This window comes from Pelophylax lessonae, assembly GCF_965119305.1.
Source record: "Pelophylax lessonae genome assembly, chromosome: 13".
NCBI classification, from domain to species: domain Eukaryota; kingdom Metazoa; phylum Chordata; class Amphibia; order Anura; family Ranidae; genus Pelophylax; species Pelophylax lessonae.
Window position 1 is genome coordinate 20677305 of NC_138780.1, and position 72089 is coordinate 20749393.

The 72089-nt window shown below is 42.9% G+C and overlaps 1 protein-coding gene across 1 annotated transcript; it reads left to right on the forward strand.

The window, feature by feature from the left end:
* The first annotated feature begins 5030 nt into the window (after positions 1-5030).
* On the forward strand, positions 5031-57390 carry ANKRD34A (ankyrin repeat domain 34A). Its single transcript, XM_082275730.1, has 2 exons — positions 5031-5215; positions 55529-57390. Exon 2 carries the CDS (start codon positions 55631-55633, stop codon positions 57254-57256), a length of 1626 nt encoding a protein of 541 aa, XP_082131856.1. The 5' UTR covers positions 5031-5215; positions 55529-55630; the 3' UTR covers positions 57257-57390.
* Positions 57391-72089: the final 14699 nt, after the last annotated feature.

Sequence of the window (72089 nt, forward strand, 5' to 3'; positions counted from 1 at the left end):
TTCAATTGATCGGGTTATGAGATTGCATGGTGAGAATAGAGATATGATCAATAACATATGATCAAACCTCAACTATTGATAGAAATCCAATTCCCTGTGTGTCTTATTGATATAATGGGTTTGCCACTATAGCCTGATCATTCCTATTGGAAAATAAATTGATAATTTATTGAAACATGGATTACCTATCCCATACTGTACCTATAGACACATCCTATACCTTTAGACTTATCCTACATCTATATCCTATAGACCTATACCTATCAGAAAATAAATTAATCATTTATTGAAACATGAAAATAAATTGATCATTTACTGAAAAACGAATGACCTATCCAATACTTATATCCTATAGACCTATACCTATCGGAAAATAAATTGATCATTTATTAAAACTTGAATTACCTATCCCATACCTATAGCCTTATCCTATACCTATATCCTATAGACTTATACCTATTGAAAAATAAATGGATCGTTTATTAAAACTTGAATTACCTATCCCATACCTATAGACCAATGCTTTACCTATATTCCATAGACCTATATCTATTGGAAAATAAATTGATAATTTATTGAAACTTGAATGACCTATCCCATACCTATAGACCCATCCTTATACCTATAGACATATCCTACATCTATATCCTATAGACCTATACCTAGCGGAAAATAAATTGATCCTTTATTGAAACATGAAAATAAATTGATAATTTACTGAAACATGAATGACCTATCCAATACTTATATCCTATAGAAATATAGCTATCGGAAAATAAATTGATCATTTATTGAAACTTGAATTACCTATCCCATACCTATAGCCTTATCCTATACCTATATCTTATAGACTTGTACCTATTGAAAAATAAATTGATCATTTATTAAAACTTGAATTACCTATCCCATACCTATAGACCAATCCTTTACCTATATCCCATAGACCTATAGCTATTGGAAAATAAATTGATAATTTATTGAAACTTGAATGACCTATCCCATACCTATAGACCCATCCTTATACCTATAGATATATCCTACATCTATATCCTATAGACCTATACCTAGCGGAAAAAATAAATTGATCATTTATTGAAACATGAAAATAAATTGATAATTTACTGAAACATGAATGACCTATCCAATACTTATATCCTATAGACCTATAGCTATCAGAAAATAAATTGATCATTTATTGAAACTTGAATGACCTATCCCATACCTAAAGATCTATCCTATACCTATATCCTATAGACCTATACCTATTGGAAAAAAATTGATCATTTATTGAAACATGAATTACCTATCCAAAACTTATATCCTATAGACCTTTACCTATTGGAAAATAAATTGATCATTTATTGAAACTTGAATTACCTTTCCTATACCTATAGACTCATCCTATACCTATAGACTTATCCTACATCTATATCCTATAAAGACCTATACCTATCGGAAAATAAATTGATCTTTTACTGAAACATAAATGACCTATCCAATACTTATATCCTATAGACCTATACCTATCAAAAAAAAAAAAATTGATCATTTATTGAAACATGAATGACCCATCCCTTACCTATAGACCTATCCTATAGCTATATCCTATAGACCTATACCTATCGGAAAATAAATTGATCATTTATTGAAACATGAAGGACATATCCCATACCTATAGACCAATCCTATACCTATATCCTATAAACTTATAACTATTAGAAAAGAAATTGATCAGTTATTAAAACATGAATGACCTATCCAATACTTATATCCTATAGACTGATACCTATTGGAAAATAAATTGATAATTTATTGAAACATGAATGACCTATCCAATACTTATATCCTACAGACCTATACCTATCGGAAAATAAATTGATCATTTATTGAAACCTGAATCATATCTTTCTATAACTGCACAGCACTAAGATACTTTGTTCGTGAATATGATTTCGTATTTCAATCAATCTGATTATGAGATTGCATGGTGGAAACAGATGCAACTGATAATTAAATTAAATTTGTATCCTAACTTTTGATCAAACCCAACTTCCCCGTGTGTGGCATATTCATCGAATGGGTTATCCACTTTGGCTCGAGTATTCTTTTTGGTAAAGATCAATCAGAAAATAAATCAATCATTTATCGAAGTGTGTATGGGCACCATAAATTTTGCCATGCCACAACCATGGCAATGTGTACGAACATGACCACTGGCCATGTTAGCCTGGTGCAGGGCAGTAGAGAAGGGGGGTGAAAAAGGTTATAAATTACAGTCATAGCTTGAGTAGTGATCAAACTCTACTTCCCAATGTGTGGGATATCGATGGATTGGATTGTCGCCTATAGATCGAGTACACCTATCGGAGAAGATCAGCCAGAAAAGGAATCGATCATTGATTGAAGTGTGTATGGCCACCATATATTTTGCTGTACTAAGACTAGGGGGGGGGGGGCAAGGATTTGTGCTGAGAGAGGGGATTTCAGCAGGGGGTGGCTATATACTGGAGGGGGGGGGGGGATTTGGAGTGGGGAGGAGAAGATGTGTACTAAGAGAGGACATTTTTGGGGTGGAGGATTGGTGCTAGGAGGGAAGATTTTTCTGGGGAGGGGGATGATTTGAGCTGGGGGGGAGGCAAAGATTTGTGCTGAGAGGGAGGATTTCAGCAGGGGGTGGATTTGTACTCGGAGGGGGGATTTGGAGTGGGAGGGGAGAACATGTGCACTAAGAGGGGGATTTTTGGGGTAGAGGATTTTTGCTAGGAGAGAAGATTTTTCTGGGGGGTGCATTTGAGTGATGGGGGGGGGGGATGTGCTTGGAGGGATGCTTTTTTTTGGGTGGGGGGCAAAAACTTGTGCTGAGAGGATGGATTTTTAGCAGGGGATGGATTTGTACGAAGAGGGGGGGATTTGAAGTGGGGGGAGATGTGTACTAAGAGAGGACATTTTTGGGGTAGAGGATTTGTGCTAGGAGGGAAGATTTTTTGGGGGGTGCATTTGAGTGGGGGGAGAAGATTTGCTAGGAGGGATGCTTTTTTTTTTGGGGGGGGGGCAAAAACTTTGGCTGAGAGGATGGATTTAAACAGGGGGTGAATTTGTACTGGGATGGGGGGATTTGAAGTGGGGGGGGGGGAGATGTGCACTAAGAGGGGACATTTTTCATTTTTGGGGTAGAGGATTTGTGCTAGGAGGGAAGATTTTTTTTTGGGTAGTGCATTTGAGCTGGGGGGGGGTGGTGGTCAAAGATTTGTGCTGAGAGGGGGGAATTCTTTCAGCAGGGGGTGGATTTGTACTTGGAGGGGGGGGGAGAAGCTATGTACTAAGAGGGGACATTTTTGGGGTAGAGAACTTGTGCTAGGAGGGAAGATTTTTTTCTGGGGGGTTATTTGAGCTGGGGGGGAGGCAATGATTTGTGCTGAGAGGGAGGGTTTTCTGCAGGGGGTGGATTTGTACTGGAAGGGGGGTTTGGAGTGGGAGGAGAAGATGTGTACTGAGAGAGGAAATTTAAAGGGTAGAGGATTTGTGCTAGAAGGGATAATTTATGTGGGGGGGCAAAGGTTTTTGCTGAGGGGGGGTTTCAGCAGGGGGTGGGTTTGTACTGGGAGGGGGATATTTGAAGGGGGGATTTGGAGGAGGGGGAGGATATGTACTAAGAGGGGGCATTTTTGGGGTAGAGGATTTGTGCTAGGAGGGAAGATTTTTTTCCGGGGGGTGATTTGAGCTGGGGGGAGGCAAAGATTTGTGCTGAGATGGAGGGTTTTCAGCAAGGGGTGGATTTGTACTGGGAGGAGGGATTATTTGGAGTGGGGGGAGAAGATGTGTACCGAGAGAGGAAATTTTAGGGGTAGAGGATTTATGCTAGGAGGGATAATTTTTTTTTTTGGAGGGGGGGGGGGGGTAGGTTTGTGCTGAGAGGGGGGGGGTTTCAGCAGAGGGTGGATTTGTACTGGGAGGTGGGATTTGGAGTGGGGGGAGAAGATGTGTACCGAGAGAGGAAATGTAAAGGGTAGAGGATTTGTGCTAGCAGGGATGATTTTTTTGGGGGGGCAAAGGTTTATGCTGTGAGGGGGGTTTCAGCAGGGGGTGGATTTGCACTGGGAGGAGGGATTTGGAGTGGGGGTAGAAGATGTGTACAGAGAGAGGAAATTTTAGGGGTAGAGGATTAGTACTAGGGTGGATGATTTTTTTTTTCTTTGGGGGGGGGGGGGCATTTAAGCTGGGGGGGCAAAGGTTTGTGCTGAGAGGGGGATTTCAGCAGGGGGGGGCAGATTTGTACTGGGAGGAGAAGGAATTTATGCTTAGGAGTTAAGCATATAGGTTTTTGTGGGGGGGGGGGGTATTTTTGCTGACACATAATGCTCATACATGCTGCTTGGCCGTTTTGGGACGGGGGGGCATGGCAAAGCCATATCTCAACCACCTTTTTTTTTTTTACTCTACCCCCCCACCGTGTGAGCAAAGCATTGAAAAACCAACCCCCCCGGTTATGTTTTGCGTTACCCAATACATTTTACTAAAATAGCAAAATTTTGCCAAAATGTTTCAATTTTTCAAGGAATTAAAGTCTTCTATTTTCGCTCGTCCCTTCTGGCGATCCAAAGGATGGAATTAAAAAAAAAAAAATCTCGAGTCTAAAAAAAGAAATAAGACGCTGTTAATTAAAAAAAAGAAAAAAAAAAAAAAAAAGCCTTTTTTTTTCCCCCCATTGTCTTCCAGACAAATGTGCAAGCAAGGAGTTAATGATGAGAATATAGTGGCCCGGGAATATGGACGCAGCATAGCAGGCGCGGCGGGGTTGGAGGAAGCGCGGACCCCGCACTCTGTATACTGCTGCAGTGTATTTTAATGGAATATATCTACTTCTGCTCTATGGGAAAGGAGCTAAAAATAGCCTATGTGGGTCTCTCAGGGCTTTTCATTCTATGACAGTGACTTGCAGGCACCAGATTGTATGCAGGGCTGCAAACACACCGGATTCTGCACACTGACACCTCTCTCTACACTCACATCCCACCCAGACATAGGGGGGCAAAACCCGCAACCTTCCCCCCCTTTATTGTCCTGCTCAGGGGAGAATTTTCTTCTGCCTTCCCCAGACATGAATTTACTCTGGGAATATTATATAAGGAGGAATTGTCAAGCCGAAACAGCTGGTGTAAGGAACAAGCAAGCCTTCCGCCCAAGCTTCCCTGTACAAGGGGCACCAACCTGCCAGGTGAGTCCCACAACCCCAATAATACAAGTGGGAGGGGGAAGGGTGTGCTGGGGTTTAGGGGTCCCGCTGTGTCCGGGTCACATCCTTCTCATTATTAACATACTTATTGCATGCCCTGTATATTACTAATTATTCTTCTATCTATCTATCTATCTATCTATCTATCTATCTATCTATCTATCTATCTATCTATCTATCTATCTATCTATCTATCTATCTATCTATCTATCTATCTTCATCAATTCCATCTACCTAGTTATCTAATTTCTCTCTCTTCTCCTCTTTCTGGCTATCCATCTGTCTAATATATATATATATATATATAGTTATCGATAGCTATACTATTTCTATCACTCTGTCTATCCATTGATATTCTATCTATCTATCTATCTATCTATCTATCTATCTATCTATCTATCTATCTATCTATCTATCTATCTATCTATCTACCTATCTATTGCTAATTGTTCCCTATCTCTCCTTTTCTAATCAATCAATCTATCTATCTATCTACAAATCCATCTTTCTATAATATTTCTATCTATCTATCTATCTATCTATCTATCTATCTATCTATCTATCTATCTATCTATCTATCTATCTATCTATCTCTCCATCTACCTACCTATCTATTGCTAATCGTTCCCTATCTCTCCTTTTCTAATCAATCTATCTATCTATCTACAAATCCAGCTTTCTATAATCTATCTATCTATCTATCTATCTATCTATCTATCTATCTATCTATCTATCTATCTATCTATCTATCTATCTATCTATCTATCTATCTATCTATCTATCTATCTTTCCCTATCTCTCCTTTTCTAATCTATCTATCTACAAATCCCTCTTTCTATAATATTTCTATCTATCAATCTATCTACGAATCCCTTTTTCTATAATCTATCTATCTATCTATCTATCTATCTATCTATCTATCTATCTATCTATCTATCTAGCTATGAATCTATCTATCTATCTATGAATCGGTCTTTTTATAATATTTCTATCTATCTATCTATCTATCTATCTATCTATCTATCTATCTATCTATCTATCTATCTAATTTTCCTCTTTCTAAACCCTCATCTTCTAATCTATCTATCTATCTATCTATCTATCTATCTATCTATCTATCTATCTATCTATCTATCTATCTATCTATCTATCTATCTATCTATCTATCTATCTATCTATCTATCTATCTATCTATCTATCTATCTTTCCCTATCTCTCCTTTTCTAATCTATCTATTTACAAATCCCTCTTTCTATAATATTTCTATCTATCAATCTATCTACGAATCCCTTTTTCTATAATCTATCTATCTATCTATCTATCTATCTATCTATCTATCTATCTATCTATCTATCTATCTATCTATCTATCTATCTATGAATCTATCTATCTATCTATGAATCGGTCTTTTTATAATATTTCTATCTATCTATCTATCTATCTATCTATCTATCTATCTATCTATCTATCTATCTATCTATCTATCTATCTATCTATATATCCATCCATTATCTATCTATCTATCTATCTATCTATCTATCTATCTATCTATCTATCTATCTATCTATCTATCTATCTATCTATCTATCTATCTATCTATCTATCTATCTATCTATCACCTCCACCATCAGTTTATCTCTTCCACCATGTCCATGCACCCCCCCCCCCCCCACTAACCCCCATAGGTGTTATTCCCAATAGCCCACGTTTTAATGATTCTCTTTTGAAATCTTGAATATGTTGCACTGTAGCCATGATAACGCCTTCAAAAACGTAATTATTTAGCGGCGAACCTGCAATCTTTTCTAGAGCGCTCTGGTCGGTGAGTCGGGCGAGACGGAGGTATGGAATGTTTGAACAGGGGGGAGACGGAGGAATGTAGCGCCTCCTCTTTTATTTTTAGCATCATGAAAAGGACGTTTCAGAATCTGCTTGAAATGGGTTAATCGGAGCGAGGACATGCCAGCCGGGTTCCAGGCGATGTGGCACCTGCGCTGTGCTATCCTCTTACACTGGCCGGGTAGGAGGTGGGCTAGGTGTGGAAATCTCATTTTCACCCATTATGGAGCTGACATGATTCTGAAGCAATGTTCGGAAAGAGAAGCTCCCTATAAGGCTGGTCATTAGCAAGCGGTATAACTGCAATATTCTTCATACATGCTGCAGAAATACGCCAATCTGTGACTCGCAGCACTGAATTATCTGAGAATCGCAAAGATTTGGCTTAAAATTTCCCCCTGCCCAATTTTATAGCTCCTCGCATATCCTTTGCAAACAACGCAAAAAAAATTGAGTTATGCTGGCCAGCGGTTTGATTGCTCCATCCACAACGTTTAGCATGGATGGGGTAATCGAGTGATTTCTAAAATTAAATTTGAATGTGTAAGAATAGCCTCACAATTCGGTTTATATTGTTCATGGTGTCTGTAGCTTTGGTTTCTGACCTGGTCCATCTCTGGAAGCCAAGGCATATGGTCCACTGAAGGACTTTAATCAATAAATATACTCATTTGCCTCGTTTCCACTGAGCGGAACGGTTCGGGTCGGTACAGTTTGGAAGGGTTAGAATGGTCCGGTCTATTCAGGTGAGCGTTTCCACTGCAAGTCGGGCCACCATGGGCCATGCGGGGTTTACACCAAATGAGGTGTTTGTTTTGCGCTTTCATTTGACATGAGCATTGAAGTTTTCCTGTCCGCCAATCAGTGGAATCTATCGTGTGACGCCAGTAGCTCCGCCCTTACCGTACCGTTCCATTTCCTATGGCCCTACATCTGAAGCAGGACCAGGAATGGTGCGGTTTGGTTCGGTTGTATGGGCCACTTTCATAATGGAAACACTCAAATTAGCGTAGCGTACCGAACCGACCCGAACCGATCCGCTCAGTGGAAACGAGGCATTAGTGACTTCTTATTGAATAATGAGATTTTACAGACCTGTAACTAGCAGGAATAACAAAAGTGGGTTGCCTATTCAGTTGTCTCTGGAAGCTAAGTGAGATGGTCCACTGAAGGACCCCAATCCATAGATTTACTCCTAGTGACTTCTTCCTGAATCATAAGATTTTACAGACTTGTAGCTAGCAGGAACAAGGAACGTGGATTGCCTATTGAGTTGTCCACAATCTCGGGAAGCTAAGGGGAATGGTCCATTGAAGTACCCTAATCCATAGATTTACTCCTAACGACTACTTACTGAATTGTGAGATTTTACAGACTTGTAGCTAGCAGGAACAATGAACGTGGATTGCCTATTGAGTTGTCCACAATCTCTGGAAGCTAAGTGAGATAGTCCACTGAAGGACCCCAATCCATACATTTACTACTAGTGACTTCTTACTGAATCATAAGATTTTACAGACTTGTAGCTAGCAGGAACAAGGAACGTGGATTGCCTATTGAGTTGTCCACAATCTCGGGAAGCTAAGGGGAATGGTCCATTGAAGTACCCTAATCCATAGATTTACTCCTAACGACTACTTACTGAATTGTGAGATTTTACAGACTTGTAGCTAGCAGAAAAAATGAACGTGACTTGCCTATTCAGGTTTCCACAATCTCTAGAAGCTAAGTGGGATGGTCAATTGAAGTATCCAGTAGTAGATCCATTCGTATTCAGTAGTAGATCCATTCGTATTCAGTATTAGATCCATTCGTTTTACTCCTAGCATCTACTACTGAATTGTGAGATTTTACAGACCAGTAGCTAGCAGGAACAAGGAACGTGGATTGCCTATTGAGTTGTCCACAATCTCGGGAAACTAAGGGGAATGGTCCATCGAAGTACCCTAATCCATAAATTTACTCCTAATGACTATTAACTGAATTGTGAGATTTTACAGACTTGTAGCTAGCAGGAACAAGGAACGTGGATTGCCTATTGAGTGGTCCACAATCTCTAGAACCTAAGGGGAATGGTCCATTGAAGTACCCTAATCCATAAATTTACTCCTAATGACTACTTACTGAATTGTGAGATTTTACAGACTTGTAGCTAGCAGGAACAAAGAACGTGGCTTGCCTATTCAGGTTTCCACAATCTCTAGAAGCTAAGTGGGATGGTCAATTGAAGTATCTTGATCCATTAGTTTTACTCCTTGCATCTACTACTGAATGGTGAGGTTTTACAGACTTGTAGCTAGCAGGAACAAGGATTGTGGATTGCCTATTGAGTTGTCCACAATCTCTGGAAGATAAGAGGAATGAGTGGTCCATTGAAGTACCCTAATCCATAAATTTACTCCCAATGACTATTTACTGAATTGTGAGATTTTACAGACTTGTAGCTAGCAGGAACAAGGAACGTGGATTGCCTATTGAGTTGTCCACAATCTCGGGAAGCTAAGGGGAATGGTCCATTGAAGTACCCTAATTCATAAATTTACTCCCAACGACTACTTACTGAATTGTGAGATTTTACAGACTTGTAGCTAGCAGGAACCAGGAACGTGGATTGCCTATTGAGTGGTCCACAATCTTTGGAAGCTAAGGGGAATGGTCCATTGAAGGACTCTAATCCATAAATTTACTCCCAACGACTATTTACTGAATTGTGAGATTTTACAGACTTGTAGCTAGCAGAAACAAAGAACGTGACTTGCCTATTCAGGTTTCCACAATCTCTAGAAGCTAAGTGGGATGTAGATCCATTAGATCCATTCGTATTCAGTAGTAGATCCATTCGTATTCAGTAGTAGATCCATTCGTTTTACTCCTAGCATCTACTACTGAATTGTGAGATTTTACAGACTTGTAGCTAGCAGGAACAAGGAACGTGGATTGCCTATTGAGTTGTCCACGATCTCTGGAAGCTAAGGGGAATGGTCCATTGAAGTATCCTAATCCATAAATTTACTCCCAACGACTATTTACTGAATTGTGAGATTTTACAGACTTCTAGCTAGCAGGAACAAGGAACGTGGATTGCCTATTGAGTTGTCCACAATCTCGGGAAGCTAAGGGGAATGGTCAATCGAAGTCCCCTAATCCATAAATTTACTCCTAATGACTATTTACTGAATTGTGAGATTTTACAGACTTGTAGCTAGCAGGAACAAGGAATGTGGATTGCCTATTGAGTTGTCCACAATCTCGGGAAGCTAAGGGGAATGGTCCATTGAAGTACCCTAATCCATAAATTTACTCCTAATGACTACTTACTGAATTGTGAGATTTTACAGGCTTGTAGCTAGCAGGAACAAAGAACGTGGATTGCCTATTCAGGTTTCCACAATCTCTAGAAGCTAAGTGGGATGGTCAATTGAAGTACCTTGATCCATTAGTTTTACTCCTTGCATCTACTACTGAATTGTGAGGTTTTACAGACTTGTAGCTAGCAGGAACAAGGATTGTGGATTGCCTATTGAGTTGTCCACAATCTCTGGAAGTTAAGAGGAATGAATGGTCCATTGAAGTACCCTAATCAATAAATTTACTCCCAATGACTATTTACTGAATTGTGAGATTTTACAGACTTGTAGCTAGCAAGAACAAAGAACGTGGCTTGCCTATTCAGGTTTCCACAATCTCTAGAAGCTAAGTGGGATGGTCAATTGAAGTATATTGATCCATTTGTTTTACTCCTAGCATCTACTACTGAATTGTGAGATTTTACAGACTTGTAGCTAGCAGGAACAAAGAACGTGGATTGCCTATTGAGTTGTCCACAATCTCTGGAAGCTAAGTGAGATAGTCCACTGAAGGACCCTAATCCATAGATTTACTCCTAGTCACTTCTTACTGAATCATAAGATTTTACAGACCAGTAGCTAGCAGGAACAAGGAATGTGGATTGCCTATTGAGTTGTCCACAATCTCGGGAAGCTAAGGGGAATGGTCCATTGAAGTACCCTAATCCATACATTTACTCCCAGCGACTACTTACTGAATTGTGAGATTTTACAGACTTGTAGCTAGCAGGAACAAAGAACGTGGCTTGCCTATTCAGGTTTCCACAATCTCTAGAAGCTAAGGGGGATGGTCAATTGAAGTACCTTGATCGAATCGTTTTACTCCTAGCATCTACTATTGAATTGGGAGATTTTACAGACTTGTAGCTAGCAGGAACAATGAACATGAATTGCCTATTGAGTTGTCCACAATCTCGGGAAGCTAAGGGGAATGGTCCATTGAAGTAGACTAATCAATAAATTTACTCACAACAACTACTTACTGAATTGTGAGATTTTACAGACTTGTAGCTAGCAGGAACAAGGAACTTGGATTGCCTATTCAGGTTTCCACAATCTCTGGAAGCTAAGGGGAATGTTCAACTCAAGTACCTTGATCCATTAGTTTTTCTCCTAGCATCTACAACTGAATTGTGAGGTTTTATAGACTTGTAGCTAGCAGGGAACAAGGAACGTGGATTGCCTATTCAGATGTCCACAATCTCTGAAAGTCAAGGTAGATAGTCCACTGAAGGACTTTAATCCATAAACCACCCCTATCAACTAATTATTGGATTGTTAGAGTTTTACAGACCAATAACTAGAAGGGACAATGAATGTGTATTGCTTATTGAGGAGGTGTCCACAATCTCTGGAAGCTAAGGGAGAAGGACCATTGAAGGACCTTAAATTGATTGTAAATGATCACCTTGTAAAACAACCCATTCATTTTAAAATTGAAATGAAAGGCAAACATTTTTGTATAGATGTAAAAAAAACTTGATAAATACCCTTTTTTATAAGTGACTTGTAGCTAGCAGGAACAAGGAACGTGGCTTGCCTATTCAGGTTTCCACAACCTCTAGAAGCTAAGGGGGGTGGTCAATTGAAGTATCTTGATCTATTCGTTTTACTCCTAGCATCTACTACTGAATTGCGAGATTTACAGACTTGTAGCTAGCAGGAACAAGGAACGCGGATTGCCTATTGAGTTGTCCACAATCTCTGAAAGCCAAGGTAGATAGACCACTGAAGGATCTTAATCCATAAACCACCCCTATCAACTAATTATTGGATTGTTAGATTTTTACAGACCAATAACTAGAAGGGACAAGGAATGTGTATTGCTTATTGAGGAGGTGTCCACAATCTCTGGAAGCTAAGGGGGAAGGACCATTGGAGGACCTTAAATTGATTGTAAATGATCACCTTGTAAAACAACCCATTCATTTTAAAATTGAAATGAAAGGCAAACATTTTTGTATAGATGTAAAAAAAACTTGATAAATACCTTTTTTTTTTAGTGATCACAATCCCTCTGTTCCCTGCATAGGAGCTTGGGGAGGAGAAGTAACAGCACACTGATCCTCCCATTGAAAGGCTGTGAAAGGGGGGGGGGGCATGTCAGGACAAGTTTTATCAGTGGAGGAGAGCAGGTTGATTTCCCAACACAGCTAGGGAACTGACCACGGTAGAAATCTCCTGCCGAGTGTGGTCAGTTTTTTAACAGAAAAGCAGAAAGAAAGCAGAGGGACTGGCAGGAACACCAGGGATTTCACACAAAGGAAGCAAAAAAGAAAACAGGATACTTTTTCATACAATTACATACATACAAGTACATGGTACAGCAGGCACATATCAAGAAATGTCAGGGTAACAAATACTTCAGTCCATAAATTTCCTTCTAGTGACTACTTACTGAATTTTTCGACCTGTACCTAGCAGAAACAAGGAACTTGGATTGCCTATTCAGATATTCACAATCTCTGAAAGCCAAGAGAAATGGTCCACTGAAGGACCTTAATGCACTAATTTACCCCTAGTATCTACCTACTGAATTGGGAGATTATATAGACCTGTAACTAGCAAGAACAAGGAATGTGTTTTGACTATTGAGTAGTTGTCCACAGTCACTGAAAGCCAAGGGAGATGGACCATGGAAGGAACCTAATGCATACATTTACTCCTATCATTTACTTACTGATTTGGGAGATTGTATAGACCTATAACTAAGAGGAACAAGAAATGTGTATTGCCTATTTGGGAGGTGTCCACAATCTTTGAAAGCCAAAGGAGATGGTCCACTGAAAGACCTTAATCCGTAAATTTACCCTTGGTGTCTAATTACTGAATTGTGAGATTTTACAGACCAGTAGCTAGCAGGAATAAGAAACGTGGATTGCCTATTCAGGTTTCCACAATCTCTGGAAGCTAGTCCATTGAAATACCTTGATCCATACATTTGCTACTAGTGACTACTCACTGAAATTTTAGATTTTATATAGACCTATAGCTAGCAGAAACAAGGAATGTGGAATGCCTATTTAGGTGCTTGCAATCCCTGAAAGCCAAGGGCGATGGGCCACTGAAGGACTTAAATCCATAAACCACTCCTAGTGACAAAATATGGGATTGTGGGATTTTACAGACCAGTAACTAGAAGGAACAAGGAATGTGTATTGCCTATTGAGGAGGTGTCCACAATCTCTGGAAGCTAAGGGAGAAAGACCATTGAAGGACCTTAATCCATAAATTTACTCCTAGTGGCTTACTAAATTTTTAGATTTTACAGACCTGTAGCTAGCAGAAACAAGGAATATGGAATACCTATTCAGGTGTTTGCAATTGAGGGGGTGTCCACAATCTCTGGAAGCTAAGGGAGAAGGACCATTATAGGACCTAATGCACAAACTTACTCCTAGCATCTATGTGACAGTATTCACCGTCACTGGAATTTAAAGACAGATAAGTAATGGTTTGGATTGCTTCATATTTGCCAGCAATATCCCCATATAGAAATATTAAGATTTATTCCCATTTGCCATGAAATCTGTAATTCCTAAATGCTGTGTATATTACATATCTTTCAATGCCAGACAGGTATTCCTTTTGTTGTGTATTGGGAGGGAATGTGGATTGCCCTTTTGCATTGCTAAGTGCTAATGACCTCCCATCGTTCTGTGTCTGGCTATTGTGTACATTGATTGCCCCCTGGGGGCTTCTGTCTCATTGCACATGGCAGTCCTTTTGGTCAAGCTATTGGACCAATCCCTGCTGACTCATTTTCAAGTCCTCATTTGCATGGCTAAGGAGGACCTGAAGGAGGACCACAGGTACTTTACAATTGACCAATAGGAAAGCGGTTGCTGGGGGCAGGATGTTCCAAATTCTGTATATAAGTCTTGTTCAATAAAGTTGTTCTAGAGTTCCTTCACCCTCATCTAGAGTCTTGTCTCTTATTGAGGGAATCGGCTGCAAGGGATTGCTATGGTCCTCCATACTCCCTTAGAGAATCACGGAGCTCTTGTAAGAGCTTGTGTAAGAGCATGTTCTGCTGCACTCTCTGGGGAAAGAGAGGTTCACCCACCTGGAGCCTTGTCGTAGGTCCAGGGTGGGTAGGAGATGCCAAGACCCTAACCAAGCTGCGGCAGTTCGTGGGGTCTGAAGTGGTTACGGTGTCTGGTGGAGTGCTTGGAGCCCTTGGAAAGCACTAGGAGCATCTGTCAACGGAGGTACCCACTCAGGGGTGCCCTGTTCCGTTACAATCTACTTACTGAATTGAGAGATATTACAGACCTCTAACTAGCAGGAACAAGGAATGAGTATTATCTATTGAGGAGGTATCCAAAATCTTTAAGGCCAAGGGAGATAGTCTACTGAAGGATTTTAATCAACAAACCAATAAGTGACTAATTTTTGGATTGTGAGGGTTTACAGACCAGTAACTAGAAGGAACAAGGAATGCTTATTGCCTATTGAGGAGGTGTCCACAATCTCTATAAGCCAAGGGAGATGGACCATTGAAGGACCTTAATCCATGCATTTACTCCTATATTTTACCCACTGAATTGTAGAATTTTGCGGACCTGTAATTAGAAGGAACAAGGAATTCATATTGCCTATTGAGGAGGTGTCCACAATCTTTGAAAACCAAGGGAGATGGTCTACTGAATGACCTTAATTCATAAATGTATCTTTAGCGACTAAAAACTGAATTGTAAGGTTTAGCTAGTAGGAACAAGGAATGTGGCTTGGCTATTCAGGTTTCCACAATCTCTGGAAGCTAAGCGAGAATTGAAGTACCTTGATCCATAAGTTTTCTCCTAGCATCTACTTACTGAATTGTGAGATTTTACAGATCTGTAACTAGCAGGAGCAAGGATTGTGGATTGCCTATTCATATGTCCACAATCTGTAGAAGCCAAGGGAGATGGGCCACTGAAGGAATTTAAGCCATTAACCACTCCTAGCAACCAATTATTGGATTGTGATATTTTACAGATCAGTAACTAGAAGGAACAAGGAATGTGTGTTGCCTATTGAGGAGGTGTCCACAATATCTGGGAGCTAAGGGAGATAGACCACTGAAGGACCTAAATTTACTACTAGTGACTACTTACTGAATTTTTAGATTTTACAGACCCGTAGCTAGCAGAAACAAGGAACGTGGATTGCCTATTCAGGTATTCACAAGCTCCTAAAGCCAAGGGAAATGGTCCACAGAAGGACCTTAAAGCACAAATTTACTCCTAGCATCTACTTACTGAATTAGGAGATTTTACAGACTCGTAAGTAGCAGGAACAAGAAATGTGTAATGCCAATCACTGGGAGACAGGGAAGGTGGTCCTAATCCTAAAAGGATCTCTTAATCCATAAATGTACTTACAGGAACTATTTACTGAATTGTGAGGGTTTGCAGACCAGTAGCTAGCACAAACTGTGAATATGGATTGCCTATTCAATCTCTGAAAGTCAGGGAAGATGGACCAATAAAGGACCATAATCCATTATCTTACTCCTAGTGCCTAATTACTGAAATGTGAGATATTAGAAGCCAGTAGCAAGCAGGAACAAGAAACATGTATTGCCTATTTTTATGTCCACAATCTCTGGACACTGAAGGACCATAGGACCTTCGATTTAGAAAAAAAATGAAAAGTCATACTTTTAATAAAGATGCACTTACAAGTCCAGGGATCCAGCACTGTCTTCACCTGGGCCAATTCCTTGCTGGTCTTTGGGTCCCTGACACCGCCATCTTGGAAGTGGAAAGCTGGCTGTGACTTACTGCTGCTCCCCACTGTGTATGTTTGAGACATACTTTACTTTGTGGATGGACCCGCAGCCTTCTGGGAACTATGATGTGTCCCAGACGGGTGAGGGGGGGGGGGGGGCGAACTTCAGAAATAGGTATCCACTCCCTAAAAAAAAAAAAAAAAAAGCTCCAAAGGTGTTAGAGGAGGGGGAAAGAGGAAAAGTCGAACTTCCCTTTTTTTAGGTGAAGTTCCGCTTTAACTTACTATACACTAGTAGAATTTTGTTTCATTTTTTTTTGTTTTTTAATACTTAGTGGGGTCAAACATTGTTTTTAATTGCAGTGGTGAGACATTTCGTAGCAGCAGGATGGACATTTTTTCTAAAACGAATGAATTTCTAACAGTGTACTGTAAGTGATTTTCATTTGGTAAAATTCCCTTTGTTGCAAAATCGAATGGTAAGAGCAAACTAAATTTTGAACTACTTTCAAACAACATTCTTGAAGACTTCTAATGTACTGTGAATCTTCATGTGAATTTTAGTAGGAACGTTCATTTGGAAATCGAATAGTGTACAGCAAGCTTTTCTCCTAGTGACCAATTATTGAATTAGGAAATTTTAGAGACCAGTAGCTAGCAGGAGCAAGAAACGTGTATTGCCCATTCAGGTGTCCTCAATCTCTGGAAGCCAGGGTAGATGGCCAACTGAAGGACCATAATCTATTAATTTGCTTCTAGTGACTACTTACTGAAGTGTGAGATTTTGCAGACCAATTGCTGTTAGAAACCAGGAACGTGTGATGCCTATTCAAGTCTATGGAAGCCAAAAGAGATGGTCTACTGAAGGACCTTAAAGTGATTGTAAACCTTTACATGTACCCAGTGTAGGGACCAGTGGCGGCTGGTGCTCCATGGCCTGGGGGGCGGCAGACGGACCAAACCATACCCCCCCGGACCACAGCAGGACCCCTGCCCCCCCGGCTCACTCACCCTGCCTGGACATCTGGACATGTGCAGCAGCAAACGGTGGCGGCGGCTTCGGCTTCTTCCCCCTCAGTCTTCTGTGTCTCCTCCCTCCTCCTCCATGTCCAATGGCATGGCTTCTCCTTTCGGCCAATCAGGAATCTGGTCTCAGGACCCGCTTCCTGATTGGCCAGGAGGAGGATCCGTGTGACAATAGTGAATATTCATTCGCAATTTTCACACAACTGGGTGGGCTTGGGGCGCAGTGCTCTGCGCCCCGAGCCCACTTTTTTTTTGGCCTATTAGAGCCTCTGGCTCTAATCACATGGTTAAAAAAAAAAAAGCCCCATTGAACTCCATGCGTCTGGCGCCCTGCATGTAGATTAGGGGGCCGGATGCATGGATGGGGGGCGGCACCCTTGCGCCCCCAGTGCACCAGCCGCCACTGGTAGGGACTATCCTCAGGTGATATAGAGATGAAACACATCCTCCTACATAAGCTATATCTGTCTATCTGCAGTCTCTTTTCTGAATTTATAAGCTTGTCTGAGAGTTCAGAAAAAAGGGGGCGGAGAGTTGGAGTTACACCCTGCAGAGTTCAGTGAGGAGAGCTCTGAGAGCTGATTGGAGGGAAGGGACACACCCCCTTCACACAGCACACAACAACAGAGCTGAGTCTGTCAATCAGGTTGAAGGTCTCTCCCTTGTCACCTTTTATCTCTTGGTGTTAGGAAAAATTTTAAGAAGTGATTCAGGGTGATAGCAGAGGAAGGAGGCAGCAGACAGAAATGACACCTAGTGCTTTTATTTGAGACAATTACACACTATAAAGGGATATGCTTTGTTCATATTTCATGTCTGGGGTTTACAACCACTTTAATCCATAAAGTGATGGTAATAAATCTCTGAAAATTGATTTGCAGAAAAACCAAAAAAGCAAGAGAAGCTCTCTTGTAGGATGAATGATGGCATGAAAATTGTCAATGTGGCTGATTGATAAAAGTGTGAATATTTGCAGGAAAAGGAGGACCTTGAATAATTCTGCAAATAATTGAAAACTCTTTTAAGGTTCCTATTAGGCCAATAGAAACAACTGTAATGCTTGGCAGTTTGGGAGGCTAGACCTTTACCAACTTTAGCTATATGTGTATTCATAAGATCTGAATATGTGGTACTCAAGTACATTTTTTATGGTTGCGCCTCAACAGCAGTGCTTGTGTAATGACCATGTATCTTGGAAAATGCAGCCATTGTAGTCAATAAAAATATCAAAATGCCTTGATGGGTGGGTGTCAGTCTGGATGAGTGGGTGTTCCTAGGCTTGCTCCATTTGCATGCAGACCGTTTTAGGTAATGCCCACATGTGAATCTGAGACTCTATAAATGAAAGAACAGAAATCCAATGAATGGAAGAGGTTGGCCAGGGACAGTCAGGCTGGGGAGGTAAAGGCTCGATCAGTGGTCTCCAAACTGTGGCTCGGGGACCAGATGCGGCCCTTTGCTTGCTTTTATCTGGCCCCTAGAGTGGTATTTTATTAATTGACACAAATTCCTTGCAGTGCCCCAAAGGGCACAGTTCCTCCCAATGACACCAACAATGGGGCCCAATAACACCAATGATGTGACACAATTCCTCCAAATGTCACCAACAATGGGGCTTAATGACACCAATGATAGGGCACAATTCCTCCCAGTGACACAAACAATGCGACCCAATGACAGCAATGATGGGGGATTGTTTACTCCCACTGATGCTGGGACATTTTGTACTCCTGATGTCCGATTTTTCCTAATATTGGCATCTATAGAGCTTAAAGTACAGGTGTACCTTTGTGTAAGGGTCCACCTTTTCACTGCCCAGCTTTTCCAATTACACTGAATTAGAAAATCCAGCCTGCCCTGCGTGAGATGGAGAGTTCTGATGTCTTGCATCATTGCTCACACAACAAGAGCACAGTGGTCTCCAAATTGTGGCCTGGAGGCTAGAAGCGGCCCTTTGCTTGCCTTTATCCAGCCCTTGGGGCACCATTTCATTCACTGATTCCAACAACAAGCCATTATTCCTCCCACTGACACCAACGATTGGACACTATTCCTCTCACTGATAGGAATGATGGGGCACTATTTCTCCCAAGGATACCATTGATTCCAACAACAAGGCATTATTCCTCCCACTGACACCAATGGTTGGACACTATTCCTCTCACTGATAGGAATGATGGGGCACTATTTCTCCCAACGATGCCATTGATGGGACACTATTTATCCCACTGACACCAACAGTGAGGCACTATTCCTCCCACTGGCATCAACGATGAGGCACTATTCCTCCCCCTGACACCAGTGATGAGGTATTATTCCTCCCACTGGCACAAATAATGAGGTACTATTCCTCCCACTTACACCAAGGACGGGGCCCCAATGATGGGGCACTATTCCACCCACTGACACCAATGATGAGGCACTATTCTTCCCACTGACATCAATGACGAGGCACTATTCTTCCCACTGACACCAATAATGAGGCACTATTCTTCCCACTGACAACAATAACGAGGCACTATTCCTCCAACTGACACCAAGAACGGGGCACTATTTCTCCCACTGACACCAATGATGGGGCACTATTCCTCCCACTGACACCAATGGTGAGGCACTATTCCTCCTACTGACACCAAGAATGGGGCACTATTTCTCCCACTGACACCAATGATGAAGCACTAAAACTCCTACAGACACAAATGATGAGGCACTATTCCACCCACTGAAACAAATGATGAGACACTATTCCTCCCACTGACACCAATGATGTGGGCGGCACTATTCCTCCTACTAATACCAACAATGTGGCACTATTTCTCCAACTGACACCAACAAACGGGGCACTATTCCTCCCATAATACCAAAGATGAGGCATTTTCTATGTCCACTAGCCACAGTCCCTAGGGTCTGAAGGACAATAAACTGGCCCTTTGGTTAGTAAGATTGGAGACCCAATGCCTTAGCATATGGTTGCGCCTCAACAGCAGAAGTGCCAGAGGCAAGAGTGACCCCCATGGATTCATGGATGTGCAGGGGCTAGGCATTAAGGCCCACCTGCCCTGCTGATGCATAGATTCATTACAGCATTACAGGTTCACAATATACCTAAAAAACACAAAAAAAAACTTAATTTGTCTTTCCCCATGGACTCCAAGATGGTGAAATATCACCAATATATCAAAAACCAATGCTAAGATACATTTTATTGCTACAAAATATGATCCCAATATTCAGACAGGATCAGTAATAAGAATATAAATACCAAAATAGACCATGCCCAAGAAAGTGCCAATTAATTGTGAAACAGCTAAAATCACTAGTATTTAAATACTAAAGATACCAATTAACAATAATAAATAAACATGTAGCTCTGTCACTTTAAAGCTCGGTTTACACTGCCACGACTTGGGTTCCGATTTGTGAGATCCCAAGTCGCGTGATATGTAAAACCCCATGTTAGTCAACGAAAAATATCTTAATTAGCACTACTGAAGTCGCTCCGACTTTAAAAAAAGGTTCCTGTGCTACTTCCAGGTGACTTTTATCCAATATCCAACTTGTGCGTATCCAAGTTGTGCGACTATCAGGTCGTGGTAGTGTGAACCGAGCCGTAGGGAAACAAAACATATAAATGTGAAAATTTACATCTGCTTAACCTTTACAATAAGATCCACCAAGCATAAAAATTAAAGAATATAAACATTATATGCAAGTGGGAAAGTCCATAGAACTATATCAAAGTCCACCAATTAGTGTGCAAAAATATTCATATAACACACCACCACTGTGTGCCAACCACCAAGGATCCACACCGCTGCTTACCAGAGAGCTAGACCTCAGGTTCAAGGAGGTCTAACAACATCTCTACAGAGATGACATCTCTGTAAGCCCCTGTGAAGACGTCCTTTTGGACGAAACACATAGGGTGGAGCTAATGCGGTGACATCATTATGCCCGCCAGGGCGCTCGGCAGTTGTTTTTCGATATGCTGTATACACATTCTAAGATGTGAGTACATTTCTGGTTTTAATAAAGTGGTGTTTAATTCTACTACACTATTGCAGTACTCCCTACTCTCTCCTTTGTACAATAAAGGAACACTCTGTAAATACATTGTATGTACTCTGCGCTCTGTGATTTGAGATGCCATTTTACATGCTCTAATACAGGGGTAGGCAACCTTAAAGAGGTGAAGATCTACCTGAACAACATGGGAGAATTCAAAGATCACCGGGCACAGTGTCTCCTTCTCATACCTAAATTAAACTCCTTGTCGTACCTAGGTGATGGGGAGGCAACATATTACCTCCTCACCACCTGTCAAACACACTCGGATGGCTTTTCAGAGAAGCAGCAGTGCCTGTTGCACTTGTGAATGAGCCTTTAGTTGCATTCGGCAGTGGAACCCTTAGGGCTTATTCACACAAAGTTGGGGGGTGGTAAAACCCTGTGGTTGAGTCACGGTTTTACCACCCCCAACCCATACCTTTTTTAGCAGCTGGGGCACACATGGTGTACACATGCCGCAGCAGGAATGAAACCCCCTGTTGCTTTTAATGGGTGCTACTGCCTGCCAATCTCAGCCTATTCAAGTAAATAGGGCCACTCTGCAAAGAGCCCACAACTGCATGCTTCTGGGAGGCCCAAGGATTTAAAGCAGGTGGTGAGACGCTTCCTGCTTTAACCCCTTGTTTGCTGTACTGCACAAGGTTGCAGGGCACTTTCAGAGCGACCTCATTCACTTGAATGGGTCATGCTTGGCAGGTGCTACACCCAATCAACCATAACAGGGTATATAACTCCTGCTGTATGTGCGACATGTGTACACTCCTGGCCACTGCAGCTAAAAGGGGTGCAGTTGAGGCGAGGGTGGCAAAAACATGTCTTAACTATGGGGTTTTTTCATGCCCAAACTGCAAATGTAAATTAACTCTTACTGTTCTGGGCCCCCTATAAAGCTGCTTTCACACTGATCTGCTGCAGTTTACCTGCAGCGCGAGTGCAGCGCAGTGGATCTGCGACTTTACTGGGTTAGCTGTGCTTAGACTTCTATTATATCCTGCAGGTGTGGTGCACTTTCTGAAAGCGCACCAAACCCGCAGAATATAATTGAAGTCTATTGCTAAGAAAACCCGCAGGAAAGCTTCAGGTACAGTACATTGCACTGCACTTGCGGTGTGGGTAAACCGCAGGATATCACTGTGAAAGCAGCCCTATACTATTATGCCCAGTGTATTTCTTCACACTGACCTGAAAAACTCTTCTTTCCTGCTGCTGGCACCACTCTGGAGACCGCTAGCCGGGATAAGAGGTGGAGTGCAGTTGGTATCACTCCGTATGGGACAGGAGCCAGCACTACAGAGGAAGCATTGGCTTATGTGGCTCTTGCTCCCTACTACACCTCCAACTTTACAAGTAGTCCCTCTGCATCGCACTGTTTGATGCCCTGGGATGACAGGCCAGCAAACCCAGCTTGCGATCTATCAGTCACCTGCCCGCGATCTACTTGTAGATCGCGATCTACATGTAGATCACGATCTACAGGTTTCTGACCCCCACTCTAATATGTTGTGGTTTTTACTATAGATACTACTTGCAGAGCTATCCCTGAAGAAGGACCTATTTGACTCAGAAACACATCGGGTACCTATATGTAATCTCTGCATGTATAACCAAAAACAAGCATATGCACATTGTATTTTGTGATTTTGTATCTACCTAATTGTGTGAACGTTAATGTTATGTGTATACCACTTTTTTTGGAAACCAAATCAAAGTTATACATTTGAAGATAAATCATTTTTGAGCCTTTAAAGTCCCACTCATTGGGGGAATTTAACCCTTGGTAGGATTGTAATATAGGGATGTTGGCCAGTACTGCAGAAAAAACCCTCATTTATGCTAAACATCTCTACAGAGATGACATCTCTGTAAGCCTCTGTGAAGACGTCCTTTTGGACGAAACACGTAGGGAGGAGCCAACGTGATAGTATCATTACGCTCGGCAGTTGTTTTTCCATATGCTGTATATTCTTTCTAAGATGTGAGCACATTTCTAGATTTTATAAAGTGGTGTTTTAATCTACTACACTATGCTCCTTACTCTCTTTTTGTACGAGTGGTTAACACTTTGATGACTGATTCTTGAATTGGAGCTGTGTGGATATTTGGAGGGCTGTATCCTGGACTGACCATCCAATATTGATCTATCTATTAGATCTTTCTCCCGCGAAGCCCTGCTAGACCCCCTTGCATCAGAGGTCTAGCTCTCTGTCTCTGGTAAGCTGCGGTGGATCCTTGGTGGCTGGCATGCTATGGTGACATTTTATATGAAGGTTTTTTTCATTCTCTTTCATTAGTGAACTTGATATGGTTCTATAGACTTTCCCACTTGTATATAATGTTAATATTCTTTCATTTTTATGTTTGGTGGATCTTATTGTAATGTGTTAAGGACATGTAAATTTTCACATTTGTCTTATTTGCTACAATTAAAGTGACAGCGCTACATGTTCATTATCACCATTGATAAAGATTCCAACAGATATATCCTGAAACACACACAAGCGTTCTGGTTTCGAAGACGCCGCCTTTCGGAAACAAAATAATGGGATATTAACAGTCACCGGGGAGACGGGCAGGCCTTGTTTAGACGCATAATTACCCACATACACTAATTAAACCCCACCAGCCCACCTCTTGTGTTCGCTCGCAAAGATCTGAAAAAAAAAGCTGCGGCATATTGCAGAGCCCAGAGGAGCCGGTCCGTGAGGATCGGTGGAGCTAAAAATACACACAACCCCAAGAAGATCAGAACACGTGGGGATCCGAGACGCAGATGGTCAGGCCTTTCAATTACGGTTAGGTAACAGAAAAAAAAAAAAAAAAATCCTAATAATTAATAATAATTCAATTGCCACCTCGTTAGCTGTTTTCTATCTATTTGTGCCTCGTTTGGCTTGCCATAGAAAAGAGGGATGAAAAAAAAAGGAACATTTGCATAACACAGTGCTGTAAAGGATCATTTGAATTGGTAATACGATGGAGGATGAGTGGCTCCACTCTTGCTCTTTGTAAGCGATAGCAATATCAAAACCGTCTCTTGCACAGCGAGAAGCGGCGCTCTCTGTAGCCTGACGAGCACATATTAATATCTTTTGGATCCCTGAGCTAAAAATATAATAAGAAAGATATGAGATGATGTGTAATCAAATGGTTATTAAAGGGGAACTGCGGGCCCAAAAATAAAAACGGCTAAATTCTGCAATATGTAAAAAGAAAGTTTATTTTCTTTTCTTTTGTGGAATAAAAATGGTTGGGTCTGACCTACTTCCTATTGATTATCACGGGGCTTTTTTTTCTCAGAGAACAGGTGCAGGAACTCCTGACCTTTTGAGTCACCCCTTGCCTCTGCCCGCTACCCACCTCCAAGCACTGTCCCTTGGTTCCACCCCCTACCCACCTGTCAGTAACGTCCCTTGGTTCCACCCTCTACCAACCTTTCAGTACCATCCCTTGGTTCCACCACCTACCCACCTCGCAGTACCATCCCTTGGTTCTACACCCTACCCACCTCTCAGTACCATTCCTATGTTCCACCCCCTACCCACCTCTCTGGACCATCCTTTGGTTCCACCATCTACCCACCTTTCAGTACCATCCCTTGGTTCCACCCCTACCCACCTTTCAGCACCATCTCTATGTTCCACCCCTACCCACCTCTCTGGACCATCGTTTGGTTCCACCCCCTACCCACCTTTCAGTACTATCCCTTGGTTCCACCCCTTACCCACCTTTCAGTACCATCCCTTGGTTCCACCCTCTACCCACCTTTCAGTATTATCCCTTGGTCCCCCCCCCTACCCACCTCTCAGTACCATGCCTTGGTTTCACCTTCTACCCACCTTTCAGTACAGTCCCTTTGTTCGACCCCCTACCCACCTTTCAATACCGTTCCTTGCTTCCACCCCCTACCCACCTCTCAGTACTGTCCCTTGGTTCCACCCCCTACCTACCTCTCAGTATCATCACCTGGTTCCACCCCCTACCCACCTCTCAATACTGTCCCTTGGTTCTTTTTTTTTCGTTTTTCATTTTTTTTCTCCAAGAAAATTTTTATTGGGTTTTCAAATATAACAAGTGACAAGCATGAATATGAGTTGCGATCGCAGCTACCATAATAAAATAGGTTACATATTAGAACCCTGCTTTGAACACGTGGTAGACCTAACTAGGTCGAACTGAGAGGTTTATAACATAGTTGTTGAGTCAGATAGTCCCTTGGTTCCACCCTCTACCCACCTTGCAGTACCATCCCTTGGTTCCACCTCCTACCCACCTCTCAGTACGATACCTTGGTTCCACCTTCTACCCACCTTTCATTACCGTCCCTTGGTTCCACCCCCTACCCACCTCTCAATACTGTCCCTTGGTTCCACCCCCTACCCACTTCTCAGCACTGTCCCTTGGTTCCACACCCTACCCACCTCTCAGTACTGTCCCTTGGTTCAACTCCCTACCCACCTCTCAGTACCACCCCTTTTACAGAACACAGAACCAAGTATCACTTTGTGGTGCTAAGACATTTTATGGAATGTGTTAATGATAACAAGAAAAGCAGTAAAATAGAAATCCTTGAACAGTAAATCCCTCACAGCAACAACTGAGCCCCCAGCAACATAAGACCCCCTGGAAAAATAGACCCCCATGCAAAAATAGATTCCTATCAGTGACAATAGATCCCCCAGCAGCCATAATCAATAGACCCTCCAGCATACCCCAACACCCCTTGGCATTGCATACTTTCAGTTCTGGAGGTGCCAGAACTGTGTTCCCCTACGTTCCCAATAAAAAAAAGCCCTGGTGTATGAAGCAACCAACTTGGCACACTGAAACTCTATCTAGCGTGTAAGAGAGGCTTCATGGTTGGGTGAATTTGTCCCCCACCCTTGTCCTACTAGAACACTACCCCTCCTCCTATGGCCAAACCATCCACCATCTTGTACCCCACTCCAGGCCAGAGGCCTTCACTTGACACTTCTGGTCATTGACCTTTACATCACCAAAGGAAGGAATGCCCGCACATAAAGTAGTTTGCTGCACTTTACTGCTGGAATCCAGGAAATGGCATAACGGTCACATCACAAGGACAAACAGTATATTCCGCAGTCACCTGACATTAAACAGTCAATGACATTTCTGGACGGTCCGCAGTAGTCACATGTGAAAGCATATGCAATACCTGAGCAGCCATCTCTCTTACATTCTCTCCTCTACCGAGGATCATTAGTACTGACAGGACTGTCCTCTTCTTGGGAGACCCTCCAGGAAAGCAGCCTTACACAGGCACCTCACAGCCTAGCCTGAAAGTCCTTTTGCAATCCACCCTAGCACCCACCTCCATAAGAGACAGAAAGACTACAGTTGGTTCCTCCTAAATACAGGCCCACTCCTCCCAGCCTCCTACATGTGCTGGTTACATCCAGATAAGCATGGGGTGTTTGCCTCCCATGCCCCAAGTGCTGCTGGGGCTCCTCCCAACCTGGCTTATAACAGGGCACTGATTTCACCCATGACATCAATCACTGCAAGAGGGCTCTACCTAAAAGGTGCCTAGCACCTGATGACCTTACTTACTGAAAATAGACAATATCTTGGTACAGAGCCACCTAGTTTCAAAGTAGCTAACTGCACCTGCCTACAGGCTGTATAACCCAGAGTTGCTAACTGTATCCAGTTTCCAGTAACCAAGAACATAAAGGTTTCTTGCATATGGAAATTGACCCGCAATTTATGTTGTATGACCAAATAGAAAATAAGTTTAGGCAGTAGAAGGGTGGGCTAACCAGACACCAACTGGCTAAAGTAGAGGTACTTTATAAGGCTGAGTAGCCTACAGGAGCTCACCTAGGTTCTGAACTTCTCTCTTCTAGCATTTGTGGCGTGAGAGTGAGTGGAAAGCATTTGTTTTTTACCCTTACTGCTTTAAAGAGAACCGTTTACTTTGCCCTGAATGGTTTGCTTAAAAGAAGAGACTACAAAGTGGGGGTAGACATTGAGGAGAGAGGGATGTGGTTCACGTGTACAAGAATCCCAATGCTAGTTGGCAAATTTGAGAGACAGTCCCACATCTTGGTCCTCTGTCCCAATTATGCAGTGTCCCCGGCCGTGTCCTGGGATTACAACATCAGCCTTATTTGAGTTACCGAACATGCACAGTAACTCAGTTCGCTGTCAAGAGTGGGCGGCCCCTGCATAATTAGGGGCGGGACCACACAGAAAGGGGGAATGACCTGGATGGGGCCGCACTAAAAGTAGGAGTGATCTGGACAGACCAGCCTAGAGGGTGACAAGTGTGGGTGAGGGTGCTAGTGTCCCCAGGACTGGGATGAATGTGTTCCTAAGAATACTATTGTACTATAAAAAGGCACATTTTTGCGGCCATTCTTAAGCTAGAAAGGCAGCTAGACAGGGTTGCACCCATGCCACGGCCATTGCAAAAACTTTTCTTCTTGCTTCCAAACTCAACCTATTCAAGCCAATGTTTGCAGGATGTTGGTGCAGCATTTACAGGGTCAAAACAGTTGGTGAGGAGGCCACATTCCCTTTAACCACTTGCCAACCGTAGGATGTCATGTGACGTCCTCAGCTTGCAGTGGTTATACCAGTATGAAGCCTGCAGCTACAGGCATAATCCCGGTATCAGAATTTTCAGCCAGAGATTCCCTCTAAGGCGTAGGTGTGTCTGATGGGCTGCATTAGAGGCCAGAGGAGAGATATGGGGTCTAATAGGCCCCAGATCGCTCCATAAAGAGGACATGTCATGGCTCATGCTTTCACAAGGGATGTTGTTCATCCTTTGTGATAGCAATAAAGTTCATCTAAAAAGAAAAGTAAAGAGACAGTGTAAAAAATAAATAAATAAATGAATATATACAGTATCTCACAAGAATAAATACACCCCTCACATTTTTGTAAATATTTTATTATATCTTTTCGTGTGGCAACACTGAAGAAATGACACTTTGCTACAATGTAAAGTAGTGAGTGTACAGCTTGTATAACAGTGTAAATTTGCTGTCCCCTAAATATAACTCAACACACAGCCTTTAATGTCTAAACCGCTGGCAACAGAAGTGAGTACACCCCTAAGATAAAATGTCCAAATTGGGCCCAAAGTGTCAATATTTTGTGTGGCCGCCATTATTTTCCAGCACTGCCTTAACTCTCTTGGGCATGGAGTTCACCAGAGCTTTACAGGTTGCCACTGGAGTCCTCTTCCACTCCTCCATGACGACATCACGGAGCTGGTGGATGTTAGAGACCTTGCGCTCCTCCACCTTCCATTTGAGGATGCCCCACACATGCTCAATAGTGTTTAGGTCTGGAGACATGCTTGGCCAGTCCATCACCTTTACCCTCAGCTTCTTTAGCAAGGCAGTGGTCGTATTGGAGGTGTGTTTGGGGTCGTTATCATGTTGGAATTCTGCCCTGCGGCCCAGTCTCTGAAGGAAGGGGATCATGCTCTGTTTCAGTGTGTCACAGTACATGTTAGCATTCATGGTTCAATGTTGGCATTCATGGGCCTCAATGAACTGCAGTTTCCCAGTGCAGGCAGCACTCATGCAGCCCCAGACCATGACACTCCCACCACCATGCTTGACTGTAGGCAACACACACTTGTCTTTGTACTCCTCACCTGGTTGCCGCCACACATGCTTGACACCATCTGAACCAAATAAGTTTATCTTGGTCTCATCAGACCACAGGACATGGTTCCAGTAATCCATATCCTTACTTAGTTTGCTTGTCTTCAGCAAAATTTGCGGGCTTTCTTGTGCATCATCTTTAGAAGAGGCTTCCTTCTGGTACAACAGCCATGCAGACCAATTTGATGCAGTGTGCGGCGTATGGTCTGTGCACTGACAGGCTGACCCCCCACCCCTTCAACCTCTGCAGCAATGCTGGCAGCACTTATACATCTATTTCCCAAAGACACATGCTTGACACCACCTGAACCAAATAAGTTTATCTTGGTCTCATCAGACCACAGGACATGGTTCCAGTAATCCATGTCCTTAGTCTGCTTGTCTTCAGCAAACTGTTTGTGGGCTTTCTTGTGCATCATCTTTAGAAGAGGCTTCCTTCTGGGATGACAGCCATGCAGACCAATTTGATGCAGTGTGCGGCGTATGGTATGAGCACTGACAGGCTGACCTCCCACCCCTTCAACCTCTGCAGCAATGCTGGCAGCACTCATACGTCTATTTCCCAAAGACAACCTGAGCACGTGCACTCAACTGCTTTGGTCAATCATGGCAAGGCCTGTTCTAAGTGGAACCTGTCCTGGTAAACCACTGTATGGTCTTGGCCAGCGTTCTGCAGCTCAGTTTGAGGGCCTTGGCAATATTGTTATAGCCTAGGCCATCTTTATGTAGAGCAACAATTCTTTTTTTAGATCTTCAGAGAGTTCTTTGCCATGAGGTGCCATGTTGAATTTCCAGTGACCAGTATGAGAGAGTGAGAGCGATAACTCCAAATTTAATACACCTGCTCCCCATTCACACATGAGATTTTGTACCACTAACGAGTCACATGAGGGTAAATGGCTAATTGGGCCCAAGTAATTTTCTAGCAATTTTCTAGAATTTGCCCAGTTGGCAAGCGGTTAAAGTGAGTATGTAGTTTATGATTCAGGGCAAAGTATCAGCTTCAATGGATAGCCCCACTCCAACCACTGTTGATGCTTACCTTCTTTGTGTTCCCCTGCTGTTCACATGCACCCTAAATTACTTGAAACTGGGGGTATGGGGTAGCATGTGACCCCCTCCCCTTTTCTCCAAGATACAACACTAAGTGGGCAGTCTACAGGGCCAAATGCTGACCAATGCAGAAGATAGAGGATCCTTAAAACATACCTGTGTTTTGAGAAACAGGTTTGCTTTAATGTGAACAAACAAACAAATTCTTCTGCGCTCAACAGAGTTGTGGCGGTGGTCGGTCTCTATGGCTCTGGGTATATGCACAGATTTTGTTGCCCTCCTGGGGTCAGGGGAAATTTTTTTCTATATATATGTATATTATTTATTTATTTATTTATTTTTTCTCGATTGTAGAGGTGCTTACATTTGTTTAATAATTAATTGTTGATAATGTACCTGGGACATCATATGATTTGGTTCTAGGTGGTGTTATTATCATTTTTATTATTTTAATTTATTATAGTAGGTTTTGCCTTGACACCACTCCCATGTCCACCCACTTTCGGGAGCAGCTTTGAGACCATGTGACAAGCCCCTTCCTCTATATCAGGGGTCTTCAAACTATGGCCCTCCAGTTGTTCAGGAACTACAGTTCCCATCATGCCTAGTCATGTCGGTAAATCTCCAAGTTTTACAATGCCTCATGGGACGTGTAGTTGCGCAACAGCTGGAGGGCCGTAGTTTGAGGATCCCTGCTCTATATCATATGTGTCAAGGCATCACTGTAGACTGGCTCTGAAGAAGAGGGGATCTCCCCTCTAAACCCGTCAGCCATTTGGAAGGTCCTCCGGCCTGTTAGACACTGTCCTGGGGACCTGGTTGCTTTTGGTTCATTGTGGAACAAAATACTTTTAACAATTTTTGTGTTTGTGAGTATATCTCTTCTTATTTCATTTTTATAAACTCCATTTGGGTAATGCACAAGGTCGGTGCGCCCCCTTTTTATTCTTTATACAGGTTTGCTTTAATGCCTCCCTCTTTTAGAGCACATGATATTTGCCTTTTCTTCTCTCACCTACTATTCTGTAAAGATACTAGCAGTATCTTTTACAGAAAGACATCCCTGTGTAAGCTCTAATTTGATAAAGTCAGAGCTTACACAGGGCAAAGATCACTCCTCACCCTAGAGGAACAACAATGGCCCAATCATCAAGCGCTAGTGGTGTTACATGAGAGCAAGGCGTTAGCCATATGTTTCTTCATGCGAAGGAATATTTTTGCTCCTGTCTTCTGAATGGAATGGGGGTGGGGGGAGACAAATATGTGCTACTGGGGAAAAGGGCATGGGAGCTAACCTATTGGTTTGCCCTAAATGGTCAAAGCACAGGTTTACTTTAAATTTCTGTAAAATCCAATGCAGAGTTTCCACAGGGAAGTGGGAGAACAGGGTTGCAGAGAGAGCAAATAGAAAGTAAATTTGGCCATACACTAGTAGTTTTTCCAAACCTTCATATGAGCATTCTCATTACATTTGATGACTTGACAAATATCATTCTAGAGTACTTCAAAATTTTGTTTGCTTTGGACTTTCCCAAATGAAAACCACACACGATGTTAGAAATTCGTTAGTTCAAGAATATTTTTCCATCCTGCTCCTTCAAATTTTCTCGCCACTGCAGTCCAAAAAGAACTCATGATTGAAAAATCGAAAGAACGTGAAAATTTTCAAACAAAATTTTACTAGAGTATGCTTATGTTCCAGCAGTGAAAGGGTGAGCTAAACCAACTGGATAAAGTAGAGGTACAATTTAAGGTGGTATAGCCCAGAGTTGCCAACTGTACCCGGTTTCCAGTGACCAAGAACCTTAAGGCCTCTTGCACATGGAAATATGCCTGCAATAAACATTTTATAACCAAATGGAAAGAAAGTTTAAGCATTGGAAGGGTGTGCCAACCAGACACCACCTGGGTAAAGTAAAGGTAAACTTTGAGGTGGTATAACCCAGAGTTTCCAACTATACCCAGTTTCCAGTGACCAAGAACGTAAGGGCCTCTTGCACATGGAAATATGCCTGCAATTTACGTTGTACAAAACCAAATGGAAATAAAATGTATGCATTGGAAGAGTGGGCCTGGGCCAACCAGACACCAACTGGTAAAGAAGAGGTACACTTTAAGGTGGTATAACCCAGATTTGCCAACTGTACCCATTTTTCAAAGACCAAAAACACTAAGGCCTCTTGCACATGGAAATATGCCTGCAATTTACCTTCTATAACCGAATGGAAAGAAAGTTTAAGCATTGGAAGGGTGGGCCAGCCAGACACCAACTGGGTAAAATAACCCAGATTTGCAAACTGTATCCAGTTTCCATTGACCAAAACATTAAGGCCTCTTGTGCATGGAAATAGGCCTGAAATGGAAAGAAAGTTTAAGCATTGGAAAGATGGGCCAACCAGACACCAACTGGGTAAAGTAACCCAGATTTGCCAACTGTATCCAGTTTCCATTGACCAAAACGTTAAGGCCTCTTGTGCATGGAAATAGGCCTGAAATGGAAAGAAAGTTTAAGCATTGGAAAGATGGGCCAACCAGACACCAACTGGGTAAAGTAACCCAGATTTGCCAACTGTATGCAGTTTCCATTAACCAAAAACGTTAAGGCCTCTTGTGCATGGAAATAAGCCTGCAATTTATCTTGTATAAACAAATGGAAAGAAAGTTTAAGCATTGGAAAGATGGGTCAACCAGACACCAACTGGGTAAAGAAGAGGTACACTTTAAGGTGGTATAACCCAGATTTGCCAACTGTACCCAGTTTCCAGTGACCAAGAATGTTAAGGCCTCTTGCACATTGAAATATTCCTGCAATTTTCTTTGTATCAACAAATGGAAAGAAAGTTTAAGCATTGGAAAGATGGGTCAACCAGACACCAACTGGGTAAAGAAGAGGTACACTTTAAGGTGGTATAACCCAGATTTGCCAACTGTACCCAATTTCCAGTGGCCAAGAACACTAAGGCCTCTTGCACATGGAAATATACCTGCAATTTGTGTTCTATAACCGAATGGAAAGAAAGTTTAAGCATTGGAAGGATGGGCCAACCAGACACCAACTGGGTAAAATAACCCAGGTTTGCCAACTGTATCCAGTTTACATTGACATAAACGTTAAGGCCTCTTGTGCATGAAAATAGGCCTGAAATTTACCTTCTATAAACATATGGAAACAAAGTTTAAGCATTGGAAGGATGGGCCAACCAGACACCAACTGGGTAAAGTAACCCAGATTTGCCAACTGTATCCAGTTTCCATGGACCAAAAACGTTAGGGCCTCTTGCACATGGAAATATGCCTGCAATTTACGTTGTACAAAACCAAATACAAAGAGAATTTATGCATTGGAAGGGTGGACCTGGGCCAACCAGACACCAACTGGGTAAAGAAGAGGTACACTTTAAGGTGGTATAACCCAGATTTGCCAACTGTACCCATTTTTCAAAGACCAACAACACTAAGGCCTCTTGCACATGGAAATAGGCCTGCAATTTACTTTGTATAAACAAATGAAAAGAAAGTTTAAGCACTGGAAGGATGGGTCAACCAGGCACCAACTGGGTAAAGAAGAGGTACACTTTAAGGTGGTATAACCCAGATTTGCCAACTGTACCCAGTTTCCAGTGACCAAGAACGCTAAGGCCTCTTGCACATGGAAATACGCCTGCAATTTACTTTTGTATCAACAAATGGAGAGAAAGTTTAAGCATTGGAAAGATGGGTCAACCAGACACCAACTGGGTAAAGAAGAGGTACACTTTAAGGTGGTATGACCCAGATTTGCCAACTGTACCCAGTTTCCAGTGACCAAGAACGCTAAGGCCTCTTGCACATGGAAATACGCCTGCAATTTACTTTTGTATCAACAAATGGAGAGAAAGTTTAAGCATTGGAAATATGGGTCAACCAGACACCAACTGGGTAAAGAAGAAGTACACTTTAAGGTGGTATAACCCAGATTTGCCAACTGTACCCATTTTCCAGTAGCCAAGAACATTAGCGCGTCTTGCACATGGAAATAAGCCTGCAATTTACATTATATGACCAAATGAACAGAAGGTTTAGGCTGTGGAAGGGTGGGCGAACCAACAACCAACTGGATAACGTAGAGGTACACTATAAGATTGGGTAGCCTACAGGAGGTCACGTAGCCCTGAAGTTCTTTCTTCTAGCATCTGCCAGGCTACTGATTTGGGCTTGTTCATCGTGTCCTCCATAGAGTGGTCTAGCATTTTGATCCCAGCTCCTAAATTGTCCACATGTAGCTTTATTCCATGTTTTTTTAATTGATCTTAGGTTGACATAACATGATACCAGCTCTGAACACGCTCAACCACACAACTCGTGACTCTGGTATCTAGCTCTGGCACTGTGTGTGAATCTGACAACAAGAGGCTTGAAACTGCTTTCAACTAGCAAGGTTTTTATATCTCTAGTGTTCTCCAAATCCTTCAACAACCAAACAAAAGCCTCAAATGAGTCTCAAATGAGTCCATTTAATTATCCACTAAAAATACCGTATGTCGTGTTTGAATCTGCTTTCAATGTGATCTGTTTGTTCAACCTGCCAATCAAGCAAATCTGATCCTGTCCTGAAATATTGGTATTAGTCCCTTCTTTTAAATTCCCATTAACCCTTGCAGACCAGATGCAATTTCAAACTAGGCTGATGGAGGGGGATTTCTGCTGTTAATATGAGGGAAATGAGTCATTCCACCCAAATTATGTATTTGGGTGAAGTCACTGGCTGATGGTTTAAACTTGCCTTATATTGTATGCTTTTTTTGCCTTCCTCCGGATCAACTGTGGGTCTAGGGTTCTGTTTAGTGAGTTTTTCTATTTATTTTTTCTGTTTATTTTTTTCCTGTCCGTTGAACTGGTTGGACTTATGTCTTTTTTCAACCTGAATGACGATTGAACTATGAAGAGTGACTGTGTGCAAAAAAAATGCTTGAATGTGCGGTTACCAGCATACAGCTGCAGCCTGTCATTTACTTGTACAGGCGGCTGTATGCAAACACCGGTCACTCCCCCGGCACGGAGATACACTCCTTTTTTATGGCGAATGAGTTCTTATTCTTCTTAAAATATGAGCGCAAGTAATTCTGTTTGCTCAGTTCAGTCACACAGGGATGCCATTGTTTTCAGTGGGCTCGTTAAATCTAGGAGGGAGCCATAAGACCAGTGGCGGCTGGTGCTCAAAATTTTTTTGGGGGGGGGGGCGCAAACAGGAAAATGTGATAGGCATTGCTTTGCGGCAAAAAACGCTGTAAAAAATTGCGTGACTTTGAGGTTGCAAAAGTGTGAAAGGGGCTTTCAGTAATTAAGGTATAGTGTGCCCCCTTTCAATGCAGAGAGACCAGCGTGCCCCCTTTCAATGCAGAGAGACCAGCGTGCCCCCTATTAATGCACAGTGACCAGCGTGCTCCCTTTCAATGCACAGTGACCAGCGTGCCCTCTTTCAATGCAGTGACCAGTGTACATGCCTCCTTCAATGCAGTGACCAGTGTACATGCCTCCTTCAATGCAGTGACCAGCGTACATGCCCCCTTCAATGCAGAGATCAGCGTACATGCCCTCAATGCAGAAAACAGCATACATGCCCCCTTCAATGCAGTGACCAGCATACCATTCCCCCCAATGCAGAGATCAGCGTACATGCCCTTAATGCAGTGACCAGCATACATGCCCCCAATGCAGTGACCAGCGTACATTCCCCCAATGCAGTGACCAGCGTACATGCCCCCAATGTAGTGACCAGCGTACATGCCCCCAATGTAGTGACCAGCGTACATGCCCCCAATGTAGTGACCAGCATACATGCCCCCAATGCAGTGACCAGCATACATGCCCCCAATGTAGTGATCAGCATACATGCCCCCAATGCAGTGACCAGCGTACATGCCCCCAATGCAGTGACCAGCATACATGCCCCCAATGTAGTGACCAGCATACATGCCCCCAATGTAGTGACCAGCATACATGACCCCAATGCAGAGATCAGCGTGCGTGCCCCCAATGTAGTGACCAGCATACATGCCCCCAATGTAGTGACCAGCATACATGCCCCCAATGCAGAGATCAGCATGCGTGCCCCCAATGTAGTGACCAGCATACATGCCCCCAATGCAGAGATTAGCGTGCGTGCCCCCAATGTAGTGACCAGCATACATTCCCCCAATGCAGAGATCAGCGTGCGTACCCCCTTACCTACCTGGAGCAGCAGCGGCGCCGATCAGCTTCTCCTCAGTCTCCCGAATGGCAGCTTCTCCTCCGTCCCGGCGGCGCGTCTCCTCCAGTCCTTCCGCTCCTGCCTCCTCCTCGGACAATGGCATGGGGTTTGCCTTGTGGCCAATCAGGAAGCGCATATCAGATGCGCTTCCTGATTGGCCAGGAGGAGGATCGGTGTGACAATAGAAAATTTTCATTCGCTAGTGTCACACAATGGGTGGGCTCGAGTCGCACTGCTCTGCGCCCCGGGTCCACCCTTTGCATCACTCTATTAGAGCCTCTGGCTCTAATCAGGTGATGCAAAAAAAAAAAAAAAATCCCCATTGAACTCCATGCGTCCGGCGCCCCTGCATGCAGATTAGGGAGCGGGATGCATTGATGGGGGGGGGGGGGTGACGCCCCTGCGCCCCTAACGAACCGGCCGCCACTGCATAAGACCCTATTCACACAGTGGCTCATCACCATATAGCATGAAGAGTTAGGAAAGGGATGGTCAGCACTCAGAAAGTCATCCAAAAAATGATATCCCTTTATTGAAAACACATGAACAATGCTGTAAAAACAGCCTATGCATTTTAGAAGTTAGTCCTTAGTCATTGCCGTGACTAAGGACTAATGTCCGAAATGCGTAGGCTGTTTTTACAGTGTTGTACATGTCTTTTCAATAAAGGAATACCATTTTTTGGATGTCATCCTGACTTCCGACCATCCCTTTCCTAAGTCTGTTAGGTTGGAGGCGTCGGCAGCCTCGAGGTCTGAGCACCGGGTGGAGCTGTTATGTCGGAAGGTTGTAGGGCCTATACTGTTTTCCCATAGCATGAAGATCCTTAGTTGAGCTGTGTGCAGGCAGCCTATATAAAGTGAATAGAGACAAAGTGGCTGGGTACGCAGGGGCAGGTGCACACACGTGCGCCTGGGTCCGTGCACGTGTACCTGTCACTCTCAGCTGTGGGGTTAAATCTACACAGCCGATGGGCTTCCATTCACTTTATATGGGCTGCTTGCACAAGGCTCAGTGCTTGGACAAAAAGTAAACAGAGCAGAGCATCCAAGTGAATGAGACCTTAAAGTAGAACTTAACTCTGCCTCCTTAAGAGGCTCCACCCCCGGCACCCCCTTTATTGTACATTAATGTGCCCACAGGCTCTGTCCGGCCTTTTGGTCCTAGCAAAGCCCATCAACACATCTGCATGTGCACTGTGGAACTGCTGCGCATGTGTAAAAACAGGGAAGGTTTCCATCTTCCCGAATGGCAGTATTTGCGCATGTGTAGCAAAATCCCCATGTGCGCAGATAGTTGGTACCTCAGCGCATTCGTAGATGTGCCGTAGGGCTCTCTTGGTTTTTGAGCCCTGTAGCACATCTGTGCATGCGCTGGGAGGTGGTGACAAAGCCTTGCCTATGCAAGAATAGTGGAAGTGCTGCTTTGCAACACAAATAAAGTACTTAAAAAATAAAAAAGACTGTCCATTGGTAAGAGAGGAAGGGGAGGACAGCTTCCTAGTTAAGGTGAAGGTCCGCTTCAACAATTGCGCAGCACTAAGTAGCACAGCCTAAATATTAAAAGAGTAAATATGGCTGCACTTATGTACAATCACTATCTGTAGGGTTCAATATTGAGTTGGTCCACTCCTTGCAGCTATAACAGCTTCAACTCTTCTAGGAAGGCTGTCCACAAGGTTTAGGAGTGTGTCTATGGGAAGGTTTGACCATTCTTCCAGAAGCGCATTTGTGAGGTCAGGCACTGATATGGACGAGAAGGCCTGGCTCGCAGTCTCCGCTATAATTCATCCTAAAGGTGTTCTATCGGGTTGAGGCCAGTCAAGTTCCTCTACCCCAAACTCGCTCATCCATGTCTTTATGGACCTTGCTTTGTGCACTGGTCCAAATAATTTGGTGGAGGGGGCATTATGGCGTGGGGTTGTTTTTCAGAGGTTGGGCTTTGCCCCTCACTTCCAGTGAAGGGAACTCTTAAGGCATCAGCATACCAAGACATTTTGGACAATTTCATGCTCCCAACTTTGTGCGAACAGTTTGGGAATAGCCCCTTCCTGACTGCACACCAGTGCACAAAGCAACGTCTATAAAGACATGGATGAGCGAGTTTGGGGTGAAGGAACTTGACTGGCCTGCACATAGTCCTGACCTCAACACAATAGGACACCTGGAATGAATTAGAGTGGAGACAGGCTTTCTTGCCCACATCAGTGCCTGACCTCACATATGTGCTTCTGGAAGAATGGTCAAACATTCCCATAGACACACTCCTAAACCTTGTGGACAGCCTTCCCAGAAGAGTTGAAGCTGTTATAGCTGCAAAGGGTGGGCCAACTCAATATTGAACCCTACGGACTAAGACTGGGATGCCATTAAAGTTCATGTGTGTGTAAAGGCAGGCGTCCCAATACTTTTGACAATATAGTGTATATAATTCCAAACCATACAAGCAAGGTAGGTTTTTAAAACACATTGATGTTTTATTAAGATTCATTTACATCAAACTGACCTCTATAAGAAACATTAAAATATACCATCCCTTTAAAAGCATTATAGATTCGCTTTACGTGTGTAGTGTGTTTCTAATAGACATTGGTGTTAATGACGGTGTTCTTCATCCCAACCCAATGCATCCCCCCCCTCCTCCTCCCTCCAGCAGATAGGCAGTAATTGCTCCCAGAGCTCTTGTGGCTGTTGAAAACGATTGCTGGCAATAGATGTAATTTAATGTAGGCCTGCTGCACTTCCTCTTCTACACGCGAAGGATAGAGCCGGTAAGGGGAGCTCACATGCAAACGGCCGCCTGAATTCCATCAATCAAGTACATAGAGTCTATCCAGTTACTCAATCCAAAGTTCTCCCTCCTCTAGAGCAGGGGGTCTCCAAACTTTCCAAACATGGGGCCATTTTACTGTCAGACTCCGTTCACACTAGGTCGGATCCGACTTCGGGGCGACCTGTGAAGTTGCGTGCAGCGCGACTTCGGCTCGACTTGCACGGACTTCATAAAATTAAGGTCTATGCAATTAGCTCAAGGTCGCCCCGAAGTAGTACAGGTCCCTTTTTCAAAGTCGGAGCGACTTGTGTCGCTCCTATTAGAAACGGTCCTGTACTACACTATGGGACGCGACGGTGCGTGAATGGAGACTCAGACTTTAGGAAGGGCCAGACTGTGGCCAATGGGAGTAGAAAAGGTCCCTAAGTCACTGGGAAAAAATAATGCCCCATTGTTTGTTTCAGTGAGAGTAATTGCGCCCCATTATTGGTGTAAGTTGGAAGAATTGAGCCCCATTGTTGATGTTATTGGGCCCCATTGTTGGTGCCATTGAGAGGAGTTGTGCCCCATCATTGATGTCATTGGGCTAGGGTTGCCACCTTTTCTTCAAGCCAAACTCGAACACTTTAGCGTCGCACAGCCATTTCTTTGTAGTATACACTTTGGGTGCCCCAAGGAGAGTAGTAATGCCCCCACCACCCCCCCCCCTCCTATCCAGGTGCCAGGAGCCTGGATATTCCCTTTGTTTGCGTGTGTCTATACAAGGATCTCTAGCCCTGTTGGACTCCAGCTGCCCCCACCAGCTCATGCTGGAAACACACACCTGTGATAGCTATTTTGGGACCACCACCTATCATCTATCCTTTGTTGCTCTGGCCACGGTTTACCAGACAGGCTCTCCAAAACCTGGTTGATTTTAATTCTCGCAAGCGGTATAACTCCACAAAAAAGCAAATGATAAAACCATCCAAGGTTACCCCTGAAGAAGAAGTTGTTAGTCACTTTGAAACGCGTTGGGTACTTACCTCCTGTCCACTGTGGTTATCTCTTGCATTTTGTGATGTATATTGTACACTGCTTGCTTATTTTTAACATTGTTATATGTATATTTATTGAATAAAGTTCCATTTATATTATTATGATTTGTTTCTACGTTTGAAGTGCCTACAAAGTCCCACCACTAGGGGAATCCCCCTTGTTTTCTCCTATCCAGGTGTGACAGGGATACGGCATTGGCCCCCTGGAGATTGAGGGAGCACAGTCCAATCTGAATAATGTGTATGGGTTTCAGGCAGACAGAAACCAGGACAGGCAGACTGAAACTCGGACACAAGATTCAAAACCCAGACTTTCCCTGTGAATCCTGAACAGGTGGTAACCCTACATTGGGCCCCATCATTGGTATCATTAAGAGGGATTTTCCCCCGTCATTGATGTCATTTGGAGGAAATGTGCCCCATCATTGCTTTCAGTGGGGGGAATTATGCCTCATTGTTGATATCTCAGGTGGATAAAAGCAAACCAAGGGCTAGATCTGGCCCCCGGGCCTCAGTTTGGAGACCAACTTTTTTGAAGACCTGGGCCTGGTAAATTCCTCCAAAACTTTCCATGCCCCAACAGCAAAGAATAAAGTTTATACTCATTGATTAAATATATGGTGATGCAAATAATGTATTGAAATGATGACGGTTCTGGATGGGGCTGGGTGTCACTGTGGGGGGATGAGGGTTTAAAGTGGGTAAGGGGACTCTGCAGCTGACCTGGTGGCAGTGTAGGTGATGAGGTTTCTGGGAAGAGCTGGGAAGCTCTGTGGGAGTTTGGGGAACACTGTGGGATACTGTTGAAGGTTGGAGGCACTATGGAGGGCTTGAGGATGTTCAGCAAGCTGGAGAGACCCTGTGGGGGCTGAGGGCTCTCAGGGGGCCTATGTACTATGGGCCAATATGAGAAGTTGGGTGGCACTATGGGAGCTAGGAAGCACTGTGGGTGGTTAACCACTTGCCGACTGCCTAACGTCTATCTACGTCGGCAGTCAGCCCCTCACAGGCAAAGCGACGTAGATCTACGTCGCTAGCCTGTGAGGCTCTACGGAGCGAGCGCGCGCCACCGGAGGCGCGCTCCCACTCGCTCATGGCCCCCCCGCACGTGTGAGCGGCGGACCCGATGTCCGCCGCTCACTCGCGATTGTCGGTTACACCGGGAGAAAGGCAGGCGGCTAGTGTAAACAAAGCCGCCTGTCATTCTCCCCTGTGTAACAGCAGAGATCATACTATCCTGCTATGTAGGACCGTAGATCTCTGCTGTTACACAAACAGCCACATCCAATTACAGTAAGAAGCACGCCCTTAGGGACACACTTAACCCCTCCTTCTCAAATAAAGTTAACCCCTTCCCTGCCAGTGTAATTTTTACAGTAACAGTGCATATATATAGCACTGATTACTGTAGTAATGTCACTGGTAACCCCAAAAGTGTCAAAAATGTCAGTCAAGGGTCCGATCTGTCCGCCGCAATGTCGCAGTCCTGCAAAAAAAATCGCAGATCGCCGCCATTACTCGTTAAAAAAAAAAAAAAACAATAAAAATGACAAAAATCTTTCCCTTAGTTAGTAAACGCGATAACTTTTGCGCAAACCAATCAAAATACGCTTTTTGCGATTTTTTTTACCAAACATATGTAGCAGAAAACAAATTGGCCTAAGATGTTAAAAAATTTTGATTTTTACATTTTTTTTGGGGAATTTCATATTAAAAAATGTGAAAAATATTGTTATTTTTGCAAAACTGTCGCTTTTTTTTTTGTTTATAGCGCATGATCAAAAAATCGCACAGGTGATCAAATACCACCAAAAGAAAGCTCTGTTTGTGGCAAAAAAAGGACATAAATTTCATTTGGGTACAGCGTCGCACGACCGAGCAATTGTCTGTTAAATTCACGCAGTGCTGAATCGCAAAATAGGCCCTGGTCAGGAAGGGGGTAAAATCTTCCGGGGCTTAAGTGGTTAAGGAATCTGCAGCTGGCTTTAGGCCTGGGAGAGTGGAAGCCCTGACCCAGTAGGGGACCATGGTTCAATCGTTGAGAACTACAGCTTTTGAGAGACCTTTGCTTCCACACCGGTCTAGTACATTATCCTCAAAAAGCCAACTTTTTTCGATAAAAATTCATACTCCCAAACACATGCTTGTCAACGGCCAGCACATCAACTCAATTCATGTCTAGTGTATCCAGACCTCCTTGGTCTTGAGAGGGCAGCAAGGTGGCAGTTATCCCGATTTGACAAGATCGCGGAACCCGCGATCTCTCCTCGTGGAGACAGAATGTTCCAAACACGGCAGACCTCTGTTCTATCATTAATGAAAACAAGGCTCCTATGTTCCTCCTATTTAGGTACACAGGTCTCTGTGTTCATTCCATAAGCCCATCCCCAACACAGTTAGAAAGCACCCCCTAGGGACACATTTAACCCTTTGATCGCCCCTGGTGTTAACCCCTTCCCTGCCAGTGTCATTAGTACAGTAACATTGCATATTTTTAGCACTGATTACTGTAGTAATGTCACTGGTCCCTCCAAAAATGTCAGTTAGGGGTCCGATCTGTCCGTCGCAATGTCGCAGTCCCGCTAAAAATCGCAGATCGCCGCCATTACTAGTAAAAACAATTTAAAATAAGTAAAAATCCCCTAGTTTGTAGACGCGATAACTTTTTTGCGCAAACTGATCAAACTACTCCTATTGGGGTTGTTTTTACCAAAAATATGTAGCAGAATACAAATTGGCCTAAAATGATGAAAAAAATGTGATTTTTTTACATTTTTTGAATTGGGAATGTTGTATAACAGAATGTTAAAAATACAGTTTTTTTCAGAATTGTTGCTTTTTTTTTTGTTTATAGCGCAAAAAATAAAAATCGCACAGGTGATCAAATACCACCAAAAGAAAGTTCTATTTGTGGGAAAAAAAGGACATCAATTGTATTTGGGTACAGAGTCGCATGACCGCGCAATTGTCAGTTAGAGTAATGCAGTGCCGAATCGCAAATAATGGCCTGGTCATGAAGGGGGGAAATCTTTGGGTCAAGAATTGGTTAAAAATGTTTACAGGTTACCAGTTTAGACTTACAGAGGCAATATTTTACATGTGTGGTGCCAGTGCTGTTTACATATGTGATCTCAACCTACGTATGCATTTGCTTCTGCATTCGCGCATGAGGGGACAGGGATGCCTTACATTTTTTTTATTTATTTACTTATTAATTTTTTACACTGTCCTTTTAATTTTTTTTTTGATCAACTTTATTACTATTACAAGAAATGTAAACATCCCTTATAATAGGAATAAGGCATGAAAGGTTCTCTTTAAGGAAACATTTGGGGTCAATGAGACTCCAGATATCTCCTCTACCCTGGAAAACATGAGATTAAAAAAAAACAACCATTGATCTTTGCTTTCCAGGAAAAAAAAAATGCCAGAGCAGGAAGTGACGTCACAACGTCGTTTCCGGCCTCCCAGGGTCATAGAGTTGGCTGGGGACCGTGCAGTCCATACATGTTTAAACTTTAACCTGCTATTATTATAGGCTGGGGATGGAATTGTGTTGCCCATTTAGAAAAGGCCAGCAGAGGGCGCCAAAGTGAATGAGTGTAATGTGTGGAACTGCATAGGAAAGGGAAAGGATTGATGGAAGCCTGCTTCTCTCAGCCAACAAAGCTTGCCCTTAGAGTCAGGGGGTTGGGGTTTTAACAGACAGGCGGAGCTCCGAGGAAAGTAGACGTTCAGGTGGGTATTTTTTTCATTTTGATGAAAATTGGAATTGATTTTCGTTATTGTTAATTAATTAATTGTTATTAATTGAAATAATTCAAATGTTATATTCTTTTAGTTTTCGTCACTGAAAACATGCAGCTGACGAAAACTATGATGAAAATATTTTCATCTACAAAATGAACACTGGTGGGAACTGAGAATTACTGTTGATTAACTCATTATTATGCCCACAAATCGTTGGTGACCACTGTTAATTCAACTCTTGCCTGATAGCTCCCGAGGGCAAGGGTTTACTGATGGGCAGACTGGCGAGGCCACTGGTATTAACAGATAGATGGTAAGGGGAGGCACTCATAGGTAAATCCTTGAAATTCCTGCAGCGACTTTGAGACATGAACACTCTTAATTCGTGGTTGAGGCTTGGAGGGTCTGAGGCCATCATTATAAGATGCAGGTAGAACCACAAGACTCTGCGGTGGACCAGATAACCAAGAAATATGCCGGATGCAATGATTCTGCCAGAAGCCATGGCTCTTAACCGCTTGCCGACCGCCGCACGACTATTTACATCGGCAGTCAGCCCCTCACAGGCAAAGCGACGTAGGGCTACGTCGCTAGCCTTTGAGGGTCTAGGGAGCGAGCACGCGCCGCTGGAGGTGCGCTCCAGCGCGGTCACGGACCCCCCCGCGCGTGTGCCCTGCGGACCCGATGTCCGCCGGTCACTCGCGATCTTCCGTTAGAGCAGGAGAAAGGCAGGCGGCTAATGTAAATAAACCGCCTGTCATTCTCCCCTGTGTATGAATAGTGATCAGACGGTTCTACTATGTAGGACCGTTGATCATTGTTCCTACACTTCAAGCCACAGCCAATCACAGTTAGAATCACGCCCCTAGGGACACACATAACCCCTCCCTCTCAAAAAAAGTTTACCCCTTCACTGTCAGTGTCATTTTACAGTAACAGTGCATATGTATAGCACTGATTACTGTAGTAATGTCACTGGTAACCCCAAAAGTGTCAAAAATGTCAGTCAAGGGTCCGATCTGTCCGCCGCAATGTCGCAGTACTGCAAAAAAATCGCAGATCGCCGCCATTACTCGTTAAAAAAACCCAACAAAAATGACAAAAATCTTTCCCTTAGTTAGTAAACGCAATTACTTTTGCACAAACCAATCAAAATACACTTTTTGCAATTTTTTTTTTTACCAAACATATGTAGCAGAAAACAAATTGGCCAAAAATGTAAAAAAATTTTGATTTTTACATTTTTTTTGGGGAATTTCATATAAAAAATTTTGAAAAATATTGTTATTTTTGCAAAATTGACGCTATTTTTTTGTTTATAGCGCAAAAAGTAAAAATCACACAGGTGATCAAATACCACCAAAAGAAAGCTCTGTTTGTGGGAAAAAAAGGACGTCAAATTCGTTTAGGTACAGCGTCGCACAACCGCGCAATTGTCCGTTAAAGTCACGCAGTGCCGAATCGCAAAATAGGCCCTGGTCAGGAAGGGGGTAAAATCTTCCGGGGCTTAAGTGGTTAAAGAGGACCTTCGCCCTCTCCTATCACACATGTGTTTTGTGGACAACCCAGTGGCACAGTGAAGAGGGTACAACATTGGAAAGGGGGAGTGAAGTTTAACCACTTTACCACCGGAGGATTTTGCTGTCTTTAGTCTGTTCCACTTTTTGCGATTCGGCACTGTGCGACTTTAACTGGCAATTGCGCGGTCATGCAACGCCATACCCAAAATAAATTTACGTCCTTTTTTTCCCACAAATTGAGCTTTCTTTTGGTGGTATTTGATCACCTGTGCGATTTTTACTTTTTGCGCTATAGACAAAAAAAGAGCGACAATTTTGAAAAAATAACAATATTTTTCACATTTTTTTATATGAAATTCCCTCCCAAAAAAATGTAAAAATCTAAATTTTTTATCATTTTAGGCCAATTTGTTTTCTGCTACATATTTTTGGTAAAAAAATTGCAATAAGCGTATTTTGATTGGTTTGTGCAAAAGTTATTGCGTTTATTAACTAAAGGAAAGATTTCTGTCATGTTTGGTGTTTTTTTTTAAACTAGTAATGGCGGCGATCTGCGATTTTTTTTGCGGGACTATGACATTGCGCTGGACAGATCGGACCCTTGACTGACATTTTTGACACTTTTGGGGGTACCAGTGACATTACTACAGTAATTAGTGCTATACATATGCACTGTTACTGTAAAAATGACACTGGCAGGGAAGGGGTTAATTTTTATTGGTGATCAAGGGGTTAATGTATGCCTGGTGCTTACTGACGTGTGTGGGGGGGAGGTGACTGAGTGACACAGGGACAGATCGCAGGTTCAGCTATGCAGAATCCTGCAATCTGACCCTGCCTGTCACTTAGGAGATCCGCCCGCTGGTGTTTACACAAGCAGGCGTATCTCCACACTCGATTCCCCGACGATCGGGGAAGAGCGGCGGTGATCACCGCCGCTCCTCCCCTGGCCCGACTCCCGCTGTGACTGAATACAGAGAGAGGGGAATGTCTGGCGACGTAGGTCTACGTCGTCAGACGTTATCGAGCCACTTTGCCGCAGTAGCAGCTCAGTGAGCAGCGGTAAAGTGATTAAGGGAGTCAACTGAGGACTCACTACCAACTGGAGAATAAAATATTAAAGTCCAGTTAAGAAAGTAAAAATAAGTTGCCCAGTAATGAGCAGCTTCTGCTGCAGTACAATATGTTAGATCCAGAGCTGCCCCTAAACGTCTCCAGTCTTCCAGGTAGAATGGTAATTTAACCCACTTCTGTAAGCCTAGGCTAGTACAGGTTCATGTAAAGCACATTTTCGTTTAATGAGCCTAAAGGGCCGTACACACGGGCCGAATATCAGGCGGTATCAGCCGCTTCAATAGAAAACTGCCAACATTTGGCCTTTGTGTATAGCTGTCGGTCTGACAGAAGCCAGTTGAACGTCTGGCTCCTGTGACTGTCAAAGCGACATGACCGAAAAAGATCTCCCGATCGCCATCCAATTAGTGCTGACCAGTGTGCTCTGGTGGGGAGGGGGGTTGTAGGGGCATCCCCTTGTCAGAACACAATGACTCAGAGGGGGAGATCATTGTACTATCATTGCATAGTTAATACAGAGGCTCCTCCCAAGCTCTTTAGTGTGGCTTTAGTTCTATCTCTTCACCCAAACCTCCTCTTGTCTCAGGTTGGTCTTGTGGCGAGCCATGGTAGAGTTGGAAAGAGATGCCAGCCAACCTGCCAGTATGTTTTAGGTTGAGGGAACTTAATAGGGTCATATGATGAGAAGACATGCACAGGACTGGTTTCGTTGACCTGTTTGCAGTAGAGCAGTTGAAGCTTAAGATTTCTCCAAGCAACCAAGGCCTTCACAGGGTACCTTCTTAGATTCTTCTCCGCCTTCAGTACAGAGGCTCCTCCCAAGCTCTACAGTGTAGCTTTAGTTCTATCTCTTCACCCAACCCTCCTCTTGTCTCAGGATGGTCTTGTGGCGAGCCATGGTAGAGTTGGAAAGAGATGCCAGCCAACCTGCCAGTATGTTTTAGGTTAAGGGAACTTAATAGGGTCACATGATGGGAAGACAGGTGTGGGACTGGTTTTGTTGACCTGTTTGCAGTAGAGCAGTTGAAGCTTAAGCTTTCTCCAAGCAACCAAGGCCTTCACAGGGTACCTTCTCAGATTCTTCTCCGCCTTCAGTACAGAGGCGCCTCCCAAGCTCTACGGTGTTGCTTTAGTTCTATCTCTTCACCCAACCCTCCTCTTATCTCAGGATGGCCTTGTGGCCATGGTAGAGATGGAAAGAGATGCCAGCCAACCTGCCAGTATGTTTTAGGTTGAGGGAACTTAATAGGGTCACATGATCAGAAGACATGCACGGGACTGGTTTCATTGACCTGTTTGCAGTAGAGCAGTTGAAGCTTAAGCTTTCTCCAAGCAACCAAGGCCTTCACAGGGTAACTTCTCAGATTCTTCTCGACCTTCAGGGCCTCCATGCCTACAACTTGGCCCAGGGCTCCTCCCATGAGCCTTTTTCTACCAAGTACTCTTTGGGACACAGGTTAATTCTTAACACCAGACGGAGGACATACCATCTCTTTGTAGGAGAGCACCATGCAAATATGGGAATATCATAAAAATTCCATGAGCATTGCGTGCTCAGCTCCCTTTTTTTAATGCTAGTCTTAAAAACATGAGGGACCCAAGGGGCATTTTAACCCTATTCTTCTTTGCCAGCCCTTTCTTGGACACATCGCTTCTCTCCTTTAACAAAAACATTTGATGCAGTAAAGGGAAAGCACGATGGACCTTGAGGATTTTGGTGTGTAATAACAGAGCATCTGTTCAATGTGCTGCTGAGGGACGTGACCATACTGTTCTTGTCAAAATGAGCTTTATTGTTCCTAAATATAGAGCTTGCGGGAAATCTTCATTTGTTCTTGTCCACGAATACCAAGTATTCATGTTAGGAAGAAGAAGATGCATGCACGCTGTGTAACAAACACATTTCCTTCTCGGTTGTGTTCAGGAAGAAATATTCTCATTTTCAGATTGGCATGTGGCAAAGATAGGTGAGATTCTAAAGAGGCTTGTTTGAAAAAAAATGACCAAAACAAGCCCCTCTGCAAAAGAAGAATCCTAATATTCACCTGTCCAGTGAGTGGTAGATTCTTGGTTGGCTGTCCTAATGAGCGCCAGCCTCTAGGGGAACCTTCAGCATCTAAAATTTGGGGGTATGTGGGATGCCTGCATTATCCATCATGTGCCGTGGTTCCTTATGCTGGTCCCTAAAGCCTCGTACACACGCAACGAATTTCCACCGACCGGTCGTCCGTCTTTTGTCCAGAGTGCGTGTCGGTTGGTTGGAATGTGCCTAGACTGCACACGGATTTTTCCGCATGACAGAATTCTACTTCAGAAGTGATGTCATGTGTTGGATTGCTTTCTATGTGTTCTTTCATCTCTGAGCATGCCCAGTCTTGCTCATAAGATTTTTTCCCCGTTGAAATCTGTACTAACGAGACGAAAATCGGACGTGTGTTGACGGTCGACAGAAATTATATAGCCTGCACACCAGGATTTTTTCGGCCGAAGAGTCGGAGTCGGTTGTCGGAAGCACCATACTAACAAGCCGAAAATCGGCAGATCGGTCGTCGGACAAAATTTCCCGGCTGAATTTCTTCTCGTGTGTACGAGGCTTTAGTCTCTTACATCACTTTAGGATATATTAGTGATGTAGGGGAGGTAGGAGGAACCACAACGGGCAAATTTCGAACATCACTATAGCACACATTAGTGAAGTAGGGGGGTAGAAAGAACCACAGCGGGCAAGTCTCTAATATCACTATAGTACACATCAGTGAAGTAGGGTAGGTATGAGGAACCTCACCGAGCAACAGGCAGTCAACTTACCTGGAGTGTGTCGGGTGCAAAGATACTGGCCTAATCACATGTTAGGACAGGCATAGTTGCAAGCATCTCCATGTGATTCATTGGGGTTGATTTTACTACAACTGGAGAGTGGAAAATCTGGTGCAGCTGTGCATTGTAGCCAATCAGCTTTGAACTTGAGCTTGTTCAATTAAGCTTTGACAAAAAAAAAAAAGTTTCTGTGCAGAACTTCCCCAGATTTTGCACTCTCCAGTTTTACTAAAGCAACCCCATTGTTTCTGCTATTTAGGTCCAATTAGATACTTTTTGATACATTATATAAGCCCTGATGAAAGTGGACTGTTGGCCCCTAAAACGCGTTGATCACCTTTTGTTTCCTTTTTGTTATTGGTATTGTTAAAGATCTTGGACTTTTGAGATTACTTTTTGGTGCTTGTCCACACTGGGAGTTCCTCCAAATGGACAGTTGGGTTCTATGCACATGCTGATATATCCTCTGTCTGTATCTTGTATGTGTTGTGTTCATCTCATCCGATGGTTTTAAAGCGGAGTTCCACCCTAAATTTACACTTACCTCCATCTTCTCGCTCCGGGTCACCTGAAAAACAAATGGATTATCGCAATTTTTTTTTTTTTACTTACCTTGTAGAGAACATATACTTACCTTACTTCCTTCTTCCTCCCTCGGCGGCCGCGCCGTCACTTCCTGGCTTTTGCAATGATTCCTGGGAGCTGAACGTCATCGCTCCCAGGAATCATTGCGCCTGCACCGGCCCCGACGTCAGTTCCGGGGCGCGCGCGTCATTCCCTTCTAAACAGCTTCTGGGCATGCCCCGGAAGTGACGTTGGGGCCAGTGCAGTGCATCGTGGGACCGAAGAAGAAGGAAGAGGACGCGGAAGAGGATCGCGCTGGCTTCAAGCTGCCCACACCTGAGATGGTAGCGCTGGACAAGACATTTTCAAGGTAAGTATTTCTCCCAAAAGGTAAGTGCAACCCGGGACAGATGAGAGGCTAGCCATTGTGGAATGTACTAGCCCTGACTGTCCCGGGGGTATTTTTATTAAAAAATGTATAACCAGGGTGGAACTCCGCTTTAAGTCAGGACTTCTCAAACTGTGTTCAGGCACATGCCTGATTTTCACTATTTTCTGCTGCTCTGCTGTCATTATTGCCATCATTGGTAGCCAAGGGTTGAGCATTTGTTGATGTTGTTTAATGCTGATCATGTCAAGACTAAGTATGGTGCTTCCCTGCACTATAGACCGGTGGGATCTCTAGTTTACTGTCCTTCAGGCTCTGTTCACATATAGGCTTTTCGGAGAATTGCTGTGATTCTGCCCCCCATTCCAAACCATTGCAATGGCACTCCAAACGCGGCACGATTTTGCCGTAATTGTCACCAGATGAATTGCGGTAAAATCGCGCACACAGAATCGCGGGACGCCCAAAAGAAGTACAAGAATACATAATAGCCAATCACTCACTGTGCTCATTCAAAAAAGAAAGTGGTTGGTAAATACCACGGGCCCGGGCAGCAGGGGCAATCTATGCCCGCATTTAGGGTATACCCTTCATGACTCTAACATAAAAAAAGGTTACGCATGCACATGCTCTAAACCCAGAAGCAGGCTGCGACGTACCAGTACAGTGCTTTGCTTGCATGGGCCGCCCATCCACAGTATTACATTTTGTCACTTCTTGTTTCAGCTGTTTGTTTACTAGTTTACTACAATTTGGGGGGCAGAAGAGAGATCTGGGGTCTAATAGACCCCAGATCTCTCCATAAGGAGGACCTGTCACGGCCCATGCTATCGCAAGGGATGTTCATCCCTTGTGATAGCAATAAAGTTAAAAAAATAAATAAATTGAAGAGACAGTGAAAAAAAAATGTAATAAAATAAATAAATGAATACATTTGGCTCACATGCAAATGCGAACATGCTCATAGGTCGTGCAATATATGTAAACGGTAATTGCACCACACATGTGAGGTATTGCTGCAATAATTCTAGCCCCTGGTCTCCTGTTTAACCCCGTAATGGTAACCTGTAACGGCTTTGAAAGAGTTGCCTCTAGATGATTTAATGTTCAGTTTGTGTCCTTTCCATGGGCATGCGCCGTTTTAATCACTTGCCAAGCGCAATGATGGTTACAGGGCAGCCGGCTAGTTCTGATTACAGATTGAGATATAGAACCAATCAACCGCGCATTATTACGTGATCAGCTGTGTCCAATCACAGCTGATCACAGATGTCAACAGAAGTCGGTTACAGGAACTCCTTTCCTTATGCTGACAGGATCAGAGAGGAGAGCTGATAACTGGCTTCTCTAATAAGGACATTGACACTGATAATCAGGGCACTAATTGTCAGTGTCCTGATTATCAATGCAGTCCAAACAGTGCCCACCAGTGCCGCCAATTTGTGCCCACCAGTGCTGCCAATCAGTGCCTATCAGTGCCTCCTCATCAGTGTTACCTATTAGTGCCACCTACCAGTGACCATCAGTGCTGCCTATCAATGCCCATCAGGGCCGCCTACCAGTGCCCATCTAGGCTGCCTATCAGTACCCATCAGTGCCGCCTACCAGTGCCCATCAGTGCTGCTTACCAGTGCCCATCAGTGCTGTCTATCAGTTCCCATTGGTGCCACCTATTAGTACCCATCAGTACCACCTATCAGTGCTGTCTATAAGTGCAGCCTCATCAGTGCCTCCTCATCAGTGCAGCCTATGAGTGCCCATCAGTGCCACCTACCAGTGTCCATCAGTGCTGCCTATCAATGCCCATCAGTGCCACCTCTCAGTGCCACCTATCGGTGCCCATCATTGCAACCTATCGGTGCTGCCTATCAGTGCAGCCTCATCAGTGACTCCTCATTTGTGCCCAGCAGTGCCCATCAGTGCAGCCTATCATTGCCCAGCAGTGCTGCCTATCAGTGCCCATCAGTGCCACCTATCAGTGCCCATCATTGCAACCTATTGGTGCTGCCTATCAGTGCAGCCTCATCAGTGCCTTCTCACCTGTGCCCAGCAGTGCAGCATATCAGTGCCCATCAGTGTAGCCTATGAGCGCACATCAGTGAAGGAGAAAAATGACCTGTTTGCAAAATTTTATATCAAACTATGAAAACTTTTTTTTTCCCCAAATCTTTTAGTCTTTATTTGTTTATTTAGCAAAAAAATTATAAAAATTGAAATTGCATGACCGCCCAATTGTCATTCAAAGTGCAACAGCACTGGAAGCTGAACATTGGCCTGGGCAGGAAGGGGGTACTCAGTTTTGGCACCAATACCAACCCTACTTTGTACCAATACATGGTGTGTAAAGGTGTGTTTTCCACTTAATCAGTTATATTTCCTTGAATTAAACTGGTTTTGCTTTTCGACTGAAGGGGTCAATTCAGCCATCACCATGGGCAACACACACCGATATCTTTAATTTGTAGACTTAAAACTTACAACAGTTCAACTGTTAGTAAAGAGCGAACAGTTTAATCCCTTTACTGATGGCTGTTCCTCTGTATCATAAGGCACCTGATGCCCACCTTCCCAAAATTTCCAAGACAACAGTGACACCTGCTGGCCATTGCTGTCTCCAGCAAGGAAACTACTGATGCAGAAAGTTATGAAAACTAGCATTTTCTATGGATAGAAAGAATTAAGTCCTTCATTTAAGTAATAAAACTGCACAAAAACTACTGCGCTCTTAGAATTTAGTAATCACTCATTGCTAATGGCAAAAACCGATAAAGATTTGATATACTGTATCTGTAGCACCCCCCTAGACAGGTTGCTATAGTTGAGAATGCAGTTTGGCTCTCCTGTAGCAGAGCAGGCTCAACTACTTCCCCCTGTATTTCAGTAGGTTCTGGAATGCAGTGGGTGGGAGAAGCAGATCCTGGCCTGAATATTCATGCAGCCTCAGCTAATCCCTGGCCAAGATTGTGACCAGGAGGGGGCTGAGGGGTGTATAAATAGCCTAGAGCAGTGATTGCGAACCTTGGCACCTCGGATGTTTTGGAACTAAATTTCCCATGATGCTCAGATACACTGCAGAATGCATGAGCATCATGGGAAACGTAGTTCAAAAACATCTGGGGTGCCAAGGTTCACCATCACTGGCTTAATGAGCCTGGAACAGAAGCAGTGGTGGGATTCAGCCAGTTCGCACCGGTTCCATAGAACCGGTTTCTAAATTTTTGCAAGTTCGCAGAACCGCCTTGTGAGTTTGACCATCTGTATATCATCCTCCTGATCTGCTGACCACTCTGCTGCTCTCTCTGTCCTCTGTCGGCGCTCTCTCTCTGCAGGGAGTCGGCCGGAGCCCACACACTGCACTGGTTGCTAGGCTAGAGCCGCTTAGCGTCTAGCAACCAGTGACATCACCCCTTTCTCCTCCAGGCCGCCGCCTCCCAGACAGGCCCTGACTCCCGGCCTATTACAATTTGGCTCTAGTAGGAAAGGGTGGACACGTGGTATCTGCATTGAAAGGGGGCATGAATGATGATCTCTGCATTGAAGGGGGCACGCAGCATTCTGGTCTCTGCATTGAAAGGGGGCACGAATGATGATCTCTGCATTGAAGGGGGCATGAATGATGATCTCTGCATTGAAGGGGGCACGAATGATGATCTCTGTATTGAAGGGGGCACGAATGATGATCTCTGCATTGAAGGGGACACACCGCATGCTGGTCTCTGCATTGAAAGGGGGCACAATGATCTCTGCATTGAAAGGGGGCACGCTGGTCTCTGTGCATTGAAAGGGGGCATGAATGATGATCTCTGCATTGAAGGGGGCACAAATGATGATCTCTGCATTGAAGGGGGCACGCCGCACGCTGGTCTCTGCATTGAAAGGGGGCACGATGATCTCTGCATTGAAAGGGGGCACGCTGGTCTCTGTGCATTGAAAGGGGGCACGCTGGTCACTGTGCATTGAAAGGGGGTACGCTGGTCACTGTGCATTGAAAGGGGGCACACTGGTCTCTCTGCATTGAAAGGGGGCATTATGGTCACTGTGCATTGAAAGGGGGCACGCTGGTCACTGTGCATTGAAAGAAGGGCACGCTGGTCACTGTGCATTGAAAGGGGGCACGCTGGTCACTGTGCATTGAAAGGAGGCACGCTGGTCACTGTGCATTGAAAGGGGGCACGTTGGTCACTACATTGAAGGGGGCACGCTGGTCACTGCATTGAAGGGGGCATGCTGGTCTCTGTGCATTGAAAGGGGGCACGCTTGTCACTGTGCATTGAAAGGGGGCATGCTGGTCATTCTGCATTGAAGGGGGCACGCTGGTCTCTGTGCATTGAAAGGGGGCACGCTTGTCACTGTGCATTGAAAGGGGGCACGCTGGTCATTCTGCATTGAAAGGGGGCACGCTGGCCATTCTGCATTGAAAGGGGGCACGCTGGTCACTGTGCAGTGAAAGTCGAAGCTGGTTTCTAAAATTTTTGAATCCCACCACTGAACAGAAGTGTTCTTGCTCCTCTGGAAGAAGACCCGGCCTGAGGGCAGAGGACATCTCTGCTGCTAGCTACAGGACAGAAGAAACCCATTTTAGGGGTCCCAGCTCCAGCTACAGTTTGGGGACCCCTGTCCAGAGCACCCTGAATCAGTGCAGTAAGAGTTACAGAGGATTCAGGCCTTAAGCATCCAGTCAAGAAGCTGGCTGGTACCATGCCTCCCAACTTTTGAACTTCAGAATGAGGGACACTTGAGGGAGGAAGTGACCTGTGGCACACATAGCGTGGTAAAATGGGTGTGGCCAAATGCTTAGGCATGGGATGAGCTGAAGGGGCATTGTTAAAAAAAACATGCTTCCTTGTACTTATAATAAAATATTTCATTGCTGTGCCACAAGCTGGAGCCTCACGGACATAAGCGCCAGTACCAACAATTTAAAAAAAAAAAAAAAGAATAAAAAGCTTCCATTACAAATGGTTTTGCACAAACTGTGGAATAATGCACATACTGAGAGGAGGAGTGAGGAGAGTGACATGGAGACGGACTTGTTAGTCTGCTGCTTCTCTTTTCACTGTCCAGTCTGGGGGAATATCACTGCTAATAAAGGATGATAAGGAAAAACTTGTAGGTGTTACATAACTGCAGCAAAGAAAAATCAGGTCTCCTTCCCTGCCAGACAAGGCTGTGTTGTACAGCAGAGCTGTGTAAACCTCAAAAGTGAATGGACCGAAGTACAAATCCTTTGGCAGGGAAAATAGATCTCTTATATTATTTATTCTGTTTAGGTCAGCTGTCTACCTGAAGTTTAGCTTTACATTTTAGATAATAGCATGGTTTTACTAGTTTTGGCTGATGAACACTAGATAGAGTCAAAAAAATCTCATGTTTTTCAGGCTGGAAACATAGAATAAAGTTTCTATTTTCATAATTATATATATAAAAAAATACTAATTATTCTTTCTTTTTTCCAGGAAGAACACCGGCTTGTAGAATGTGCCATTCCGACACACCATAGCATTCCCGCTTCAGCTTAGCAGATAATTTATCTGTTCTGGTCTGGACCAACTTTACCAATGAGAGACTCTACCATGTTGCATACCGAGGGCAGTGCCTTACTGAAGGCTGTCTGGCAGGGTAAATTTAGACTGACCCGCCTTTTGCTGGAAGGAGGTGCTTATATAAACGAAGGCAATTCCCAGGGTGAAACCCCTTTGATGGCAGCCTGTTTAGCCAAATACGATGACCCCCAAAACAAGTCTCGGATGGTGAAATACCTTCTGGAAAATGGGGCTGATCCTAATATGCCAGACAAGATGGGTAAGACAGCTTTAATGCATGCTTGCTGCAATCACACTGGGGCAAGCATTGCGTCTGTACTGCTGGAACATGGCTCAGACCCAAGTCTGAAGGACTATTCAGGCACATCTGCCCTCATGTATGCTCTTAACAAGGGCGACCGAGAAACCTTAAGGGTCCTCCTGGATGCCTGCAAGGCTAGAGGGAAAGAGGTCATCATTATTACCACGGACACCTCTCCTTCTGGTACTAAAAAAACAAAGCAGTATCTAAACTCACCTCCCTCACCTGGAGTAGACGAAAAGCAATCACCATCTGTATGTATGTCACCTTCAGACATTGATTTAAAAACATCACTTTCCCCAGCCAGCGAGAAAGAAGAAGCCCGGGATGTTTTCAATTTTAACATGGGTACCAGGCTTACCTGTCCTACATCCAGGCAATTAGAGATTAAAACTTCTGACCACATACCAACAAAAGGCAGAATGGTTAACAAGAAGCAATTAAAAAGGCTTAATTCCGAACCTTGGGGTTTGGTGGCCCCATCTGTCCTGGCTGCTTCTCAACTTGCTGTACCTCATGAAAAACCCTCAGCAGAGGAATCTGAGGAAAAGATTATTGCAGAGGTCAATAATCTGTCCATTAACAAAAGACCTGTGCTTTCTAGGCGTCATAGTATAGAAGGACAAGACCCATCTTGTTTTAAGAGCAGTGAGCAGTCTTCTGAGGAAGATCCCTGTGGACCAGACTCTTCATGGGCTGACAAAGTTCACTTAAGCCACCTACACCAGCCACTCTCAAGGCGCAACACAGCACCTGAGGCTCAGGAAACATCTAATGTCACTTTGGCTCCAACGATTGCAACTAATTTACGTGGAGTTCCTCATCATAAGTTGACACGTATGGAACATTATGAATCAGATTCCCATCTTTGCCCTGATTCTATTCCAGGTTCTCCAGACTCTGGGCGGGTTTCCTTGGAGAGGAGGAAATACAATGCTTCTCCATTAACACTTTTCACCAGTTCCTCCCGAGAATCGTTAGAGAGTATTCCCAGCGCTGTCTCCCCAATGACTGTTCGTAGAAGGGCTCCAGGTCTCCTGGAAAGACGGGGATCTGGTACTCTTCTTTTGGATCACATATCTCATACTAGACCGGGCTTCTTACCACCGCTAAACGTCAACCTCAACCCTCCAATCCCAGACATCCGATCTAATGGCAAAGTTCCTTCACCAGTGCATGGCAGCCAGAAAACATTGGTTCCTGTGGCCCCAAGCTCTCCAAAACACTTTGATGCCAAAGCCAAAAAGAAACTTATTAGAAGGCATTCTATGCAAACTGAACAGATCAAACAGCTTGCCAGTTTCCAGAATCTTTTCCCTCAAAATGAATCATCCAATTAAAGAGTTAATTCATGTAAAAATAATACTTTATCTAAAATGAAAAAAAAAAAAAACACTCCTGACATTCACAAATATTTATGTAAAAGTTTTAAGCCTTTAGCAGAATTTAAAATACCAGAAATGACTACCCATGGTGACTTCAGGATTCTCGAAGAAGGCAAATATCCCACATGGAAGAAAAATATATTTAAAATATATTTTAAAATAAATTCATTTTTTCCCCAAATATATTGGAAATATATTTGAAATGCTACAATTTTGGCCATATTCAATATATTTCTAAAAAATTTTCCCTAAATATATTGGAAATATATTTTTCTTCCATATGGGATGGATTAAAAATTATTGGATAAATCAATCCTGACACAATAGCTTTTGTCAAACTTTGCATATATATGTGTGAATGTTATCAGCAGGCTTCAAAAAATCAAGCAATTAAAAAAGGATAAAACAATAATCGTAAAATAATGTTACATTGTGGCTCTGATAAACTGAAATGGAGATATCCATGAAAATTACACTCTCCACAACGTTTGATAAAATGGTTGCAAAATCCTACAGTAAAAAGAGAGGTCTTTCATGTCACAATAACTATGTCCAGTTTTATATATAGAAATAGAAATTTAAAAAAATACTTCTCGAAAAAGTCATTTTATCCATAATTATAAAGACTAGGTTTTATTAGCAACTGGAGTGACCCAATTCTTTTGATGTTTTGACCATTCATTCGAGTTTTTGTCATCTCCTTTTGATGCACAAAGTTGTTTCATAAACCATTATTTCTTATATCTTGTATTTCACACGCAAGGTACAACAACAAGTCAGTTAGGACAGCTGTTACATTAATAGAAAATATTTTACCCATTTATGATTTAACAGTTGAATGTATACTATAGAGCAATTCATGCTATGATTTCCAAAATAGCTTTAGTCTGGTGATAATATTACCGGCAAAGCACACACAAAGATAATGAATATATATATATACTGTGTATATATATATATATATATATACTGTATATATATATATATATATATATATATATATATATATACTATATATATATATATATATATATATATATACACATATAGTATCTCACAAAAGTGAGTACACCCCTCACATTTTTGTAAATATTTTATTCTATCTTTTCATGTGACAACACTGAAGAAATTACACTTTGCTACAATGTAAAGTAGTGAGTGTATAGCTTGTATAACAGTGTAAATTTGTTGTCCCCTCAAAATAACTCAACACACAGCCATTGATGTCCCACCAGCATGCTTGACTGGAGGCAAGACACACTTGTCTTTGTACTCCTCACCTGGTTGCCACCACACATGCTTGACACCATCTGAACCAAATAAGTTCATCTTTGTCTCATCAGACCACAAGACATGGTTCCAGTAATCCATGTCCTTAGTCTGCTTGTCTTCAGCAAACTGTTTGCGGGCTTTCCTGTGCATCATCTTTAGAAGAGGCTTCCTTCTGGGACGACAGCCATGCAGACCAATTTGATGCAGTGTGCGGCGTATGGTCTGAGCCCTAACAGGCTGACCCCCCACCCCTTCAACCTCTGCAGCAATGCTGGCAGCAATCATACGTCTATTTCCCCAAGACAACCTCTGGATATGGCGCTGAGCACATGCACTCAACTTCTTTGGTCAACCATGGCAAGGCCTTTTCTGAGTAGAACCTGTCCTGTTAAACCGCTGTATGGTCTTTGCCACCATGCAGCAGGTCAGTTTCAGGGTCTTGGCAATCTTCTTATAGCCTAGGCCATCTTTATGTGAAACAGCCATTATTTTTTTCAGATCCTCAGAGAGTTCTTTGCCATGAGGTGCCATGTTGAACTTCCAGTGACCAATATGAGAGAGTGAGAGCAATAACACCAAATTTACCACACCTGCTCCCCATTCACACCTGAGACCTTGCAACACTAATGAGTCACATGACAACGGGGAGGGAAAATGGCTAATTGGGCCCAATTTGGACATTGTCACTTAGGGGTGTACTCACTTTTGTTTCCATTGATTTAGACATCAATGACTGTGTGTTGAGTTATTTTGAGGGGACAGCAAATTTACACTGTTATACAAGCTGGACACTTACTACTTTACATTGTAGCAAAGTGTCATTTCTTCAGTGTTGTTACATGAAAAGGTATAATAAAATATTTAAAAAAATGTGAGGGTTGTACTTACTTTTGTGAGATACTGTATATATATTAGTAGAAGAAGCATATTATCTTAATGAAAACGTGTTTTATATACAAGGGATTCATTCTCTAGTTTATCTAAGGGTACCTTAAAGCACTTTGCCCTGTTTACTCATGTATAAATAAAAATATATAAGTATATATCTATATATCTATATTTAGAAAGATAGAGATTAGGGACACACAGATGTGGTTGTGTAAACACATATTTATTTATATATACGCACACATATATGCACATGTGTATGAAGATGATAACATTTTCTGTAAAGGATGTACATCTAACTCCTTTTAACTAGTACGGCATTTTTTTGAACAGGAATATTTTGCGGACCCAGCGTAGACCCCCATTACCGTACCCAAAATGTAACCTGCAGGATTCTTTTACTTCCATTACTTGTGAATAGGTTCTGCTTATAACGATACCAGGAATGCCAGCTGAGTCAAGATTTTCTAGTATAGCCCGACAAGACCAAGCTACATGAAGTGCCCCTTATTGTACCCAAAATATTTTAGAGGTCTTCCATTGTGTAATTGTAATAGTCAGCCCTTAATAAATTACCTTCTCTTGTAATTTTTGCATGACTAACCCCTATAGAAAGAAATGTAATTGGCGCATGGCATGTGATTACATTAAGCTAAGACACATGTTAGATTTTTTTTCAAATTTGGTGTCTAATTATTAAGTACTAGCCTTAAAGTTTTAGTGAATAAATTTATCAATAAGTAATATTAAATTATCATATGTGTAAATATAATATTAGCTATATTTTTAACTGAGCTAAGATTAACTGAGCTAAGATGAGCTAATTAGGTAAATGCTTATTGAAGATGAATAATTGAATAATAAATTGAATATTAAAATATATTATTCTGGACTACAGGCTACAGATCTGTGTAGTTCCAAATTGTGAATACTTTTTAAAATAATTCAGCCAATTACCTGTCCCTAAACTGCATTTTAAATGTAATGCCTAGTTTTAGCCAAACTGGGTAAGAGCTAAAATTTCAGTCAAATTTTAATATCTGTGGCCCCATTGGGAAGATTTCCGCCCACCTTCCTGTCCATGTGACAACCTTATAGGGTGTTTGGAAGGCATAGATAGCAATACAATACAGTATTGTTAGCAGTTCTAACCTTTCCCAAATCTCCCCAAAAATGTATGTTTTTATCTATTGAAATGATGACTTCCTCAAAGCAAGCATGGGAAAATTTTCCTAAGGCCCCTTTCACACGTGTGGACTTTGTTTAATGAGTTCAGTCATGTTTTTTCCAAATTAAAAATGGTTGACGTTTACATCAGTTTTTTTAAATCAATTTTTACAATAGTCCTTAACCCCTTGGGTCCCGGAGCCATTTCTTTACATTTTTAATGCAAAAATGGACTGTTTGTCTGCTTACATCCGTGTTTCGTCCATTTTTTTTTTTTTTTTTAACGAAACAAAAACAGGGCTTTGATCTTTTTCAAAAAAGGGATGTTGATGGATGAGAAGGTAAACAGATGTAAATGGCTGATCATCTGTTTACATCTTTTTTTTTCATAGGGATGCATTGACATCCATTTTTCATCCTTCAATGGATGGAGGAAAAACAGACAAATGGTCTGCATGAGTGAAAGAGGCCTAATACAGATACATACAGAATTAAAAACCTGACAGGGGCTCTAACCATTTCCCCTTTGATCCAAATTGAAATAAAAAAAAAGGTTTTGGTTAGAGGTATGCCTTAAAATGTATTTGGTGGTGCATAAAGTAGATGTCTCCTTAGCAAAAAAAATTCTAAGCTGGCTCTTAAGATTGAAGCAAAGACACCCTTAGATACCTTCATGCACCAATACAGGCTTTTTCAGGCTCCTGGAGTGCCCCAAAAACCAGGGTGCTCTGATATATACGTCTAGACTTCAGGAAGTACTGTTAGACAAAGTCATCTTCCTTCTGCCTGCAGACACTTGCTATTGGTTCTTCAATGTGACGAAAGAGATAAATTGCCAATACCAAGGTTTGTAGGGTATAGCCTCTTGACTTACCATCCTGATGTTTGCACATTAGAGCTCCCTCTATTTGGGGGCACTAGAGAGGACAACTTAGGATGCCTGCAATACATTTTGAAGCATTTAGATCCATTTTGGTGAGTACAAATAAAACCAAGAAATTGATTTATTGCACTAATATTCATAAGCTAACATTACATTTTGAGGTATTCATTGAACTTAAGTCTTAAAATCCACTTATAGAAGAGTATTATTTTTTTAGAAAATAAAAATTAAGCGTAAACATACTTTAGTAAAAAAAAAAAAAAAAAAACAATAATCAAGCATGTCTATATGCATTGAGAGAATACTCTTATGATATATCCATGTAGTAAAATAACGCTTTGATAAGCCACTTGTTAGGATCCACAGCAGTCTCATTATATCAGTTAACTTAACTTTGGTTGCATAATTAGGGTTGCATGAGCCAAAAGTATGTGGTCACCTGATCATCACATCTACCATATGGTTCAAAGTATGTTGACCCCCCTCCAAATTATTGACAGTTAAGGGTACTGTTAGACCCCGTTCAGACAGGGGCGACACGACTTGCTGGGGCGACCTGTGAGCGCATATAATTGAAGTCAATGCAAGTCGCCTCCAGGTCACCCCAAAGTAGTACAGGACCCTTTTTCTAAGTCGGAGCGACTTGTGTCGCTCCTATTAGAACGGGTCCTGTACTATTCAATGGCGGGCTAACCGACCGCGACTTGTCAGGCGACCAAGTCGCCTGATAAGTCGCGCTAGTGTGAATGGAGTCTTAATACTTCAGCATACATAGACATTTTAGACAATTGTGCACTTCCAACCTTGTTTGGGGAAGACTTTTTTCTGTTCCAGCATTACTGTTCTCTGTACACCAATAGAGCTCCATAAAGACATGGTTTAATGAGTTTGATGTGGTGGAACTCAAATGTCCTGCACATAACCCTAACCTCAACCCTACTGAACACCTGAAACATCATTTGTGAGGCAGTTCTTCTCACCCAACATCAGTACCTGACCTCAGAAATGTTTTTTTGGCTGAATGGACACTAATAACCACAGACAAACTTCAATCTTGTGAAAATAATTCCCAGAAGAGTGGTGGCTAATATGGCCATAGAGCTGGTAGAAGAGGAGACATGCCATATTAATGCCCACGGCTTTGTAATGGGATATTCAACGACCTCCCAAAGATGTAATGGTCAGGTGTCCACAAATGTTTGGCCATAGTATATACAATAGTATAGTGTAGTTCTCTCAAGAAATAATTAAAGATATCCAACCATAGAACAAAAGTAATATTCCGAATGACTAGTGTGCAGATTTACACTTTATTTCTGAAATGCAAATTTGAACCCAACCAATGGTTATTCATTCAAAGGTGATATGACTTGTGTCTTCCTTGTTCTGTTGTGTCCCATGGACAGCTCAGATGCGCCCAACCTTCTAATAATTGGACAACGGTCATCTAATGTCTATGGTCACGTTTAGAATTGAAGCCTTATTTCCAGATGATTGTAGCAATATTTCTTCTGAAATACTTTCTCACGAGAGGTTTTCATTTATAGAGGAACAGCTAAATGCACTAATTAAACTCATGAAGGTGACCTGCCACAAGTATTTCTAATTCTGTTCAGCTTGTTTTATTATTTAGACCCACAATACACAGTCGGAAAGGTGTTGTGAAGGTACTCGAGCCAAATGGAGATCAAAGCGTTGTAAAATGTAAAATCTTTATTGGAAACCTTCTGATCTCTACTGCATTTGATCAGTTGAATCTTCTTTTTGTTAACACTACTTTGGCATTGTTATCAATCCATATTGCCTTCAGCTTATCCATGTGGGACCATTGTATGCTGGCCATATTGTACACAGCTTGTCATAGGTGTGTACAGCCTATTGCATTAGGGTGTACACCCCAAAGCTCAAACAACATGTAGCCTCAGCTGCACCGGACAGGGAATGAATAGGACGTGGTCTGTGCTGAACACATCACAGTTTACTATGCTTCAGTTATGAATGAACACCAGGAGTAACTGGCACCAATACTGTGTTCATTCAGAAAAGGAAGGGACCTGTAAATTACATATTTACTGGCCCCTTCCCCTGTTCTCTATCCAGAAATATCCCCCTTTGTTCCTGCAGCAGCCAGCAGAAGAGGAGAGGAGGGAAGCCAGCTGCTCTGTGGGGGGGGGGGGGGGTTGGGGGGTTGGGGTGTGTCAGGGCCCGGAAAGCAGGGGGAATCTGCACCACATAGGGTGATTAGGGTTTGTCCAGGCACATCCGACACACCCTGTGCGGCTCGAATTTAGGATAATACCTTCTAAATCAGCTGAAATTTGGGTTATGTTTGGTCAGTTACAAACTTCAATTGAAAAATCTATGGAGCTAGGTAGAAAATTGTTAGCCAAACAGTGACTGCATCCAATAACATCTATCATATTCAGATAGCAGCCAGTACTGTGGCTGTCTAAATACAATAGCCAACATAGGAGATTCCTCTATCCATGCAGCTTAGTGTAATTTCTCTAATTTCGCCCATGGGGTTGAATGAAAGAAATCTAATTGTGTATGGTTAGTCTTACTCTGAATTAAGCTCAGGAACCCAGCAAAGACCCATAAAACAGTTTGAAAAATAAAATAGGACTACTAGTCCCAAACTGGTAGGTAGACAAACCTTGTACATTACTGTTCTACGGCCTTCAGACATTAACATAAGCTTCACCACCCATGTACAGATTTCCCTTACATGTACAAGATTCCCTTGGGAAACAGTTTTCATTGAAGGGGACCTTCAGTCTAGAATGAAACTTACACCCATATTCTTCTTCCCTCAGCCCCTTACTAAATTGCAGGATTATTTTTCTTTTGGGGGGAGTTGTACCTTTGTTTGTGGATACCTGCTCGTACTTCCTAATTCACTGCCTAGGCTAGAATACCATCACCTCGGCCTGCTCCCTCCCCCCTTCCTGGTGACCTTATCCCAGGAGGCTGCAGGACCTCATGATCTTGTACATGCACAGTAAAGGGCTGGCTGTGAGTCATGATGAAGTCACAGCTGGCTCCCAAAGCCAAGATGGTGGTACAAAAGATCCGAAGCTCTGGGGCGAATTGGCTACCAGGAAGACTCCATGGGCTAGTAAGTATCTGTTTCTGACAGTATTTGTAGCCATTGACTTTTAATTTTCACATGACCCACTGAAGTTTAGGACAGCCCAAGATTCGATCTTCTGCCTCCTTGAGATGTTCATGTTTGGCTCCACCTCATCTTGGCTGCAGTACTGATAAAGTTCCCTTTCTGTGCTAATGTTTATTAAGAATTCCTGACTATAGAAAACACCTAATTTGTGCAAAAGGTGACAAGGGAAAGATGTTTCTGTTTCGATACTAGACAAACAAGCCTTTTGAAAGGTTGATGAGCGGACATTGTTGAGCAAACCATGGTTGACTTAACTGTGGCAGGATTCTTTTTCTTTTGGGGGGAGTTGTACCTTTGTTTGTGGATACCTGCTCCTAATTCCTAGTTCACTGCCTAGGCGAGAATACCATCACCTCGGCCTGCTCCCCCCCCCACCCTTCCTGGTGACTTTATCCCAGGAGGCTGCAGGACCATATGATCTTGTACATGCACAGTAAAGGGCTGGCTGTGAGTCATGATGAAGTCACAGCTGGCTCCCAAAGCCAAGATGGTGGTACAAAAGATCCGAAGCTCTGGGGTGAATTGGCTGCCAGGAAGACTCCATGGGCTAGTAAGTATCTGTTTCTGACAGTATTTGTAGCCATTGACTTTTAATTTTCACATGACCCACTGAAGTTTAGGACAGCCCAAGATTCGATCTTCTGCCTCCTTGAGATGTTCATGTTTGGCTCCACCTCATCTTGGCTGCAGTGCTGATAAAGTTCCCTTTCTGTGCTTAGGTTTATTAGGAAAAATAAAACCTAATTTGTGCAAAAGGTGACAAGGGAAGAGATTTAACCTTAGGCTACACAGGGGTTTATCTTTACAGTAGGGGCTACACGATTGTGGAATTCTCTACCACAAATGGTGGTAACTGCATGGAGTATGGCTACTTTTAAAAGACTCTTGGTTGTACAGCTCAAGGATCAAAACATTCAAGGGTATGTGAAATAATTACGTCCAAACACACTTACACAGGTTGAACTGGATGGACTATCGTCTTTATTCAAGCTCAACTACTATGTAACTATGTAAGAGAAAGATGGTCCTGTTTCGATACTAGACAAACAAGCTTATTGGAAGGTTGATGAGTGGACATGGTTGAGCAAACCATGGTTGAGTTACCTGTAGCAGCATTTAAAAATGTGTTAAGCCCCGTACACGAGCACAGATTGTTGGCCAACTGATCGGCCATCTTTTGTCCAGTGTTGTTTGTTGGTTGAAATGTGCTCTAGACTTGCACTGGACTTTTGTTGGCCAACAAAAACCAACTTCAGAAGTGATGTCATGTGATGGTTGACTTTCCGTGTGTTTTTTCTTCTCTGAGCATGCCCAGTCTTGCTCATCTGATTTTTGTCTGCCGAAATCAGTACTGACTGAGGAACAATCGGCCGTTCTGTTGTTGGCCAACAAAAATTTTATAGCATGCACACCAGATTTTTTATGGCCGACAATTCGCAGTTGGTTGTCGGAAGCATCATACTAACAAGCCTACAATCGGCAGATCGGACGTTGGCCGATAATTTACGGCCAACAATCTGTGCGTGTGTACGGGGCTTTAGTTTGACTTTTTGACCCAGGAGTGCCTAATATGGCTAAGTAGGTATTGTAGAGTAGTTATATATTACAGGTGCGAAACGCTAGCCCAGGAAATTGGACGGCTTGACAGTTTGGCAGATGTGAGCACCCCTGTTAATCCTGTACTCTATATGTAATTCCACAAAGTCCATATTTTTTTTTTCTTTTCATTTTATTTGATGTCTTAACTAACAAATAACCTGCAATGCCAAAGCAATAATTACCCAGTCCTGTCCCTAAAATGATTGCCAAAAGCCATCTTGCACCTTTTTTTTTTTTTAAAGGACTAGCTTAGATAGAGGGAAGGCAACTCTAGCTGGGAACATAATCTATATATAAAATGGCTAATAGACTATTGGCAATAGTATTACATAGTCTGCACTAACTTAAAACACCTGGGCTGACTGGGCCTTACCAGGCTGTATGGAGCTAGGTGATTTAAAAAAAAAAAAAACGAAATTCCTCTATTATGGGGGACTCCTGTTCTGTTTTCGGAAATGCCGTATGTACAAAGACTACTTTCAATTTCTCATATGCATAGAACAACAGAGAAAACTAGTTTTAATGGCAGAGAAAAACGTATACACAAGTGTGTGTATGTGCATCGGTGTATGTATAGCTATAGGTATGTGTCAATAGATATATATTCTGTGTGTGTGCATAGATCTGTACAGTGCGTGTAGATAAAAGTATATACCGTCCGTGAATGCCTAGACAAATAATGCCTAGAACTTTCAATTGCATTTATGTCTTGTGTGCACAAGATGGCGCTGTTGCCTGAGGTTTCAAGTCTATTGATAAAACAATTAGTTTCGGGGGGATAGGCGGAGAATACAGTTGCTGTGTTTATTTTTTACTTTTTCTTCTTCAGGCAGGATATATTTGGATGGAAACCCACTTTGTCAATGAATACCTTTGCTGATTATGTAGATTACGGAGCTGTACAATAAAAGAACAAATAAATATTTAATATGGGGCCGAATCGGCAAGTTGGCGTGTTGTTGGTTTATTCTTGTTTTACTTTGGGTTAATCGGATGGAGGACAAAGTTTATTCAAATAGATATAAACCCATACACTAAAATATCACAACATGACAATGTCATTTCAAAAGTCATCTGTTATAACATTTCTGTTATAGGGTGACAACGCACAGTCCCTGTCTCCCAGATGTTCTTCTGTGTTGTCACCCTGTCATGGAGACTACAAGTTTCTCCCACCCTGAGAAATTTCATGCAGCCAATGTAGGTGTGCTTGTAGACAGGGAGTGACTGCAAGGAAGAAAGTGAAAACAATTGTTAACGTAAAACTAAAAGCAAAACTTTTTTTACATTTTGGATAGAGTAAGGTAGGGTTTAAGCCCCTGTGGGTTTTATTTTGCCATCTGTCTCCCATTGGAGAGATTTACCTTCACTTTCTGTCCCATAGCTTAAACAGGAAGAGAGAGGAAATCCTTGGAAATTAAGGGAATCCCTTGGGGCCTCCAGGTCACCAGAACTAGTGTCCCCATTGGAAGAGTTCACCCTTTTTACTTTTATAGGTACAACCCAAAAATTAAAAAAAAGTTTTGCCTTTAGTTATACCTTATTGATGCGTTCCATATTTTTTTTTTTTTTATGCTCTGCCTAACACAGAACACAAAAAACTTGTTGTGAATGCGTTCCATATATTTTTTTTTTAATACCTTATTGATATACAGTACTTGAGCAAACTAACTGCCATTCAGCTATGACAGCCAACCAAGGTTCTGTTGAGCCCTAGGGTTCCTCTTGAAGTTGATAAGCGTTTCTTGAGCAACGGGCAATAGAAAATTGACCCCCCTACCTACAATGACCATCAATGTACAAGGTATATGCATAAAAAAGGATGGGCCGTCCGGCACCCAGCTTGGGTTTCTCTGTTAAGATACAGTTTCCTCTAGTCTGGAACCAGCGACCAGGTATGAGAGCTGAATATTGCACCAAAGGACTAGACGACACTAACTTACGTGCAAACTGCAACTCACTTTATTGTAACTCACACAGAATATATATATATATATATATATATATATACCGTACAAAATCAGATAAGAGCTTGATCACGTTATGCAAACAGTAAGATAATTAACATAGCTAGGCAACAATCAACATAAACAGTGATCTAATTAACCAGTAAGTTAACTACTCACCTAGACAAATCTTAGTGACTCAGTGCCTACCCAGACCGTTCAGCACCAGTTCCCCAGTAAAAAGACACAGGGCTGTCCAAATCTCTGAAAGACGAGCAGACAGACAGAAACAATAGGTGACTTAGTTAACAATGGCAAGTCACACCTAGGAGGCACACAATGGGGAAATGATACCAATGGAGAAAGACACCTTACTAAACAGATTATAGCAGGAGACCCCAGCATCAGGTTGTTTTGAGCTGATTATATCAACATCTACTCTGAGTCTCACAGTCTAAAGCGGTCATTGCTGGTTTGGGCACAAAGGCCCTTAATCTGTATCCAGGTCCTTGGTGTGATTTTGGGAGACATGGACCAGAATTTGAAGCAAGACCACTCCAAGGGGCCCCAGGCACACGCTTCCCATGAATAGAGCCCCTCAAAAGCCAGAGCCCGAGAGGCTACTCTGCAGTCCCCTCCAAAAGCGTCATCCTGGTTGGGTCTGTCACAAGTTCTAGATTTCAAAATGTCAAATTATTAATGTCCATTGCTGGTGTGTCCTATCCATCAAGCTGAATCCCTCTTGTGAGGACGCTCCTATACAACTGGGTACCTGATTCATAAGAAGGGGTCCTCAAAGAGATCCAGTTATGTAGAAAACAGTGCAGGTGCCACAACAATGTTGATTCAGTTTAAAATTATCCTTTATAGGATATTCAATAGAGCCAACGTGGTTTAGGGCAGGGTTTCTCAACCAGGGTTGCATGGAACTCTAGCGGTCCTCCAGAGGTTGCTAGGGGTTCCTTGAGCAATTTCTGCCTCTCAGATAAGTTCTCACTGACACATTGATATTTTTGCCTATCTGTAAGGGGGAAATTCTTCCCAATGACCACAATAAAGAGCATTCATCCCACTGACCATCACACTAATGTATCATGGGTTGTAGAAATAGTCATTTTTAGCAGAGTTCCCTGAGACTAGGAAGTTTTTTCAAGGGTTCCTCTGTGTTGAAAAAGCTGAGAAAGATTGGATTAGGGGTACACACAATTCCCATCATTGGGGCTTGACTAATGTATAATCTCAACAAGCCTGGACTCAAATAGATTTGAAAGTGCATAAATAGTTAATTCATTAAGTATTTAGACCCCCTTTACTTTTTCAGTTTTGTTATGTTGTAGCCTGATACTATAGTTGTTTAAATTAATTTTCTCATTCATCTACACTCAGTACCCCATAAGTGAAGACAGAATTTTAAAAATGTCTGTGAATTTGTTAAAAATAAAAAAAACTGAAATATCCCATGTTTTTAAGTATTCAGACCCTTTACTCAGTACTTTGTTGAAGCACCCTTGTTAGTAATTGCAGCCAATTTTGAGTCTTTTTGGGTATGACACAACAAGCTTTGCCCACCTGGATTGGGGGATTTTCTGCCATTCTTCTTTGAAAATCCTCTCAAGCTCAGTCAGGTCGAATGGGGACCATCGGTGGACAGCCATTTTCAGGTCTCTCCAGAGATGTTCAATAGGGTTCAAGTCAGGGCTGTGGCTGGACCACTCTAGAACATTCACAGAGTTGTCTCAAAGCCACTCCTATGTTGTCTTGACTGTGTGCTTAGGATCGTTGTCATGTTGGAAGGTGAACTATCAGCCCAGTCTGAGGTCCTGAGCGCTGTGGAACAGGTTTTAATTGAGGATATCTCTGTACTTTGCTCTATTCAGCTTTCCCCAAACCCTAACCAGCATCCCAGTCTCTGCTGCTGAAAAACGCCGCCACATAATGATACCTCCACCACCATGCTTCACTGTCTGGATGGTATTGGGCATGTGATAAGCAGTGCTTGGTTTCCTCCAGACATTACGTTTAGAATTGAGGCCAAAAAGTTCAACCTTGGTTTCATTAGGCCAGAGAATCTTGTTCCTCACTGTCTGATAGTCCTTTAGGTGCTTTTTTGCAAACTCCAAGTGGGCTTTCATGTGTTTTGCACTTGACAGGCTTTCATCTAGGCATTCTGCAATAAAGCCCAGATCGGTGGAGGCCTGCAGCGATGGTTGTTCTTCTGGAACTTTGTCCTATCTCTACACATGTTCTCTCAAGCTCAGTCAGAGTGACCATCGGGTTCTTGGTCACCGCTCTTACTAAGGCTGACTCTTGGAAGAGTCTTTTCGTAGCCTTTCCCAGATCTGTGCCTTTCAATAATCCTATCTCTGACCAAAAATACAAATAAAATAACAAAAGTTTATTGTCCAAAATTCATTTAAATGAGATCAAAATCCACATTTCATAAAACCATGATAAAAACACAATCCTGTCTCATTACTAGTTTGCAAAATATATATTTGAAGCTGTTAATTAAAGCAGCTTTCCGTTAAAGTCGAGTATACTTATTAATGAGCTCAACGCGTTTCCTGGATTTTATCCACTTCATCAGGAGCTGCAAATGGTACAAGACTATCATGTCTAAATACAAAACATAGGCAATGAGTTTTCTATGTTTTGTATTTAGACATGATAGACTTGTCCTGTTTGGTACAGATGCACTGTGATTGGCTCTGTCTGTACCATGTGATCACTGTGACCAATCACAGATCACAACAAAATTGTACACAGTGAATGGCTAAGAATGTAAGCCATTCATTGTGTACAGTTGCCATGTCAGCAGCCCGTTTTTTTTGTGCTGTGTCCAGTGGACACAGCGGTAGACAGACGCGCTGCCACACAGCCCGTGGGGCATGCGCAAGGAGTGATCCACCCGGTATGGCAACTCTCCCACTCAGGCATCATTGGACTATGGGCCAGGTGGGAAGCAATTAATGATCACTCCACCCCAGCAGCATGTACCTACCTTTTCCCTTGAACCCCTGCTATTTCATTCTGCTTCTGGTACCAAACCAGATATCTGGTATTAAAAATGATCAATGTGACTCCCTCAGTGTGACAGCACTGGTGGTCTATGATTGGCTAAGTCATGTCACATGGGGGTCATTGGGAACCATAGCCCTGTGTAAGCTTAGACTGGAACATCTCACTCCTGGAGTTTAATGGAGTGGAACGGGAGCAAATGTGACTATGTTCTTTTAAGGACTTGGACATTACAACTATGCTATTGCTTTGCCCTTCTCGGGAAAGCAAAAGTTCACTTTAAAGAGAACCTGTTGCCACACTATTTATTTCAACAAAAATCTCCCCATAAGATTATCTGAGCATTTAACAAATGTTATGCCAGTTATTTACCTGTAAAGCCTCCCTTGTGTAGATATCTGAAAGCCCTAAAACATCTTGGATGTGATGTCAGCAGCCCCAGTAGACTTAAGCCTCGTACACACGCACCGATTGTTGGCCGACCGATCGGCCGTCTTTTGTCCAGTGTTGTTGTGTTGGTTGAAATGTGCTCTAGACTGCACACGAATTTTGTCGGCCAACAACAACCAACTACAGAAGTGATGTCATGTGATGGTCTACTTTTCGTGTGTTTTTTCTTCTCTGAGCATGCCCAGTCTTGCTCATCTGACTTTTGTCGGCCGAAATCTGTACTGACTGACGAACAATCGGCCGTTCTGGTGACGGCCAACAAAAACTTTATAGCATGCACACCAGATTTTGTTTGGCCGAAAAGTCACAGTCGGTTGTCGGAAGCAACATACTAACAAGCCGACAATCGGCCGATCGGACGTTGGCTGAGAATTTACGGCCAACAAT

Bases quoted from the DNA above. Each gene is read 5' to 3' on its own strand.
- ANKRD34A (XM_082275730.1), top strand. From the start codon at position 55,631: ATGAGAGACTCTACCATGTTGCATACCGAGGGCAGTGCCTTACTGAAG.